The following is a 72,089-nucleotide window of genomic DNA, read 5'->3' on the forward strand; positions in this document are numbered from 1 at the left end:
GTTAAATTTATGAGGTTCGAAGTAATTCTAATGCATGATATAGGCTCTACGCACTTGTAGGAGTAGTTGCTACCACTCTTGTCAAGTTTTATGCACTTTTATTTTGAAGTTACTAAAAATTTCAGAAAATTCCAGAAAAATGTTGAGGAAACTTTTGAGGGGCTCTTCTAGCCAAAGCTCCCAGGAAAAACAAGCCAAAGAGAAGGAAAAGCCAAGTATAATCTTCCTCGCTTAGCGGAAGTATGGTCGTGTGAATGGCCATGCGAGGATTTCTTGAAAGAGGCTGGAATTCATGAAGACTTTTATGCTTTAATCGAGACTGCAGGCCTCACCGGTTTCATCAACGACTGGATTGATCAGTATCTCTTACTCACTAATACTTTTGTGCAAAACTTTTATTATTATCCTAAGAAGTCACGGCCTGCAGTATCGTTTCATTTATATGATGAATTCAGAGAAATGTCTTTGCGTCATTTTTGCGCGGTATGTAGGATACCTTATGTGGGAGAATTAGAGGAACCCCATCGTAACGATGTGGATGGCTTTGTTAATACTATCACTGTAGAGGAGCCAAAGAAGGGTTCCGAGGCAAAAGTCTCTAGCATACACTTTCCTGTTTTACGCTACTTTGCCATATTTGCTAGTAGATGCTTGATTGGTCGTGGAAATAGTGGAAACTTGACCGTTCCCGATATTATCATTCTTCAACATGCTTTGCTTGGAGACAATACTTTTAGTATGGGTGCCGTCGTTGCTAAACGGCTAGCCCTGAATCATACAAAAGGCCCAATATTTGGAGGTATCTATGCTGCACGTCTTGCTAGACATTTTCAGATACCCATTAGGCACCATGAGGAAGAGGAGACAATATTGCCTCCTCACATTTTAAATTACAAGAGCATGGTAGCACACAAGTTTATTGTTGACAACGAAGATTGGATGCTCTTGTATAAACTTAGATTCAATAAGAAACATATTGAGATTATTATTTTGCATGCGCCTCTGTTGTTTGATTTGCTTCCAGAAAATTTTCTCGTCACACCGGAAGCAGTGAACAATCATTGAGCTCAAGCTTTTACTCCAGAGCCAGAACCTGAACTGGACCCTTATCGTGCATCATCTGTCCAGTGGGATCCGGAGATGACTAGCCAGTGGTATCCTGATTACACCTCTCATTACACTGGGGAGAGTAGTCGTGATCCTTGATATTAGACCAACTTAGGCCAAAAGCCTAAGCTTGGGGGAGTACGTATTTCTCACCGACTTTACATTCATGTTCACACACTAGTCGTCGGTGCTCATACTCTTTCATTGTATTATCCATGCTAGTTTAAATTCCTTTTTCTAGTTTTCTTCTTATGTGCTTGATAAACCTTGAGAAAAACCAAAAAAAATTAGTTAGTTTAGTTTTCATGCTTGTAGTAGAAATTAAAATGAAAACCCAAAAAGATTTATAGTTCTTCTTACTTGTTGGGAGCTTTCCCGTGTAAATAGTTTTATTTTCCTTTCTTTCCTTTGGAGGTCGAGAAGACCATATTGAAAATGCTTAGTGGCTCTCATATGCATGATTGTTTATTTAATTTAGAGCCCATTTTATTTGTCTTCTCTTTTGAGTTGAATGCTTGCAGATTCCAGCTTAGTCCAATGCACATACACTCTTATTATTATACACATCGTTCGGTCATGCAAGTGAAAGGCAATAATGACGATATATGATGGACTTATTGGGATGAGAAAAGCTGGTATGAACTCGACCTCTCTTGTTTTTGTAAATATGATGAGTTCATCGTTTCTGAGTCAGCTTATTATGAAGTAAACATATTTGCAATGACATTTAGAGATTATAGTTGCTTGTGCCATGCTTGATTAGCTTTGAGTTATAATGGTTTACCTTGCGTGCCAACATGCTATTAGAATGATTATGATGTGGTATGATGAGATGGTATCCTCCTTTGAATGAATTGAGTGACTCGACTTGGCACATGTTCACGCATGTAGTTGAAACAAATCAACATAGCCTTCATGATATTTATGTTCATGGTGGATTATATCCTACTCATGCTTGTATTCGGTGCGAATTAATTTTAATGCATGTTCATGACTGTTGTCGCTCTCTCCGTTGGTCGCTTCCCAGTCTTTTGCTAGCCTTCACCTGTACTAAGCGGGAATACTGCTTGTGCATCCAAAATCCTTAAACCCCAAAGTTGTTCCATATGAGTCCACTATACCTTCCTATATGCGGTATTTACCTGCCGTTCCAAGTAAATTTGTATGTGCCAAACTCCAAACCTTCAAATGAAATTTTGTTTTGTATGCTCGAGCAGCTCATGTTACAAGTAGGGCTGCCTATATCTTCCATGCTAGGTGGGTTATTCTCAGAGGAGTGGACTCCGCTCCTCATTCACGAGAAAGGGCCAGTAACCGGGATGCCCAGTCCCATGATCCAAAAAGATCAAAGCAAATCAAAATAATTATACAAAACTCCCCCAGGGCTGTTGTTAGTTGGAGGAACTCGTCGTTTCGAGCAAGCCATGGATTGATGCTTGTTGGTGGTTGGGGGAGTATAAACCTTTACCATTCTGTTTGGGAACTGCCTATAATGCATGTAGTATGGAAGATACAACCATCTCATAGTTGTTGCATTGACATCAAAAGTATGCCGCTCAAAATGTTATTCAATCTCTGTTTTAAAATCGAGCTCTGGCACCTCTACAAATCCCTGCTTCCCTCTGCGAAGGGCCTATCTATTTACTTTTATGTTGAGTCATCACCCTTCTTATTAAAAGCACCCGCTGGAGAGCACACTGTCATTTGCATTCATTACTATTGGTTTATATTGGGTATGACTTGACTGGATCTCTTTTACCATGAATTACAATGTTTAGTCAGTCCTTGATCTTTAAAGGTGCTCTGCATTTATGTTTTGCGGTCTCAGAAAGGGCTAGCGAGATACCATTTTGTTATATCATGTTATGATTGTTTTGAGAAAGTGTTGTCATCCGAGTTTTATTATTATGGCTCGCTAGCTGATTATGCTATTGATATGGGTAATTGTGAGACCCAAGTGTTATTGTGAGTATGGTTAGTTCATAATATTTGCTGAAACTTGAATGCTGGCTTTTCATGTTTACAACAACAAGAGCAAACAGAGTTTGTAAAAGTTTTTCTTTATCACTTTCAGTTTATCAACTGAATTGCTTGAGGACAAGCAAAGGTTTAAGCTTGGGGGAGTTGATACGTCTCCAAGGTATCTACTTTTCCAAACACTTTTGCCTTTGTTTTGGACTCTAACTTGCATGATTTAAATGAAACTAACCCGGACTGACGATGTTTTCAGCAGAACTGCAATGATGTTGTTTTATGTGTAGAAAAGAAAAGTTCTCGGAATGTCTTGAAAATCCACGGAGACACATTTTGGAATTAATAAGAATTTCTAGGCGAAAGAAATACACCAAGGGGCCCAGGGCCTGTCCACGAGACAGGGGGGCGCCCCCCTGTAGGGTGCGCCCCCCTATCTCGTGGGCCCCCTGGACCTCCACCGACCTCAACTCCAACTCCATATATTCCGTCTCGCGGAGAAAAAAATCAGAGAGAAAGTTTCATCGCGTTTTACGACACAGAGCCACCGCCAAGCCCTAATCTCTCTCGGGAGGGCTGATTTGGAGTCCGTTCGGGGGCTCCGAAGAGGGGGATTCATCGTCGTCGTCATCATCAACCATCCTCCATCACCAATTTCATGATGCTCACCACTGTGAGTGAGTAATTCCATCGTAGGCTTGCTAGACGGTGATGGGTTGGATGAGATTTACCATGTAATCAAGTTAGTTTTGTTAGGGTTTGATCCCTAGTATCCACTATGTTCTGAGATTGATGTTGCTATGACTTTGCTATGCTTAATGCTTGTCACTAGGGCCCGAGTGCCATGATTTCAGATCTGAACCTATTATGTTTTCATGAATGTATGTGTGTTCTTGTTCCTATCTTGCAAGTCTATAGTCGCCTATTATGTGTTATGATCCGACAACCCCGAAGTGACAATAATCGGGATACTTCTCGGTGATGACCATAGTTTGAGGAGTCCATGTATTCACTATGTGTTAATGCTTTGGTCCGGTTCTCTATTAAAAGGAGACCTTAATATCCCTTAGTTTCCACTAGGACCCCGCTGCCACGGGAGGGTAGGACAAAAGATGTCATGCAAGTTCTTTTCCATAAGCACGTATGACTATTTACGGAATACATGCCTACATTATATTGATGAATTGGAGCTAGTTCTATGTCACCCTATGTTATAGCTATTACATGAGGAATCGCATCCAGCATAAGTATCCATCACTGATCCATTGCCTACGAGCTTTTCATATATTGTTCTCCGCTTATTTACTTTTCCGTTGCTACTGTTACAACTGCTACAAAAACCCAAAAACATTTGTTTTTACTTTTGCTACTGTTACCATTATTATCATACTACTTTGCTACTAAATACCTTGCTGTGGATACTAAGTTATCCAGGTGTGGTTGAATTGACAACTCAACTGCTAATACTCAAGAATATTCTTTGGTTCCCCTTGTGTCGAATCAATAAATTTGGGTTGTACTTCACCCTGCTGTTGCGATCCCCTACACTTGTGGGTTATCAGGCGTGAGGCCGCGTACCCGCATACGCCCGCGCACCTCCCAACGTGGCCGTCACGGCCCCGACATCATGCCGGCGAAATAGGACGCACGCTGCGTGTCGTACTCGTCCTGGAGCCAGGTGTCCCAGAGGCCGGAATCGGGGGCGTACCTATCGTCGAAGTAGATGTCGCCGGGGAGGAGGCGGAGGCGGCGCTCGATCTCATCGTGGCACGCACGACCGCTCGTTGGCACCGGCGGGATCGGGACCCGGTCGGTGCTGAGGTGCCAGTTGTTGGGGAGGTGGACGTCTCTCCACGGGACCGGCGTCCTCATCTCCCAGTAGCGCCGGCACACATCGGCGTTGAGGTACTGCCTGTCACGCTCGCCGGCGGGCCTAGGGGCGATGGTGAAGGGGGCCGGCGCGGGGGCTCGACGGGAGGAGCGCGGCGGTGACGCGGGCTCCTCCTTCTTCACGGAGCCGTGGCGGCGGCCCGAGGAGGAGCCGGCCTCGCGGTCGTGCTTCCCCTTGCGGCCGTAGTTCCATAGCCCCATGGCTGCGGCCGGCCGGCGAGTTCGAGGACGGGGAGCGGCTAGGGTTTGGGGGTGTCGGCTTTCGAGGGGGCAGAGAGGGGCCGGAATGGGAAGTGTGGACGACGGCTGGTCCACGGGTTCCCATTTAAGAAGGACAGCGACCGTTCAATGGTCGGATGGCAGGTGGGGCCACCCACGCGTGCGCATTGATGTTGGCGGTGTTTGAAATATTCCCTAGAGGCAATAATAAAATGGTTATTATTATATTTCCTTGTTCATGATAATTGTCTATCATTCATGCTATAATTTATTGATTGGAAACCGTAATAAATGTGTGAATACATAGACCATAACATGTCCCTAGTGAGCCTCTAGTTGACTAGCTCGTTGATCAACAGATGGTCATGATTTCCTGACTATGGACATTGGATGTCATTGATAACGGGATCACATCATTAGGAGAATGATGTGATGGACAAGACCCAATCCCAAGATTAGCACAAGATCGTGTAGTTCGTTTGCTAAAGCTTTTTCTAATGTCAACTATCATTTCCTTAGACCATGAGATTGTGCAACTCCCGGATACCTTAGGAATGCTTTGGGTGTACCAAATGTCACAACATAACTGGGTGGCTATAAAGGTGCACTACATGTATCTCAAAAAGTGTCTGTTGGGTTGGCACGAATCGAGACTGGGATTTGTCACTCCGCATGACGGAGAGGTATCTCTGGGCCCACTCGGTAATGCATCATCAAAATGAGCTCAATGTGACTAAGTAGTTGGTCACAGGATCATGCATTATGGAACGAGTAAAGTGACTTGCCGGTAACAAGATTGAATGAGGTATTGGGATACCGACGATCGAATCTTAGGCAAGTAACGTACCGATTGACAAAGGGAATTGTATACGAGATTGCTTGAATCCTCGACATCGTGGTTCATTCGATGAGATCATCGTGGAACATGTGGGAGCCAACATGGGTATCCAGATCCCGTTGTTGATTATTGGTCGGAGAGCTATCTCGATCATGTATGCATAATTCCCGAACCCGTAGGGTCTACACACTTAAGGTTCGATGATGCTAGGGTTATAGGGAAGGTTTGTACATGGTTACCGAATGTTGTTCGGAGTTCCGGATGAGATCCCGGATGTCATGAGGAGCTCCGGAATAGTTCGGAGGTGAAGATTCATATATGGGAAGTCATCATACGGTCACCGGAAGTATTCAAGGGTTTATTGGTATTGTACCGGGACCACCCAAGGGGTTCCGAGGGTCCACCGGGAGGGTCCACCTGCCCCAGAGGGCCCTTATGGGATTTATGTGGAAGGGAACCAGCCCCAAGTAGGCTGGGCGCCATTCCCCCTAGGGCCCATGCGCCTAGGGTTGGGTGGGGGGACCCTAAAGGGGGCGCCCCCCCTTGGCTTGGGGGGCAAGCCCCCTCCCCTTGGCCGCCGCCCCCCCTCTAGATATCTTCTAGAGGGGCCGGCCCCCTTCCCCCTTCACCCTATAAATAGAGGGGAGGAGGGAGGGCAGCCGTACCACATCCAAGGCGCAGCCCGCCCCCTCTCCAACACTTCTCCTCCGTTTGAGCTTGGCGAAGCCCTGTCGGAGAATCGCTGCTCCACCACCACCACACCGTCGTGTTGCTGCTCGAGCCTTCTTCCTCTACCTCCCCCTCCTCCTTGCTGGATCAAGGCGCGGGAGACGTCACCGGGTTGCACGTGTGTTGAACGCGGAGGTGCCGTTGTTCGGCGCTTAAATGGGAATCCATCGCGATCTGAATCGCTACGAGTACGACTCCTTCATCCGCGTTCTTGTAACGCTTCCGTGTCGCGGTCTTCAAGGGTATGAAGATGCACTCCCCTCTCTCTCATTGCTAGTTTCTCCATAGATTGATCTTGGTGATGCGTAGAAAATTTTAAAATTCTGCAACGATCCCCAACAGTGGCATCATGAGCTAGGTCTATGCGTAGTTTCTATGCACGAGTAGAATACAAGTTGTTGTGGGCGTCAATTTTGTCAATTTACTTTCCACTACTAGTCTTATCTTGTTTCGGCGGCACGTGGGATGAAGCGGCCCGGACCGACCTTACACGTACGCTTACGTGAGACACGTTCCACCGACTGACATGCACTAGTTGCATAAGGTGGCTAGCGGGTGTCTGTCTCTCCCACTTTAGTCGGATCGAATTCGATGAAAAGGGTCCTTATGAAGGGTAAATAGCAATTGGCATATCACGTTGTGGTTTTGGCGTAGGTAAGAAACGTTCTTGCTAGAAACCTATAGCAGCCACGTAAAAACTTGCGACACAATTAGAGGACGTCTAACTTGTTCTTGCAGCATATGCCGTGTGATGTGATATGGCCAAAAGGATGTGATGAATGATATATATGTGATGTATGAGATTGATCATTTTCTTGTAATAGGAATCACGACTTGCATGTCGATGAGTATGACAACCGGAAGGAGCCATAGAAGTTGTCTTAATTTATTGTATGACATGTGTGTCATTGAATAACGCCATGTATTTTCTTTACGTTATTGCTAAACCATTAGCCATAGTAGTAGAAGTAATAGTTGGCGAGACAACTTCATGAAGACACGATGATGGAGATCTTGGTGTCATGCCGGTGACGATGATGATCATGGCGCCCCGAAGATGGAGATCAAAAGGAGCAAAATGATATTGGCCATATCATGTCACTATTTGATTGCATGTGATGTTTATCATGTTTTACATCTTATTTGCTTAGAACGACGGTAGCATAAATAAGATGATCCCTCATAAAATTTCAGAAAGTGTTCCCCCTAACTGTGCACCGTTGTGAAGGTTCGTTGTTTCGAAGCACCACGTGATGATCGGGTGTGATAGATTCTAACGTTCGCATACAACGGGTGTAAGCCAGATTTACACATGCAGAATACTTAGGTTGACTTGACGAGCCTAGCATGTACAGACATGGCCTCGGAACACAAGAGACTGAAAGGTCAAACATGAAGATGTTCACCGATGATGTTCACCGATGATGACTAGTCCGTCTCACGTGATGATCGGACACGGCCTAGTTGACTCGGATCATGTATCACTTAGATGACTAGAGGGATGTCTATCTGAGTGGGAGTGAATTAAATAATTTGATTAGATGAACTTAATTATCATGAACTTAGTCTAAAATCGTTGCAATATGTCTTGTAGGTCAAATGGCCCACGCTAATGTTTCCCTCAACTTCAACGCGTTCCTAAAGAAAACCAAGCTGAAAGACGATGGTAGCAACTATACGGACTGGGTCCGGAACTTGAGGATCATCCTCATAGTTGCCAAGAAAGCATATGTCCTAGATGCACCACTAGGTGAAGCACCCGTTTTCCCAGCAACTCAAGACGTTATGAACGCCTGGCAGTCGCTTAGTGATGATTACTCCCTGGTTCAGTGCGGCATGTTTACAGCTTAGAACCGGGGCTCCAAAAGCGTTTTGAGCAGCACGGAGCATATGAGATGTTCCAAGAGATGAAAATGGTTTTCCAAGCACATGCCCATGTCGAGAGATATCAAGTCTCCGACAAGTTCTACCATTGTAAGATGGAGGAGAATGGTTCTGTCAGCGAGCACATACTCAAAATGTCTGGGTTGCACAACCGCTTGTCTCAGCTGGAGTTAATCTCCCGGATGACGCGGTCTTCGACAGAATCCTCCAGTCGCTTCCACCTAGCTACAAGAGCTTTGTGATGAATTTCAATATGCAGGGGATGGTGAAAACCATTCCTGAGGTATATTCAATGCTGAAATCAGCGGAGGTGGAGATCAAAAAGGAACATCAAGTGTTGATGGTCAATAAAACCACTAGTTTCAAGAAAGGCAAGGGTAAGAAGAACTTCAATAAGGACGGCAAGGGAGTTGTCGCGCCCAGTAAGCCAGTTGCCGGGAAGAAGCCAAAGCATGGACCCAAACCTGAGACTGAGTGCTTTTATTGCAAGGGAAACAGACATTGGAAGCGGAACTGCCCCAAGTACTTAGCGGACAAGAAGGTCGGCAACACCAAAGGTATATGTGATATACATGTTATTGATGTGTACCTTACCAGTACACGTAGTAGCTCCTGGGTATTTGATACCGGTGTGGTTGCTTATATCTGTAACTCAAAATAGGAGTTGCGAAATAAGCGAAGACTGGCGAAGGACGAGGTAACGATGCGCGTCGGGAATGGTTCAAAGGTCGATGTGATCGCCGTTGGCACGCTACCTCTACATTTACCTACGGGATTAGTTTTAAACCTCAATAATTGTTATTTAGGGCCGGCTTTGAGCATGAAAATTGTATCTGGATCTCGTTTAATGCGAGATGGCTACTCATTTAAATCCGAGAATAATGGTTGTTCTATTTATATGAGAGATATGTTTTATGGTCATGCCCCGCTGGTCAATGGTTTATTCTTAATGAATCTCGAACGTGATGTTACACATATTCATAGTGTGAATACCAAAAGATGTAAGGTTGATAATGATAGTCCCACATACTTGTGGCACTGCCGCATTGGTCACATTGGTGTCAAATGCATGAAGAAGCTCCAGATGGACTTTTGGAGTCTCTTGATTACGAATCATTTGACACGTGTGAACCATGCCTCATGGGCAGAATGACCAAGACTCCGTTCTCTGGAACGATGGAGCGAGCAACCAACTTATTGGAAATCATACATACTGATGTGTGCGGTCCAATGAGCGTTGAGGCTCACGGAGGCTACCGTTATGTTCTCACCCTCACTGATGACTTAAGTAGATATGGGTATGTCTACTTGATGAAACACAAGTATGAGACCTTTGAAAAGTTCAAGGAATTTCAAAGTGAGGTAGAGAATCAACGTGACAAAAAAATAAAGTTCTTACGATCAGATCGTGGGGGAGAATATTTGAGTCGCGAATTTGGTACGCACTTAAGGAAATGTGGAATTGTTTCACAACTCACGCCACCTGGAACACCTCAGCGTAACGGTGTGTCTGAACATCGTAATCGCACTCTATTGGATATGGTGCGATCTATGATGTCTCTTACCGATTTACCGCTATCATTTTGGGGATACGCTCTAGAGACAGCTACATTCACTTTAAATAGGGCTCCGTCTAAATCCGTTGAGACGACACCATATGAATTATGCTTTGGGAAGAAACCTAAGTTGTCGTTTCTAAAAGTTTGGGGATGCGATGCTTATGTCAAGAAACTTCAACCTGAAAAGCTCGAACACAAATCGGAAAAATGCGTCTTCATAGGATACCCTAAGGAAACCATTGGGTATACCTTCTACCTCAGATCCGAAGGCAAGATCTTTGTTGCCAAGAATGGGTCCTTTCTGGAGAAAGAGTAGTTTCTCTCGAAAGAAATAAGTGTGAGGAAAGTAGAACTTCATGAAGTACTGCCTCTTGAACCGGAAAGTAGCGCAGCTCAGGAAGATGTTTATGTGGCGCCTGCACCGACTAGAGAGGAAGTTAATGATGATGATCAAGGTACTTCGGATTAAGTTGCTACTGAACTTCATAGGTCCACAAGGACACGTTCCACACCAGAATGGTATGGCAACCATGTCCTGGAAATCATGTTATTAGACAACGGTGAACCTTCGAACTATGAAGAAGCGATGGCGGGCCCAGATTCCAACAAATGGCTTAAAGCCATGCAATCCGAGATAGGATCCACGTATGAAAACAAAGTATGGACTTTGACAGACTTGCCCGATGATCGGCGAGCAATAGAAAATAAATGGATCTTTAAGAAGAAGACAGACGCGGATGGTAATGTTACCATCTATAAAGCTCGTCTTGTCGCTAAGGGTTATCGACAAGTTCAAGGGGTTGACTACGATGAGACCTTCTCACCCGTAGCGAAGCTGAAGTCCGTCCGAATCATGTTAGCAATTGCCGCATTCTATGATTATGAGACATGGCAAATGGACGTCAAAACGGCATTCCTTAACGGCTTCCTTAAGGAAGAATTGTATATGATGCAGCCGGAAGGTTTTGTCGATCCTAAGAATGCTAACAAGGTATGCAAGCTCCAGCGCTCCATCTATGGGCTGGTGCAAGCATCTCAGCGTTGGAACATTCGCTTTGATGAAATGATCAAAGCGTTTGGGTTTATGCAGACTTATGGAGAAGCTTGCGTTTACAAGAAAGTGAGTGGGACCTCTGTAGCATTTCTCATATTATATGTGGAAGACATACTATTGATGGGAAATGATATAGAACTTTTGGAAAGCATAAAGGCCTACTTGAATAAGTGTTTTTCAATGAAGGACCTTGGAGAAGCTGCTTACATATTAGGCATCAAGATCTATAGAGATAGATCGAGACGCCTCATAGGTCTTTCACAAAGCACATACCTTGATAAGATATTGAAGAAGTTCAACATGGATCAGTCCAAGAAGGGGTTCTTGCCTGTATTGCAAGTTGCGAAATTGAACTCAGCTCAAAGCCCGACCACGGCAGAAGATAGAGAAAAGATGAGTGTCATCCCCTATGCCTCAGCCATAGGGTCTATTATGTATGCCATGTTGTGTACCGCGCCTGATGTAAACCTTGCCGTAAGTTTGGTAGGAAGGTACCAAAGTAATCCCGGCATGGAACACTGGACAGCGGTAAAGAATATAATGAAGTACCTGAAAATGACCAATGATATGTTTCTCGTTTATGGAGGTGACAAAGAGCTCGTCATAAAGGGTTACGTCGATGCTAGCTTCGACACAGATCTGGATGACTCCAAGTCACAAACCGGATACGTGTATATTTTGAATGGTGGGGCAGTAAGCTGGTGCAGTTGCAAGCAAAGTGTCGTGGCGGGATCTACATGTGAAGCGGAGTACATGGCAGCCTCAGAGGCAGCACATGAAGCAATCTGGATGAAGGGGTTCATTACCGGCCTAGGAGTTATTCCCAATGCATCGGGCCCGATGACTCTCTTTTGTGACAACACTGGAGCTATTGCCCTTGCCAAGGAGCCCAGGTTTCACAAGAAGACAAGGCACATCAAGCGTCGCTTCAACTCCATTCGTGAAAATGTTCAAGATGGAGACATAGATATTTGTAAAGTGCATACGGATCTGAATGTCGCAGATCCGTTGACTAAACCTCTTCCACGAGCAAAACATGATCAACACCAGAACTCTATGGGTGTTCGATTCATCACAACGTAACTAGATTATTGACTCTAGTGCAAGTGGGAGACTGTTGGAAATATGCCCTAGAGGCAATAATAAAATGGTTATTATTATATTTCCTTGTTCATAATAACTGTCTATCATTCATGCTATAATTGTATTGACTGGAAACCGTAATACATGTGTGAATACATAGAACACAACATATCCCTAGTGAGTGTCTAGTTGACTAGCTCGTTGATCAACAGACGGTCATGGTTTCCTGACTATGGACATTGGATGTCATTGATAACGGGATCACATCATTAGGAGAATGATGTGATGGACAAGACCCAATCCCAAGCTTAGCACAAGATCATGTAGTTCGTTTGCTAAAGCTTTTTCTAATGTCAAGTATCATTTCCTTAGACCATGAGATTGTGCAACTCCCGGATACCGTAGGAATGCTTTGGGTGTACCAAACATCACAACGTAACTGGGTGGCTATAAAGGTGCACTACAGGTATCTCCGAAAGTGTCTGTTGGGTTGGCACGAATCGAGACTGGGATTTGTCACTCCGCATGACAGAGAGGTATCTCTGGGCCCACTCGGTAATGCATCATCAAAATGAGCTCAATGTGAGTAAGTTGTTGGTCACGGTATCATGCATTACGGAACGAGTAAAGTGACTTGCCGGTAACAAAATTGAAATGAGGTATTGGGATACCGACGATCGAATCTCGGGCAAGTAACATACCGATTGACAAATGGAATTGTATACGGGATTGCTTGAATCCTCGACATCGTGGTTCATCCGATGAGATCATCGTGGAACATGTGGGAGCCAACATGGGTATCCAAATCCCGCTGTTGATTATTGGTCGGAGAGCTGTCTCAGTCATGTCTGCATGATTCCTGAACCCGTAGGGTCTACACACTTAAGGTTCGATGATGCTAGGGTTATAGGGAAGGTTTGTAGGGTCTACACACTTAAGGTTCGATGTCACGAGGAGTTCCGGAATAGTTCGGAGGTGAAGATTCATATATGGAAAGTCATCATACGGTCACCGGAAGTATTCGGAGGTTTATTTGTATTGTACCGGGACCACCGAAGGGGTTTCGGGGCCCACCGGGAGGGTCCACCTGCCCCAGAGGGCCCTTATGGGATGTATGTGGAAGGGAACCAGCCCCAAGTAGGCTGGGCGCCATTCCCCCTAGGGCCCATGCGCCTAGGGTTGGGGGGGACCCTAAAGGGGGCGCCCCCCCTTGGCTTGGGGAGCAAGCACCCTCCCCTTGGCCGCCGCCCCCCCTCTAGATCTCTTCTAGAGGGGCCGGCCCCCTTCCCCCTTCACCCTATAAATAGAGGGGAGGAGGGAGGGCAGCCGTACCACATCCAAGGCGAAGCCCGCCCCCTCTCCAACACCTCTCCTCCTCCGTTTGAGCTTGGTGAAGCCCTGCCGGAGAACCGCTACTCCGCCACCACCATGCTGTCGTGCTGCTGCTGGAGCCTTCTTCCTGAACCTCTCCCTCCTCCTTGCTGGATCAAGGCGCGGGAGACGTCACCGGGCTGCACGTGTGTTGAACGCGGAGGTGTCGTTGTTCGGCGCTTAGATCGGAATCCACCATGATCTGAATCGCTACGAGTATGACTCCTTCATCCGCGTTCTTGTAACGCTTCTGTGTTGCGATCTTCAAGGGTATGAAGATGCACTCCCCTCTCTCTCGTTGCTAGTTTCTCCATAGATTGATCTTGGTGATGCGTAGAAAATTTTAAAATTCTGCAACGATCCCTAACAGGCGGGTGGGAGGTAGGTGGCCGCCTGCCACGCGGCCCCAACGCGAACGAGCGGGCGTCCGTTTGCCGTCCGCCGCGACCCGAACCCGGCGCAAGTTTGCGCTGGAAATGGGTCGGCCCGGACACAAAACGGGGAAGGCGGGTCCGGACCGTCACGCGCTGGGCCGACCGGTTTGTCCCTTTTACCAAACGGACGGGGCCGGGCAGAATGGGGTCGCGCGGTGGAGTTGGCATGAGAGATAAGCAATAAAATTCAGGTGGTGCCCGCCGAGCTCCTCCCTGTCGTCGAATCGTCAAGTTTCACCTGTTTCTGAACATAGCTTTTTGATTGATTTTTACTTTTTTTCTAAAAATAATTATATTCGACAATTTTTTGTCTACCTAAAACCTTCTCTCTCCACACTGAAAACTATTGTTAGGTAGGCAAACATTTGGTCTGTTAGGCCAACTCCACCGCGCGACCCTATCCTGTCCGGCCCCGTCCGTTTGGGGTAAAAGGGACAAAAGAGGCGGCCCAACGCGCGGCCTCAAACGGACAAATGTCCGGATTCCGTCCGTTTTCGACCCATCCCCGGCCCAAACTTGCGCTCGGTTTGGGGTGAAACGGACGCGCGCGGACGGCCGCGACACACGCCCTTGTCCCTCCCGTGGCCCGCCTGTCGGGGACACTAGCAGTCTCTCCGCTCCCAACGCTTCACCCTCTCTCCCCGCCCCGCCCGCTGCCGGCGCCGCCTCTATTCTCCGGCCGCCTCCTCACCGCGCAGCCCCGTGCCGTCCATATCAAACTACGTCTCGACATGGCCGCCACCACGCCCGCGCTTTCACCGTAGTTTTGGTCGTCTATCGGGGGAGGTTTGGCCGTCGCCGTCCTTGCCGGTGGCGGAGGGGACACGACCGCCGGCGACCGCTCTTCAAGGAGGATTCCGACGAGATCTCTAGAGCGGCCAGTAGCCGGCCAGCAACCAACCCTACTGCGTCGAGTGATCATCGCAGCCTCTTCGCCACCACGAACGGAAGGTGTTCGACTTTTTGCCATCAAAGGTATGGACAGTGGAGACGAGTTTTTCTTTCATCACTTCCTTTGTTCGTCGGACGATTCGTCGTCGGATGATGAAGATCTTGTGGTGGCTGCACTGGTCGTTCACGACCATATTCAACGGCAGCTTCCTCGGTACAGGTGGTCACTCCCTGGCCGTGCTCCCAACCTGAACCACAACAGGGAGAGAGGCCACGCCCTGCTTTATGCCGATTACTTTGCCAACACCCCGCTCTTCAAGCAGGATAAATTTAGTCGCCATTTTCGTATGGCAAGGCATGTGTTCAATCGTATCCGAGAGGGAGTGGTTGCTCATGACCCATACTTCGAGTGCAAGACGGATGCCCTTGGCAAGCTTGGGTTCTCCTCTTATCAGAAATGCACCGCGGCCATCCGCATGCTTGCATATGGTATTCCAGGCGATCTGGTGGACGAGTATGTGCGTATGAGTGAGACAACATGTCTGATGTCAATGTACAAGTTTTGCCAGGCCATGATCGAGGTGTTTGGCCCAGAGTACTTGAGACAGCCAACTACCGCTGATACAGAGAGATTGTTGGCGACCAACGCAGCTAGAGGCTTTCCAGGCATGCTTGGCAGCATAGATTGTATGCATTGGGACTGGAAGAACTGTCCATTGCTTGGCAGGGCCAGTACAAGGGGCATGTTAACGGGTGCACTGTCATATTAGAAGCGGTGGCATCGCAAGATCTTTGGATATGGCATTCTTTTTTCGGCATGGCAGGTTCTCACAATGATATCAACGTGTTGCAACGCTCTCCAGTCTTCGCAAGGCTTGCAGAAGGCCACTCCCCACCTGTCAACTTTGAGATCAACGGCCACCAGTACAACAAGGGATACTATCTAGCAGATGGTATATATCCTCAATAGTCAAACTTTTGTGAAGACAATCTCGAAACACCAAGGTGAGAAGAGAAAGAGATTTGACCAAATGCAAGAGAGTGTTAGAAAGGATGTGGAACGTGCTTTTGGTGTGCTTCAATCCCGGTGGGGTATCGTTTGAAACCCTGCACTGTCATGAGATGAAAGGAAGCTTTGGGAGGTGATGACTGCTTGCGTAATTATGCACAACATGATCGTCGAGGATGAGCGTGATGAGAGTATCTTCGACCAAGGATTTGATTATCAAGGTGAAAATATTGAGCCCCTGCACCAAGACCCGACCACATTTGAACAGTTTGTCCAATTCCACCGTGAGATGCGTGATTGGCACACTCATTTGAATCTTCAAAATGACTTGGTTGAGCACGTCTGGGATCACATTGGCAACCAATAGATGTATTGGTCCAATTTAGGTTCAGTCAAGACAATTTCGATTTGGTTGTAAAACTATTTTATTAAAGACAATTTCAGTTGAGTTGCAAAACTATTTTAATTTTCAGACAAATATTTGGGTTGGAAACTAGTTTTGATGCAATTTGGGCATTTTTGGCCTTGACGAACAGGATGGGGCAAATGGATGCGGTCGCGCGCTAGGTGCACGGCAACCGCATCCCAGGACAGGCCCGGACACGACCCCAAATTGCTACCCAAACGGACAGAATCCGAACAAAACGGACGTCCGTTTGGGGTCGCGCGGTGGAGTTGGCCTTACTGGAGATGCTCTGTTCTGAGCTAGTGTGAAGCCATTTCTGAAGCCGGGTCAGCTGCATACGCCCTCACCACAAACGGAGACGCCCAATGGGACGGACGGTGACGCCGACCACCAGTAGCCGCAGGAACGAGAACGTGGCCTGCACGAAGACGTGACGGTGGCGCCCCACACTACTGGCCGGCCGGCGCGCGCCCCAAACTAGCCCAGGCAACTTGTCTGCCGACAACGCCGTCCAAGTCTACTGCTATCCTACATGGCGCGGCGTGGATGGCCCACATGCCAGCTGCCGACACGACCGACCTCCCGTCTCTGTATCATCACATCGAAGATAGAGAGAGATACTGCTACTTGGACCCTGCAAAACACTAGGCGTCCCCCAAAGGCAACTCGCCCACGCAGTGCCATTCTTTGGTTTCTACTAACAATTGTACAACCAGTAAAAAAGAAAGATTGCCCGCAAAAGAAAAAAGATTCCTTGTCTATCAAGAGCCAATGACCACATGGTTCCCATCAAATTACTAATACCGTGGCTCATCACAATTAAAATCGGCACCGCTTTTCCCTCAAGAAAAGCGACAGGTATCTTGACCGTGCTTGGGTAGGTTCCTCCTGTCAATTTCCATGTCAAGCGACTCGTACCTACTTCCATCACGGTGCGACGACCTCGGCTGACTGAGCTTGGAGCAAAATGCCGTCTTATGTTGTTTGACAAACAACGGCATGGTTAGTTCCCGAGGCCTCTCGTTTCAAGATGGTATGATGTGTTGAACATTTGGACGACTAAGATGGCAAAGGAAGAGGTATCATATCCTTCAGAACTAGCTGGTCGTGTAGTTGAAGCAGATGAAGGAGAGGCCGATGTATTATATATCCATGAGCGTAGAGGCTTATTTCGCGAAGACATGTATGTGTGTCGAATTGAATGTGGTGGTTATGATCCCATATCTACGGAGTATGCACAACACAGGAGACGTGAGTGTTGAAAAATGGACTCAAATCAAGATATATAGCTAATATTGGGACAATAAATACATATCGTTTGATTCCTTTTCTTCCATTTTGCAATGATTGAGAAGATGATCCGTCTCTCTCTCTCTCTCTCTCTCTCTCTCTCTCTCTCTCTCTCTCTCTCTCTCTCTCTCCCTGTGTGTGTGTGTGTTTTGCATCCATTAGTCGATCATTTCCTCATTCGTTTCACCCCATGGAAGGGGTTTCGTACGCCGTTTTGCATGCATGAAAGTGGCCAAAAATAGCCAAGGCCAACAAAGATTCATTTACCATCTCAAAAAGTCAAAATGTTATGTAGCTAATAATATATGTCTGATTCACATTATATTTTTACCGCTCATCTTGCACAGATGAGGGTTTCTAAATTAGATCCCACTTTGATATGTTTCAGCAAAAGAATCAAGATCAAAAGTTACAAAAATTAAGGTGTGAGTTATTAGGCAATATTTTTGCATATTCACTAAGTCTTTATCGGCTTCAACAATCGATCTTATTTCAATTTGTTAGGAGCCAACAATTTGCGAATTACCAGGGTATCCACAAGTAGTCATCAACTTTACAACCAGACCGTACTTGAAAAGATGGGTACCTATCTCGATGTCGTGGTAAAAACTATAACATGGACAGTCAGGTGTCTGTATCAATGCCATGGTGGTAACTAGTGTTGAACCTAAATAATTAGGTAACTAAGTTAATACTATTATGGTATCTGTAACTTGGGTAACTGATTAACTACTCCCTCTGACTCCAAAAAGAAGACATATTTTGACTATAACTTGGGTAACAGATTGACTGCGCAATTCTTTGGTTTGTAGTAACAATAACTAGTTCTTGTTATCTTAAAGATTGTATAATACCAAGTTTGGGCAAAAACCCAAATTTTGTGCTCACATATTAGGATTGCCTTTCTTTTTTACTGTAATGACGATTGATAACGGGGCATTTGTGACGACTTAGTCAATATTAAGTTTCGTGACCCTACGTTGTGTGACGGCGAGCATGTGTGTGTGTCTGTGTCTGCTACGTGCAATACACTAAGAGTCCCCCAAGCACTACTCGCTCGCGCATGCAATTATTTGGTTTCTACTAATAGTAGAAAAAAAAGAATCTGATTTGATTCTGCAGGCTATAGACATGGTCGCAACAAGAGCCAATGGTCACATGGTATTCCCGTCAAATTACCAGTAGCCTGATCCATCACAACTAAAATTGACACCATTTCTCCTCAAGAGAAGTGTCACATATCACGGCTGTTCTTCGAGACGTTGCTCGTCGCCAAGGTTGTCAGAATCGCGATTCTATTATACGATTCTACGACTTTACGATCCAAACAAACCCCTATGATTCTATGATTTTAGTTCTTAGAATCTACGACTTTACGATCCTGATAGTGAAGATTCTACGATTTGCGATCCTACCATCAAAGCTCCGATCCGATTCAAAATCGCGATTCTGACAACCTTGCTCGTCGCCATATGCATGCTGTCTGACTCGAACATCCTGCCATGAAGTGCACCACTTCAGTCTGAGTGAGCTATTTCTTGAGCAAGGTCCTATTTTGTTTGACACGTAAGAACATGGGTAATTCCCGATGCCTCTCATTTCAAGATAGTGTAAATGCATTGGAATGAGCATTGGACAAAGAGAGGACAACGGAAGAGAGATGTCATATCCTTCGAAGCTATCTAGTTGTGCAGTTAAAGCAGATGATGGAGAGATGGATGGTATCATATATCCATGAGAGTAGAGGCTTATTCTGTGAGGATATGTATATAGTGTCATGAATGTGGTGGGTGAATTTGTGATCACATATCTATGAAGTCTGCAAAATAAACTCAAATTGAGAAAGATAGCTAATGTTGGGACAATAAATGACATCTCGTTTGATTCCTTCCATTTTATAAAAAGACATACATAATCGTGGTAAGTGATTGAAAAGATTATCTGGCGCGAACCCTCTCTCTCTTTTTATTGCTCTCTCGGTCTTTTGCAGTCGTTAGCTGAGCATGTCTACCGAACATCTCCAATGCATGTCCACTCCCCATTCCTTTCCGCGCACCGTTTTCCCCCTAGAAAAGTACCATGTGTCCTTATTGTACTCCAGTATGTTGTTCGTATCATTATTCATGTTAATTTACTCGTGCATTCTTCCGTCCTAGAGTAACCCTCTCATCCGGCTGAGCATGGCGCAAAGTATCACCTTATGTTGTTTGACACACAAGGGCATGATTATTTCTCGAGGCCTCTCATTCCAAGATGGTATGATGTGTTGAACACTGGACGACTGAGGGAGAGCAAGAGATATCATACCCTTCAAATCTAGCTAGTTGTGTAGTTGAAGCACATGGAGGAGAGGCTAATGATATTATATATCCATGAGAGTAGAGGCTTATTCCGCGAAGATATGTATGTAGTGTCAAACTGAATGTGGTGGCTGAAATTGTGATTCCATATCTATGAAGTTTGCACAACACACAGAGTGTTAAAAACAAACTCAAATAAAGAAATATAGCCAATGTTGGGACAAGAAATACATATCGTTCGATTCCTTCCATTTTCAAGAAGATATACTTAATCATCTGAACTGACTGAAAGATGACCCGGCGAGAACTCTCCCTCTTTTTATTACTCTCTTGGCATTCTGTATTCATTAGTTGATCATTTCTATTGAACATCTCCAATGTATGTCCATTCCCCATTCCTTTCTGCATTCTTTTCACCCCACCGAAGGGGTTAAGTAGGACGTTTTGCATGCATGAAAGTAATCCAAATAGCCAAGGTCAGCAAAGATACATCTGCTATTTCGAAATTTGAAATGTTATTTAGCTAATAATACACGCCTTATTCACATTGTATTTTTTCCATTCATTTTGTATAATTAGACCCTGCTTGGTATGTTTCGGCAAAAGCATCAAGATCAAAAGTTACCAATATTAATATGTAGGTTTTCAGACAATATATTCGTATATTCACAAAGTATTAGAATCTTAAACATTATATCTCACTTCAATATGTTATGAGCTAACAATCCGCGAGTTATTGAGTTGTCCACAAGTACTGTGCGGAGGACATCCGACACCTACTATTCGTGTGCACACATGCCCGAGACCTATGGACCCATCTTGGGGTGATTCAGATTGTTGATCAAGCTTTGCATGTGGACATATTGGGTTCAGCAATCTTCGAACACATCCTCTCTCTCTTCCGGATGAACATCTGGCTATACATCCAATGTTGAATTTCAAGCAAGTGATAGCAGTCGGAGGCCGGTACTTGTGGTGGATCCAGAGACAAATTACTCACAATGATTCGGTCCCGCCAGGAGACGAAGGGGCCACACTTGGTCAACCTCCGCAGATGCTTCCTGCCATGGTTCGACCACTCTTGTGTTCTTGCTTAATGGCCAGATAGGACGCCGTGTAGTGTGCATTTCCCGATGCATTGTTTTTGCATTGCTCTCTTTATTTGTCTCTTTTTACCTGATATAATATGCTTTGTAAGAAGATTTCCTCAACACCTTTGTATTGCTCGATTGTCAGGCTTTATTTATAAATCGGGGCGCAAGACTATTTTGGGGATAAATGGTTAGAGAGGGCAGTAAGGAAATAAGAAAATAACCCACGCACGGTAAAGTGCTTTCATTGTTTATTTATAAAACCAGGTGAAAACCTATTTCAAGCATAAATGGTTAGAGAAATGCTCTTAGGATTCAGGAATAGCATAGACGCATTTGTAGAGCAGAACGGTTGGTACGCTACTCGGGTGCACAAAGCTTGCCTCCCTCAATAATCGCTGTCGGTCGCCAACGCTTTCCTTGTTTGATTAAGCAGCAGCACGATCCGATCTCTTCCTCCTCCTTATCCGGTGGTCCTCCCGTTTCTTCAGACACCCTCCAACTCAGGCCACGGGGCCGCGACCCCTCGCCGGCCTATAAATACCGGCGAAGGGGAGCCAAACAAGATCACCCACCACAACACCATCATCGCATCCCATTAGCATCGCCAGTTTCCTTGGAGAGAAGTAGCCAGAAACAGCAGCGCCATGGCCGGCATCATGCACAAGATCGAGGAGAAGCTCCACATGGGCGGCGGCAGCGACGAGCACAAGAAGGACGAGGAGCACAAGAAGAAGGACGGGGAGCACAAGAAGGACGGCGAGCACAAGAAGGACGGGGAGCACAAGGAGGGCATGATGGAGAAGATCAAGGACAAGATCAGCGGCGACGGCCACGGCGACGGCAAGAAGGACGGCGAGCACAAGGAGAAGAAGGACAAGAAGAAGAAGAAGGACAAGAAGCACGGCGAGGGCCACAAGGACGACGACGGCCACGGCAGCAGCAGCAGCGACAGCGACAGCGACTGAGCCAGCTCCGGCCGCGTGCAGGTACGTACAAATGGTGGTCGCCGTCTCCATTCATGCGTCAACTCCTCACCTTTTCCTTCTCCTCTGTGTTTGCGTTCTCCGGTTCTTGTTGGATCTAACTTCTTTTTATTTGATTTTGCAGTGCAGGGGAGATGAACGCGTGGGTTAATTTGGAGCGTGTGGTAGCATATGTATGTAATGCTTGACATGTCTCATGGATCTTGTAATGTAATAACCGGCTGCACTGCATGGTGCTTGTAATAATAACGTTAAGGAATTTCCATTGGTAATTTGGTACCATCCTTTTTTCCAAGCTTTTTGTGTATGTATGTATGTATGTGGTGTCTCTGTTCATCTCTGGATCTCTCCGACCGAGCGTGATTAACGGCTGGGGATCGTTTAGGAATGGTTATTGCTGTTTTACTGCTCCTCTTTTCAGTTTCAGAACCTATGTGGTGCTCTGTTTTCTTTCCGAGTTTTGCTTGTGTGCAGCTTTCCTCTGTTTTTCGCTTTCGGATTTGTGCAGTTGTGCCCGGTATTAATTTAGGGGGGTATGCAGAAATCGAAGTTGTTCCTCACAAGAGCCAATCATCACATGATTTACCAAAAATATATCGCATCACATCTAGAATGGTCAGCCATGTTATATCATCAAAAGGACGATTCGGCACCCCTGCTAGATAAGCTATACGTACTAAATTTAGCCCCCTGTCATTGCGGGCTATATGATGCTAGCTCGAGGTGCCATGTATCCCAAGTGTTCTCCGAAACTAAAATTTCATGATACTTGATCTCTCTGCCGGAGCACCTCATCCTCTCCTAACTGAACTTCTTCCATTGCATCGTCTTGAACCGTTTTACACATAAGAAAAGGGTTAATTCCTTAGGCCTCTTGTTTCTATATATTGTAATTAATGCAATGAGCATTAGATCAGAAGATGATAGAAAATGAGAGAGTATCCCATTCGATTCAAAGCTACCTAGTCCAGTAGTGACAGATCAAGGAGAGACCGAGGATATTATATAGACATGAGAGGAGAGGCTGCTTTTGTGAAGATATCTAGTGTATAACTGAAGGTGGTGGGTGGAATTCTATCATAGCTGCATAACCCATGTGGGTTCTAAAAAGCCTATGGCTCAAGACAAATGAAAGATAACCACGATTGGGACCGGAAATGTCACCTTGATTTTCTAAAAGATGCACCTAGTCACGGGAAGAGATCGGGAAGATGAGATGAGCTCTTTTTAAAGAACCTCTAGACTTAGTACCACACTAGATGAAATAGGATATACAACTAAATCTGAATCGTCTATTGATGGAGGGTTAGGCTCTGTTTTTGCTGATAAAGGATTTTGGGATAATCAGTGCTTACTATGCTTGCCACATGGTGATCGGGGCTAATTACCTTCTAATCAAAAGCATGTGGGTGAAACAAAGTATTTAACTATAGTGTATAATTTCAAAAGTTAGCATCGACATTTCTTGTAGTGGGAGTATACATGATCGATAGTCGTAGAAGATCGAGTGGCTTCACTGCAGGAGATCATCTCCACTCTACTTCCCCATCTCACTCGCATGCCGCTTTCGTTCCCATCCGCGTCCTCGCTGCCACGTTAATGCCTTTGCAACTCATGCATTACACAACCGCTAGTGCTTTCTTCAGGATCATGTATTTCTAGTGTATTGGTTCATCTCGAACAACACTTCATCACTGTAGGGGTTTGGCAAGCAGACTAGCTTATGACCGTTAGGAGGCCGCGCTCCTGCGACTCCCCCGCTCCCAGCGGCGGGCCGCCGCCGCCGCCTCCTGCCGGCGTCCCAGCTTTGGCCAACCCTCCCCGGCGCCCCCTCCACCACCTTCCACCTCCCCCACCCTCCCTGCCCCTCAGCTACCCCTCGGCCCCCCTCAGGAGGCCAGCTCAACCCTTGGCGCCAAGATCCGGTGCCGCCGCTTCGTCGAGCCCCCTTCCGCCGCCGCGCGAGGCTCGTGCGCCGCCTCGCCTCCGAAGCTCCGTCGTCGGCTCTCTCATCCTGGACGTGCCGTCCGCGGAGGTCTGCGACCGCGTTAATGGCGCGCTGTCTGCCTGGAGGAGCGCGGGCTGTCCTCCATCTTCGTCCCACTCGTCGGCTGCCCCGAAGGGAATCCTTCGTTCTGCTTCCTCTTCCAGGACGGCACGCCCGCGGGGCTCGGTGCGCTTCATCCTCCCAGCCCCCCATCTCCAAGGCGCTCAAGGCTCAACCTCCCCGCGCCGACAGGATCCTGCGGGCCCACCGTTTTCTCCTGGGGAATCGGAACCGGGCTGGACTCTGGTGCATTCCCGTCGCGCGCGTCGTGAAGCCCGCTTCGAAACACGAAACGCCGCCTCTTCATTGCTGCGCCGCCGCTCCTCTTCCTCGCGCGGTCATCAAGGGGGAGGAGAACAGCCATCCTCCGTGCCTTCAAAAGGCAGACTCCGACTCTGCCACCGCTGCAAGTCCCCCAACCACCTCGTCGCCGTCTGCACGCGGGAGCGCCACCCCAAGAGGCCTCCGCGCTCGTTTCTGCAAGCCTCCACCCCGAGCCCGACGCCTCTCAACCCTCCGGCCCCGCCGGCCGCCGTCTGCGCGGCTGCTGAGATGGACGGCGTTGGACTGGGCGACCCGTCGCTCCGCACAGAGGAAGATACGTGCTACATCGCCACCTCCTACGACCTCGACCGCGCTCGGCTGGACTGGGAAAGCTCGGCCATCGTGGCTTGGACGCTCTCTGCACCGTCGGGGGCCGACCGCTCCGACGTTGAAGACGTCTTCTGCAGGAAGTACCGTCTCCGTCCCTCGGAGTTGGTGGTGAGCTCCCACTTCCCCGAGCAGTACATCGTCAAATTTTCCTCCGCCGAGCTCCGCGACCGGGTGATTCACACCGAAAGATGCTGCTTCAAGCTTGATGGGCTCGACGTCCACTTCCGGCCATGGCGTGCGGTCTCGCACGGCTACAACGCTGACCTCCACTACCGCGCCCATGTGTTGGTGGACGGCCTGCCGCCGTTCGCTTGGCGCCCGGAAATCGTGGACCAACTTGTGGGGCGGAACTGCGCGGTGCAACGGTTCGACGACGGCTTCACCACGATGGAGGTCACCTCATCGTTCGGTATGTGGGTCTGGACGCCGTCCCCGCGCCGCATCGCCAAGGCCATGTGGTGCACCTTCGTCAACAAAGCGCCTTGCGGCCTCTCTTCAAGGATTCGCATCGACGAGGACAGACCGGACCAGTGGAAGAGGGGCATGACCTTCCGGGTACTTCTCCACATCGACCGCATCGAGGATTTCAACGGCGCACCGGTGCTTGATGGTGACGCCCCTATCTCGGACTTCAGGCCGCGAGTGCACGCCCTCCCGCCTTGCCACCTGGGCACCATAGATGGCATGCCAGTGGATGCGGGCGCCGGCTCCGTCCTCCCGGCGGCGATCCCACCACTCGGTGACCTCCGCCCGCGCGACAAGGACGCCCGCGACCAGAAGGACCTGGGAAGGTTTCAAGCCAGGCGCGGCGACTCTCGACGCTCCCGCTCAAGACCTGCGCCTGAGGGGTCGCGCCGCTCCCGCTCTCGACCCGCGGACGGTACGGAGGCGCGCCGCTCCCGCTCTCGGCCTGCGGACGGTGTGGAGGCGCGCCGCTCCCGTTCGCGGGGCTACGTTGGCCATGACAACTCCAGACGCTCCCGTTCACGCAGCCGCGAGGAACGCCGCCGCAGCCGATCCCGCGCTGGACGACGCTGTGATGATCGCAGGCCAACCACACGCCATCCACATGACGATGATGGTGACGCTGACCGCCATTCTCCTCGCCACGCTCGGGATAGGTCGCGCGCAAGAGACTCCGGCCGGCGCGCACCCCTGGACAACCGTCGATGCAGCCATGGACACCATCGCTCCTCTCGCCACCACAACAGCGAGCGCGGGCACCGCAGCTACAACCAGAAGGACGCGACCCCGGCTGTAGCCACGCCCCCAGCCCTGGCTTCCGTCCTGGTGCAGCTCCAGCATTCAGTTTCTGCTGCTCCTGAGACCGCGCTGCATTCCGCCACCATGAAACCTCTACAGCCGATGACGCCTACCACTCCCTCCGCGGCGCCCACCGTCTTCGCGCCGGGACAGCTGCTGGCTGCACAGTGGGCCTTGGGAGCGTCCCCGAACTCGCCTATGCTGACCTCGCTCGGTCGCGCCTCGCCGCATCAGGAGCCGTGCCGGGACTGGTCCCTGGCCATCAAAGGCGTACCTGACGTCCTGAATTCGAAGCTCGCTTCGCTGCCACCCTCGGTTGAGGCTGCCCCACAGAGTACATGGGAAGATGAAGCCCCCGTGGAGGAGTGTCCCATGGCTGCACCCACTTGTCAAGCGTCGCCGCTCCCGCTTCTGCTCCAGCCCCACGTTCCGGAGGTCTGGGACGACGACATGGAGAAGGTAGCTTTCGATGCTCTGGGGCATGAGGTGGCGCTCCAGCCACTTCATATGCAAGAGCCAAACGGGCAGCTGGGCCAGGCGGTCGAGGCCCCATCCGACCCGACCTTGCTGGAGCTGGAGACGCCTTCCACGGAGCTCGAGTCTGCGCCGGTCGAAACGCCTTTTTTGAGCTCGGTGGAAGATCTCTTCGACAGGCCGCCTGTGCCGCTCCTCCCGCGGCCTGCTGCGATCACACCACGTCCTCGACCAGCTGTGGCTGTGCCCCCTTCTGAGGCACGTCGCAGCGAGCGCCTTCGTGCTAAGCCGGTGATGCACGCTATGGATAAGGCGATACAAGTGCTCCTCAACAAAATGGGCTGTGATGCCGAAGGTTTGCCTCTGATTCAAGCTAGGGAGAAGTACATCAGCAAGTTCAAGACTCAGCTGCCAGACAAGACCATTGAAGGTCTAGCTATGCTTTTTAAGCTGAACGTTCGTAGCATCATGGATGCGGATAATGCGCTGATCGCCATGGGCGGTGCGGGTGGAGCTGATTCTAGCCTTCAGAAAGACTTTGCTTAGATGGAGACCAGGTTATGGTTTCGTGGTTCGATGGCCCCTAGTTTTGGCATGTTTGTCTCAGTCTTGATGCTATGCAATAGCTTTGGGGGCGGGCATGTCACCCCCGTTTTCATCTACTATCTGGCTTTCTTTTCTGAGCTGCTAAGATGATCGGTCCCAACCTCAACGTGGCTGACTGGAACGTTCGAGGCCTGAACGACCAAGCTCGCAAAGACACGGTCCACGCCTTTCTGTCAGACACTCCCTGCCATATCGCGTGTCTTCAAGAGACCAAACTTGATTTCATAGATCAGCAAACTGCGGCCTACATTGGTGGTTTTAAGCTCAGATCTTTCGCTCACAAGCCAGCCGTTGGCACACGAGGTGGTATTCTTCTTCTCTGGAATGAAGATCAAGTCTCTGTTACAAACGTTCACATTGGCAGCTTTTTGATCTCCGCCCAGATCACCATCCGTGAGTGCAGCACCTCTTTTCTCCTCACCACAGTATATGGCCCTAGCGTTGACACAGATAAAGGAGCTTTTCTTGCCGAAATCATCGCCACTGCTCCCAACAACGATCAGAAATGGCTCATCCTTGGTGACTTTAACCTCATCCTTCAAGCGGAAGACAAGAACAATGATAAGCTGAATCTTCGTCTCATGGGCCAGTTCAGGCGTGCTCTGAATACTTGCCATCTCAAGGAGATAAAACTACAGAACAGGAAGTTCACCTGGAGCAATGAAAGGGAGAACCCCACTCTCGAGAGGCTGGACCGCGCTTTTTGCAACCCGAGCTGGGATTTGACTTTCGAAAGTCATGTGCACGCTCTTTCGTCATCCTTGTCGGACCACTGCCCCCTCCTCCTTTCCAACCAGAGTGGGCCCCGTAAACCTGCGACTTTCCGCTTTGAAACCTTCTGGACTAAAATGCCGGGTTTCCAAGAGACGGTTCTACAGGCATGGTCAGCGCCCTCTTCTCACACTCAGCCGGTGCACGTAATCAACCACAAGCTCAAGACCACCGCGCTCAGCTTGCGATCCTGGAGCAGGGGTCTCTTCTCTAACTGCAAGCTTCAGCTCTCCATGGCTCTGGAGGTCATTCTCCAGTTAGATGTCGCCCAGGATTCTCGCCCCCTGTCCACGGAAGAGAGGGCCCTCCGTGCTGGCCTTAAAAGACGGATTCTAGGGTTGGTGGCCTTGGAACGCTCTAGAAAACGTCAGGCCTCCAGAATCAACTATCTTCGCGATGGAGACGCCAACACAAAGTTCTTTCATCTGCGGATTAACTCGAGGAAACGCAAGAACCATATCCAAAGGCTCAAACATAATGATGGTTGGCTGACAACACATGAAGATAAGGAGAACGTCATTCTCGAACACTTCTCCAAGACCTTGGGTCGCCCTCCCCTCCGGCAGCTAGACTTCAATTGGATGGTCGTTGATCCTAGCACCCATGCTTTGGAAGATCTCGACCTCCCCTTCTCTGAGTTGGAAATTAAGGAGGCGATCGATGATATGCCTTCAGAAAAGGCCCCCGGCCCCGATGGATTTTCCATTGCTTTCTTTCAATCATGCTGGGATATTGTCAAAGATGATCTCATGAGGGCCATCACTTCTTTCTCCGAGCAGTCAGCTTCTAATTTCGCCATCCTCAACACAGCTAACATCGTCCTCATTCCAAAGAAGGACGGTGCGGAAGCCATCACGGATTTCAGGCCAATAAGCCTCATCCACGTGGTCCCGAAGATCATCGCTAAAGCTATGGCTCGCCGGCTCGGTCCGAAGATGGATGCTATTGTTTCTCGCTGCCAAAGTGCCTTCATCAAAACAAGAACCATACATGACAACTTTATGTATGTCAGAAACACCGCTCGCAGTCTCCATCGCAGCAAAACTCCGGCTCTCCTCATAAAGCTGGACATTGCCAAAGCTTTCGACACAGTTCGCTGGGACTATCTACTCGACCTTCTGCGCCGTCTCGGCTTTCCTCCTAGATGGCGTGCTCTGCTATCCAGCCTCTTCTCCTCGGCCACTTCTAGAGTAATCCTTAACGGTATCCCCGGTAAGGACTTTGCTCACGGCCAAGGACTTCGCCAAGGAGACCCGCTATCCCCCTGCTTTTCGATATCGCCATCGACCCGCTGCAACAAATTCTGGATAAAGCAACTGCGTCTGGTTTGATGAGCGAAAGTCCTGGAGGTTCACAACATCCTCGGATCTCTCTTTACGCTGATGATGCTGCCATCTTCATTGCCCCTTCGGTGCAGGATATATCCTGCCTGGCAAATATTCTTCAAGGCTTCGGGGAGGTTACGGGCATGGTGACCAATGTGGCTAAGAGCTCTATTGCCCCAATTCGCTGCTCCGATGTTGACCTCACCGCAGTTCTGGCAAACTTCTCGGCGACTATCACCCAGTTCCCTCTCAAGTATTTGGGGTTGCCCTTGTCGCTTGGTAGACTCAGAAGGACCGACCTTCAGCCATACATTGATAAAGCTGCGTCAAGGTTGAACCCTCTGAAAGGAAGATTCCTAAATCGGGCGGGGTGCTGCACTTATGTGAAATCTGTCCTTTCTTCCATGCCGATCTTCCTCCTCACCGCTATCAAAGTGGATAAAGGCTTCCTAAGGGCTATGGCCAAGATCTGTCGCGGTATGCTATGGGACTGCAAGGAATCTGTCAGCGGTGGGAAATGCAAGGTCAACTGGCAGAAGGTCTGCCGCCCTAAGGAGCTTGGTGGGTTGGGGATCCTAGATTTGGAAAGGTTCTCCCGCGCCCTTAGACTTCGCTGGCTTTGGGACGAATGGAAGGCTCCTGAAAAACCTTGGGTAGGTTTTGAAACTCCTAACGATGCCTCAGATAGACAGCTCTTCAACGCCGCGACTCGTGTTACTATCGGGGATGGCAAGAAGGCCTCCTTTTGGTCTTCCTCATGGCTTGACGGCAAGCCACCGAAAGATATGGCACCTCTGATCTTCAAAGCTTCGAGGAGGAAAAACCGAACGGTCCATGATGCCCTTACTGAACATACCTGGGTAGCGGATATTGCGGTGGAGGCCTTCACGGCAGAGCACATTGGCCAGTTCGTCCAGCTATGGGATCTCATCTCAGATATCCAGCTCTCCCCAGATATAGAAGATTCCATCATCTGGACCCTCTCCCCAAATGGATGCTACTCTGCGAGCTCCGCCTATAAGGCGCAGTTCATGACCGCGCTGCCTTGCTCCTTCGGCTCGATTGTCTGGAAAACGTGGGCGCCTCCCAAATGCCGCTTCTTCGCTTGGCTCGCCGTCCAAAATCGCCTCTGGACCGCGGATCGCCTGGCCAAACGTGGATGGCCACACCAGCCCTCCTGCCAGCTATGCCGGTGCTCCCCTGAGACGGCGAGACACATGCTCTTTGAATGCCGTTACTCCAAGAGGATCTGGTCCGCGGCGGCATCCTGGCTCTCCTGCCCGGAATTACTGCTTAACATGGGCTCTGGTCGCCCCAAGGTGGTGGACTACTGGCAGGCCTTAGCTAGGTCGCCCTCTTCCTCTCCCAAAGGTCTAAAAACGGCTATCATGCTCATCACCTGGGAAATCTGGAAGGAAAGAAATGAGAGAGTCTTCAACAAGAAATCCTCTCTGCCGGTGGTGGTCATGCACAAGATAAGAGAGGTAGCAAAAGATTGGATTCTAGCGGGAGCAAAAAACCTGGCGGATCTTGTGGGCTGATCTGTTTGTTGTTTTTGTTTTTTCCTTTTCCTTTGGGATGGCCTAAGCCATTCCCACCTTGCTGTTGTTCTTGCTCCTTCTTTATCAATATAAGGCAAAGCTTTTGCCTCGTTTAAAAAAAAAAAAACACTTCATCACTGTAGAAAGGGCCATCAACATCTGAAGTGCCATCGTTTACCGTCACTTATACAACCGAAAAAGGACGTGGCATTATTATTCATGGTTAGGCGGGGGCAGAATTAGGATTTTTGCATGAGGGGGGCAAAAATAATGATCACACATAAGACATAACATGTCATACCACATTTAGAAATGGTAGGAAAATGGTGTTTTGAGATCCAACACACAGGAAGACACTGAACCGCTCAAAACACCATTGCTCCTAACATTTTTACAACAGGGAACAGTGGCTTGGGTAACCATATTGGTTTCCCGACTAATCTTACAAATCTTCACATCTTGTAAACGAACTAAAATCTCCTTCGCTTCCTTCAAGTCAATGATTGCATATTTCTCAAACTGAGCGGTCACGAGAAATCTCAGAACATATAAGCAGTTTGTCTCAAGCGTCAAATGCATATGGATATACAAACCAATAAGAAGACCCATGACACACGCTTGAAGTTCATCCTCCTCAGTTGACCCATGGCTACGCAAGAGCTCCCAAGCCGAGGTGATAATCATATATCAAGAACCTCGAGCCTCCACACCAATGGAACCGAAATTAAGGCAACCAACATCTACTTTACTTTAGCCCATCTCATTGGAGGGGGATGGGGGGGGGGGGGGGGCAAACCTGATCACACTTTGTAATGGGCGATACATGACATGTATATACAAGGGGCCTAATGTTTTGGAGGGTTAGAGGGGTAATGACGCCAATAATAGATGAAAATGAGAAGAGAAAAAAACACCACACATGAGATAGAACAATCACAATATATAAAGCTTTAGCATAGCATGCCATGCTACCATTGTGGGAGCAATATATCTATGGCAATACAAAATGAGTTTCATTGCACCTGGCTCAGTTTTGTTTCATGTACAACGTATCGTGCTAGTCCTATGATCTAATCTTGATTCGGCAAAGACGTGATGATGTGAAAATGCGAGACAAATATTGGTTCCCTAACCCCCATGAGAATCTCGAGATAGATATATTAGATGACTCTACTTAAACATAAGAAAGCTCAGATGACTTACATTTAGAAAATAATATGGAAAATATATTTTGATTAGATCGTATTTTCCTCCGTGACCGTCAAGCTCATCAATCAATTTGATAATCGATTCTTTTATGTGTGTAAACGTACTAATTAGTTAGGCCAATAAATTCAACCCATTAAATATTAAATTGTTGGTGGCAATGTTTGTATTAGTGCCAATGTGCCTTGAGCAGCCCCCGTTCCTAGCACCGGGCAGTTTTTTCTGCCTGTCCCTGCTACCCAAACACTACTTCTTCACAACAAGGCTTTTGAACATAGCTAAGAAGATACACGTTTGGGATTTGGGCAAAAGGATCAACAAAAGTGGCGCCACACTTGTTGTAGGCTGCCCTTGGAGGATTAGCTCACTCTCGCCAACGAAATGCCCCACTTTCTCACCGATGACGGAAATGTAGGTTGGCACCTAGGGATGTGCTGTATATTGCAGCACATTGTCATTCTCCAGTGGAAAACAACTCAAAGAAAACTGCTACATGTTGGCACAAATAAGTATGGAGTTAGTTCCTGAGGCTTCTCATTTCTAATTACTGTAATGTAATTGAGCATCAGATGAGGGGATGGTAGAGGAAGAGAGATCAACTCATTCAAAGCTAGCTAGTCATGTACCTGAAGTAGATCGAGGAGAAGGGGATGATATTATATATCCATGAGGGGAGGCTGTTTTTACAAAGAGAAATATGTAGTGCAGAATTTAATGTGGTGGGTGAATTTATGATCTCGTATCTATGAAAGTTTTTTTTTTGGAAAAGGGGATGTACCCCAGCCTCTGCATCAGAACGATGCATACGGCTCATATTATTAAAAGGATAATCTAGTAACAAAGTCTCGAAAGATCGTAGTACAAACATCAACAAAAGCGCAAAAGAGGAAAGACCCAAAGCCACAACCGGCTGGCAAAACAATAGGAGCACTACATGCATATCCTATTACATGACCGCCATCCAAACCGGTTGAAAATATCCGGAGCTACCATCTCCCATCAGGTAGACGCAGTAACCAAACGCTCCCTGGCCTCCGTCGAAGTGAGTAGCGACCACATACGGATGAACGTCGTGGCCCTGAAGATAACCTGCAAAAAGTGAATGGTTGTTGATCTGTTAAAGACTAAATCATGTCTGCAGTTCCATATTGCCCACAATAAAGCACAAATGCCAACCCGAATATGTCTTGCAATGTCAGAATCCACCCCATCAAGCCATGTTCCAAATAACATGCTGATGGAGGTGGGCTGATTAATATTAAACGCAATATGAACCGACCGCCATAGAATCTTAGCCAACGGACAGTCGAGAAAGAGGTGTTTGATATTCTCGTTATGATCACAAAAGCTACATCTAGACGAGCCCACCCAATTTCGTTTTGCAAGGTTATCCTTAGTCAAAATGACTTGTTTATGCACAAACCACATAAACACTTTGATACGTAAGGGTACCTGAACTTTCCAAACATGCAACAAGGTAGGGATGACGCTAGAGTTAATGACATCCAGATACATTGATTTGACCGAGAACACACCGTTCTTAGTAAGTTTCCAATGCAGCTGATCTGGCTGCTGAGACAGCCGGACTTCCATTAAACGTGTAACGAGATGGAGCCAGGCCTCCCAACGATTTCCAACAAGCGTCCGTCTAAAACTAATATTGAGGGGAACGGAATGTAAAACATTAGCAACATAGGCTTCTCTACGTCGGGCAATGTTGTACAAAGAAGGATATTGAAGTGCAAGGGGGTCTCCCCAAGCCACGTATCCTCCCAAAACCTCGTAGTGGCACCATTCCCAACAATAAATTTAGTCTTGTTGAAAAAGAGTTGTTTAACTCTCATCAAACCCTTCCAAAAGGGAGAGTCGGAAGGCCTCACATTCACCTGGGCCAAAGTTTTAGCATAAAGATACTTATTGCGCAAAATCTGTGCCCAAGTGGCCTCCGACTCAGATGACAGCTTAAATAGCCACTTGCTAAGGAGACATATGTTTTTGACTTCCAGATTTTCAATACCTAGACCACCTTGGTCCTTAGGCCTACAAATAATATCCCACTTAGCAAGCCTGTACTTACGTTTAAGCTCATCATTTTGCCAAAAGAATCGTGATCGGTAGAAATCTAGCCTTTTCCTGACGCCCACCGGAACCAAGAAAAAGGATAAGAGAAACATAGGCATACTAGTAAGGACCGAATTAATCAGAATCAATCGTCCTCCGTATGACATGAGCTTTCCTTTCCAACAGCTCAGTTTCTTTTCGAACCGATCCTCAATGCATTTCCACTCAATATTAGACAGCTTACGATGATGAATGGGTATACCTAGGTACGTAAACGGTAATGAGCCCAATTCACATCCGAACAATTGTTGATACGACTCCCGGTCCTCATTGGCTCTTCCAAAGCAAAACAATTCGCTCTTGTGGAAGTTGATTTTGAGCCCAGACAATTGTTCAAATAAGCATAACAACAGCTTCATGTTTCTTGCTTTCGCCAAATCGTGCTCCATAAAGATAATAGTATCATCAGCATACTGAAGAATGAAGATCCCGCCGTCAACTAGATGTGGAACTAGGCCACCTACCTGCCCTGCATCCTTTGCCCGGCCTATTAAAATAGTCAGCATATCAGCCACTATGTTAAACAGGTTGGTGACATAGGGTCTCCTTGCCGTAGCCCCTTGTGTGTCTGGAAATAGTGACCCACGTCATCATTCACCTTAATCCCGACACTCCCTTTTTGCGTAAAGGAATCAATCTGGTTTCTCCAGGCCGGATCAAAACCTTTCATACGCAAAGCTTGTTGAAGAAAAGGCCATTTGACTTTATCATATGCTTTTTCAAAATCCACTTTAAAAACTACGCCATCAAGTTTTTTGGAGTGGATTTCATGGAGCGTATCTATGAAAGTTGCCCAACACATGGGAGTATTGAGAAGGCTACATGTCGATTCAATGACGGATACCTACCAATGGCACGAGAAATGACATATTGTTTGATGCCTTCCGTTTTCTTGAAAGATGCACATAACCATAGGTAGAGACGGAAAAGATGATCCAGCTAGCAAGATTTTAGGACCCTCATTCTTACCACACTCGCTCGAATGCTGCTAGTACTCCTGCCAGAAACAACAGCGCCATGGCCGGCATCATCCACAAGATCAAGGAGAACTCCGGATGGACGGTGGCAGCGACGAGCACAAGAAGGCCGGGGAGTGGAGGAGCACAATAAGAAGGACGGGGAGCGCAAGGAGGGCATGATGGAGAAGATCAAGTACAAGATCAGCAGCAACGACCACGGTGACGGCAAGTCGTCCCACGACCACAAGGAGAAGAGGGACAAGAAGCACGGCGAGGGCCACAAGGATGACGACGGCTATAGCAGCAGCAGCGACAGCGGCTGAGTGCGCTCCGGCAGCATGTAGGTACGTACGAATGGTGGTCGCCGTCTCCATGCGTGTGTGTGTGTATGTGTGTGTGTGTCAACCTTTTCTTGTTTCCTTCCCCTCTGTTTTTGGTGTTCTTCGCTTCTTGCGGGATCAAACTCTTCTTTTTAAACTTTTTTGCAGTGCGAGCGAGATGAAAGGCTTGGGTTGATTTGGAGCGTGTGGCAGCATGTGTATGTAATGCGTGACATGTCCCATGGATCTTTTTTTTTTTTTGCGAAAGACATGTCCCATGGATCTTGTGATGTAATAACCAGCTGCACTGCATTGCACGGTGTTCGTAATAGTAACATTAAGGAATCATGTTGGTATCGATGATGCATCTCCATTGGTAATTTGGTACCATCTTATTTTCCAAGCTTTTTGTGTATGTATATGTCGTGTCTCTGTTCATCTCTGGATCTCTCGGCCAGAGCGTGATTAACGTCTGGGATTGTTTAGCAATGGTTATTGGTGTTCTGCTTTTCCTCTTTTCAATTTCAGAACTTGTGTGGTGCTCTGTTTTCTTTCAGAGTTTTGTTTGCAACTTTCCTCTGTTTTTCGATTCTGGATTTGGGCCCGGTATTAATATTAGGAATGCAAAAAATCAAAGTTGTTCCTCACAAGAGCCAATCACCACATGATCTTCCTCTCTATATACTGAACACATATCACATCACATTTAGAATTGTCGCCCATGCTGTCATTAAAAAGATGATTCAACACCCATGCTAGATAAGCTATACTAATTAAATTTAGCATCTTGTCATTTCGGGCTAATAAGGTGCTAATTGATGCTGCCAAGAGGTGCCAGGTATCCCGACTGTTCTCCAAAACTAAATATTCATGATAGTTGATGTCTCTGCTACAGCACGTCATCCTCTCTTATCTGAACGTCTTCCAGCGTATTTTCTTGAACTGTTTTACACATAAGAAAATGCTTAGTTCCCGAGGCCTCTCATTTTATAGATAGTGCAATGCATTGAGCATAAGATGAGAAGATGGTAGAAAACGAGAGAGAAACCTATTCGATTCAAAGCTAGCTAGTCCAGTAGTGACAGATCAAGGAGAGGCAGAGGATATTATATAGACATGAAAGGAGAGGCTGCTTTTGTGAAGATATCTAGTGTAGAATTGAACGTGGTGGGTGGAATTCTGATTTCATATATGTCATAGCTGCATAATCCATGTGATTTTTCAAAAGGCTACGGGTCAAGACTAATGAAAGATAGCCATGGTTGGGACCAGAATGCCATGTAATTTGGTGACCTCGATTTTATAAAGATGAATGTAGTCACAGGAAGAGATAGGAAAGATGAGATGAAGGCTCTTTTTAAAGCACAGACAAGTGTCTGTGTAAGAGAAAGACCATGATCGCGAGTTTCCATCCAACTTTCCTGCAGGCAGTAGCTGTCCCGCACGCTGATCATGCGATGGTAAGGGACTGTAGTTGCATAACCGACTCTTGATGCAGGTCGCGAACCCGTCAAGACATAATTTGGACACGTCACCCATTTTGTCTCGTTGCAAGCACATCTTAACGGGTGTATTTCAAATCACAAATTAAGATCATGATGATCACGGACACAAATATATGGTTGTAAGAATCAAGTCCTCATACTCATGCATGTTTCAATTCTAAGTGTTTACACCCTAAGCTTCCTAAGGTCCGGTTACAAAAAGTGGAATTTAATTCTTTCACAAAGATTTGGTAGAGCCTCCGTCGTAGTGTACATCCTATCGTGGGTTGGATAAACTCAGGTCACCCCTTCGGGAAAAGGCAGGGAAACATTTGTTATCCAAACGAGATCTCAAAGGGCTTCAATCTCCACTACTTCCAATTATCTCAACATGCACATGCTCACTTCAACATGCACACGCCCACCTTTAGATTTCATTTCTCATATTATCAGTTGGAAATTCATATTCCAAACAAACAAACATAATCAAAATATATTTCAACCATTTTCCGCAGCAACACGCGGAATATCCTCTAGTTTATTACAAGTCCGAGGACAAAAGGATAACAACATTATAAAGTTTACAGAGATAAAGTTGCAAGCTTCTCGATAGAGGACTCCTTGTTATGCTTACTCCTTCTGATGGCTCTTCAGTGCTTTCACCAACAAGGTCGAGTCAATTTATAGGTGTTTATTGACCACGTCCCAATTTGCAGTAGCTTGCAAGCTTTCTAGACAGTCATTTGTTTGTGGTTGAATCGCATCCACGAAGGTGCTTCAGACGGCCAAGTCCAGCCTTGAATTTCTACTGTAACATCTCTCTTTACAAATCCCCATCCACTGTTTCATGCCTAGATGTAAAGCAGTATCAATGTTCATCTTGAGTCCGCCTCCTTGGAACTGACACCAGGTACATACGTCTTGTCTCACTGTGCATGGTGCTTCAGATACTTATAAATTGTATGATACAAACGGGAAAGGTTAGTTCCTGAAGCCTCGCATTTCTAAACCGTGCAATGTGTTGATCATTAGATGACGAGATGATAGCATGATGCATTGAGCATCCCACTGAAAGCTAACTTGTTGTGTCGTTGAGGCGGATTGAAGAGAGGGAGAGGATGTTGTATATCCATGAGAGGAGAGACTAGTTCTGCGAAGATATATAATCGTAGAGTTGAAATGAATGTGGTGGGTGAAATTTTGATCTCATATCTATGATTGTTGCACAATACATGTGAGTTTTCATATGGGTACTATTAAGACAGTAAAATATAGTTATGGTTGGAACAGGAAATGGCATGTAGTTTGGCGACTTTGATTTAATCAATGTACGTAGTCATGAGATACGAAAGATGGCACACATGGAACACAAGGCACTGCTGCCTTTCGTGGCCTACTCATCCTCGGAGGAGTCTGCGACCTGTCCATCGCCAGTGGACGTGAGGTCCATAATGGAAATAGTAGCGCTGGCACTGTCGTCGTCCCACTGGGCCGCCTACTGGTTTGTCAGCGGCGCGTAGGAGGTGCAGCTGATGTTGTTCTCATCCGCGATCGCCTACAACTGCGCCTCCATGGCGGCCGCTTCCTGACGAGCGGCGGCTTGAGCGCAGACGACATTGTAGATGGCACGCTGCTCCGCGGCGGTGTTGGGGTACGCCACAGCCATGGCCGTCGCGTCCTCGCTCGCTCGCTTACCATAGATATGGCCATCCGCCAGTTGGGCCCAGATTGATGGGGCTTCGCGCCGTCGGTTCTCCTGGGGGTCGCCTCCCACAGGTCTTCGGCGACCGAGGTATTAACCTCAGGCGCCTTCTTGACGGCCTCGTTCGCCCCTCCTCGGCCAGGAGAAGTCCTTCGGGACGACACTTCAGTGTCCTCCATGGCAGTAGGCGAGGGGGCTCGTGGCGGCGTGTCGCTCTCCTCGTGCTCGGGCGGCAGGGAGTTCCCCTCTGATAAGGGAGTGTGCGGAACCTCATGGGAAGGGCTGAAAGGCAAATAACAGTGCAACTTACATAACATAGGCAGGAAAACAGAAGACGAACAGTAAGCTTATTTATACTTATGATTCGGCTAGGGGCTTCACCCTGGGAGGTCTCTTGGGGACGTGCTCGGACTCTGAGTCGGAACTATCCGAGAGGGCTAGCTTCCCTCTTTTCGGCACCTCCCCCTCCGGGTCTTCGGAGGCAGTCCTCTTCTTCCTCCTCCCCTTGCGGGGGAAGTCACTTTCCACCTCCTCCTGCTCTTCTTCTTCCTCGTCCCCCTCGTGGGAGGAGTGGACTTTGGTCTCTCTGGACATAGTGTCTGAAGGACCTCTGCGGCGGGGGCCGCCCTTGGCTTCCTTTCCCTTCTTCTTGGCCTTCTTGTCCAGTGCCTGATAAGGCGCCGGGACCAGCATCTCTGTTAGCTGGGGTGTGGCTGGGCTCTCTGGCAACGGTGCCGGACAGTTGATCTCCTCCACCTTTGTTGTCCAGCCCTGTGCGGAAGGCAGATGCTAAAACCTCTATTGATCAAAACATTAACCGAATAGGTGTTCGGAAAAGCTAATGCTTGCCTTTGAGGCTGGTTCTCGATGTTGAGCTTGACGTCCTCGGTCTTCATCGGCCAGCTCTTCTGGGCCTTGAAGAGCGGCTTCCAAATGTCTTCGTGTGTGGTGCCGAAGAAGCGCTTCAAGGTCAGTGGCCCCTCCAGATTGAACTCCCACACGGGGGAGGCCCGGCGTTGGCAAGGAAGGACGCGGCGGAAGAGCATCACTTGCACCACGTTCGTGTGGCCGATGTTTGTACCCAGCATGTTGGTGATTCATTTTTGTAGCATCTTCACCTCCGTCTGGGACCCCCAATCAAGGCCCTTGGCGTCCCATGAGGTGAGTCTCGTAGGGGGTCCAAATCTGAACTCAAGTATGGCCACCCAGTTGGCGCGACGGGGTTCGGTGATATAGAACCACTCCTACAGCCACACCTTGACGGTCTCGATGAATGCCCCTTTGGGCCATGTGGCATTGGGCAACTTGCTTACCATGGCCCCGCCGCAATCTGCGTGCTGTCCATCGACCACCTTCGGCTTCATATTGAAGACCTTGAGCCATAAGACGAAGTGTGGCGGGATGCGGAGCAGAGCCTCATACACGACGATGAACGCTGATATGTGGAGGAAGGAATTCGGGGCTAGATCGTAGAAATCTAGACCATAATAGAACATAAGGCATCGGACAAAGGGGTGGAGGGGAAAACCTAGCCCCCTGAGGAAATGAGGGATGAATACGACCCTCTCGCCGGGCCCCAGAGTGGGGATGACCTGGTCCTTGTCAGGGAGCCGGTGCGCAATATTCATGGACAGATATCCCTCGCTCCGGAGATCCTTCACGTCCTTTTCAGTGACGGAGGAGGCCTCCCACTTTCCCTTGGAGCCGGACCCGGCCATGGCTGGGGAAGGTGGTGGCGGTGGAAAGATCGGAGCTTTTTTGGGCGCTGAACCTTGGGGATTGGAAGACAGAGGCTAGAGGAAAGCGTGGGGAAGAAAGGAGAAATCTTTGCCCTCTTATAGGCGATGAAAATGCCAACCGTCCCTCTCTTAAGCCTTAAACCTCGCCTATTACCAATGAGATCGAGCGTAAGGCGCGGTTGGGTTACCCAAATCCCATTGATGAGAATCCCGTGATAAGCAGGCACAATCTCTGTTTTGACAAGACGTGCCAATGGAGGCTCAACCTCGAAACACAAAATGGTAGGTGTGAAAATGATTAGAAATGCTGAAGAGTCAAGTGTGACACTTCGTCAAAAAAGTTGTCAGTAAAAGACACTATTCCTGTTTAAACATCTTGCCTTCGTGGCTAAGGGTTGTATTGATTATGCAGAGCCGGATACAGTTCATTTATAAGGGAAGCTGACGTACGATATTCAAGAGAAGGAACCCGCCTTGCAATGCCGAAGACAATCCGCGTGCCGAACTCATCGTCATCGAAGACTGGTTCAGGGGCTACTGAGGGAGTCCTGGACTAAGTGGTCCTCAGGCGTCCGGTCTATTCGATATGGGTCGGACTGATGGGCCATGGAGACAAAGGCATAAGACCATCCCCCGTGTCCGGGTAGGACTCCTGTATGCATGAAAGGCAAGATTGGTGTCCGGATATTCTATTTCCTTTTCCTGTAAACCGACTCTATACAACCCTAGGCCCCTCCTGTGTCTATATAAATCGGGGGGTTTAGTCCATAGGGACAATCAGAATACTCATAGGCTAGACAACTAGGGTTTAGCCATTACGATCTTGAGGTAGATCAACTCTTGTAACCCCTATACTCATCGAATACAATCAAGAAGGACGTAGGGTTTTACCTCCTTTAAGAGGGCCCGAACCTGGGTAAACATTGTGTCCCATTGTCCATTGTTACCATTGATGCTTAGACGCACATCTTGGCCCCCCCTACCCAAGATCTGCCGGTTTTGACACCGACAACGAGTGCGAGAAAACTATCAACGCTTAATGGCTAGCCATGTTTTTGGCAATTCAGGCGTTTTATTCATAAAACACAAAGTATAGATTAAAAAGTTGAAAGGGGACTCTGAAGTGCGAGCTCGCTGAGAAGAGCGAGAAATGTGGTAATGATTAAATATGGCAACAGCGAAACCCCTGAACTGGTAGTGCTCCTTTTCCATGTAGCCACGAAGCACAAGCTTCCCTGTCACCAGACCCGTCCCTAGGGGTAAGGGATTTTTTTCCGACTGTTCTGTTACCGAAGGACTACTTCTTCACCGCAAGGGACCAGACATTGGTAAGAAGACTCATGTTTGGGATTTGAGCAAAAGGAGCAACAAAAATGGTGCCACACTTGTCGTAGGCTATGGAGTAGGTCGCTCTCGCCAACCAGATGCCTCACTTTATCACCGATAACGCAAATGTAGATTGGCACCTGGGGATAGACTCTATATTGCATCACATTGTTATTTTTCAGTGGAGCATAGCTCAAAGAAAACTGCTACATTTTGACACCCATAATTATAGAGTTAGTTTGTGAGGCTTCTCATTTCTAATTAGTGTAATGTAATTGAGCATCAGATGAGGGGATGATAGAGGAAGAGAGATCAACTCATTCAAAGCTAGCTAGTCATGTACTTGAAGTAGATCGAGGAGAAGGGGATGATATTATATACCCGGGAGGGGAGACTGCTTTTACATAGAGAAATGTGTAGTGTAGAATTTAGTGTGGTGGGTGAATCTATAATCTCATACCTATGAAAGTTGCCCAAAACATGGGAGTACTAATAATGCTACATGCCGATTCAATGACACATACCTGCCAATGGCATGAGAAATGAGATATTCTTTGATGCCTTCATTTTTTGGAAGATGCACATAGCCATAGGTAGAGATGGAAAAGATGATCTAGCTAGAAAGATTTTAGGACCCTCGGTCTTACCACACTCGCTCGCACGTCGCTAGTACTCCTACTAGAAACAACAGTGCCATGGCCGGCATCATCCATAAGATCGAGGAGAAGCTTCACATGGAGTAAATTGCAAAAAACCACCATAATTGAGGACCCTAATTCAGTAAACCATCACCTTTCTTTTTTTCCTTAAAAAACCATCGTCATTACGCTGATAGTTTTAAAAAACTCTGATAGGTAACTAGACAAAAGTTAACAATATTTCTGACAGATGGGCCCCACCGTAAGTGGTGATGTGCCACCAAAATCTCACGATGTTTGTCCTATACGGTAGGTTGTGTTAGGGAACGTAGTAATTTCAAAAAAATTCCTACGCACACGCAAGATCATGGTGATGGCATAGCAACGAGAGGGGAGAGTGTTGTCTACGTACCCTCGTAGACCGTTAAGCGGAAGCGTTATGACAAAGCGGTTGATGTAGTCGTACGTCTTCACGATCCGACCGATCCAAGCATCGAACGTACGGCACCTCCGTGTTTAGCACACGTCCAACTCGATGACGTTCCCCGGGCTCCAATCCAGCAAAGCGTCGGGGATGAGTTCCGCCATCACGATGGCGTGGTGACGATGATGATGTTCTACCGGCGCAGGGTTTCGCCTAAACTCTGCGACGATATAACCGAGGTGGAATATGGTGGAGGGGGGCACCACACACGGCTAAGGAACGATCCGTAGATCAACTTGTGTGTCTCTGGGGTGCCCCCCCCCCCGCCCCCGTATATAAAGGAGCAAGGGGGGAGGCCGGCCGGCCCTTGTGGGCGCGCCAAGGAGGAGGAGTCCTCCTCCTAGTAGGAGTAGGACTCCCCCTTTCCTACTCCTACTAGGAGGGGGAAAGGAAGGGGGAGAGGGGGAAGGAAAGAGGGGGGCGCCGCCCCCCCCCCCCCCTCCTAGTCCAATTCGGACCAGAGGGAGAGGGGGCGCATGGCCCACCCTGGCCGCCCCTCTCTCTTTCCACTAAGGCCCATGTGGCCCATTAACTCTTCCGGGGGGGTCCGCTAACCCTCTGGCACTCCGGTCTTCTCCGAAATCACCCGGAACACTTCCGGTGTCCGAATATAGTCGTCCAATATATCAATCTTTATGTCTCGACCATTTCGAGACTCCTCGTCATGTCCGTGATCACATCTGGGACTCCGAACAAACTTCGGTACATCAAAACTTATAAACTCATAATAAAACTGTCATCGTAACGTTAAGCGTGCGGACCCTACGGGTTCGAGAACTATGTAGACATGACCTAGAACTATTCTCGGTCAATAACCAATAGTGGAACCTGGATGTTCATATTGGTTCCTACATATTCTACGAAGATCTTTATCGGTCAAACCGCATAGCAACATACGTTGTTCCCTTTGTCATCGGTATGTTACTTGCCCGAGATTCGATCGTCGGTATCCAATACCTAGTTCAATCTCGTTACCGGCAAGTCTCTTTACTCGTTCCGTAATACATCATTTCATAACTAACTCATTAGTTACAATGCTTGCAAGGCTTAAGTGATGAGTATTACCGAGAGGGCCCAGAGATACCTCTCCGACAATCGGAGTGACAAAACCTAATCTCGAATTATGCCAACTCAACATGTACCTTTGGAGACACCTGTAGAGCACCTTTATAATCACCCAGTTACGTTGTGACGTTTGGTAGCACACAAAGTGTTCCTCCGGTAAACGGGAGTTGCACAATCTCATAGTTGTAGGAACTTTGTATAAGTCATGAAGAAAGCAATAGCAACATACTAAACGATCAAGTGCTAAGCTAACGGAATGGGTCAAGTCAATCACATCATTCTCCTAATGATGTGATCCCATTAATCAAATGACAACACATGTCTATGGTTAGGAAACATAACCATCTTTGATCAATGAGCTAGTCAAGTAGAGGCATACTAGTGACACTATGTTTGTCTATGTATTCACACATGTATCATGTTTCCGGTTAATACAATTCTAGCATGAATAATAAACATTTATCATGATATGAGGAAATAAATAATAACTTTATTATTGCCTCTAGGGCATATTTCCTTCAGTCTCCCACTTGCACTAGAGTCAATAATCTTAGATTACATAGTAATGATTCTAACACCCATGGAGTCTTGGTGCTGATCATGTTTTGCTCGTGAGAGAGGCTTAGTCAACGGGTCTGCAACATTCAGATCCGTATGTATCTTGCAAATCTCTATGTCTCCCACTTGGACTTGGTCCCGAATGGAATTGAAGCGTCTCTTGATGTGCTTGGTCCTCTTGTGAAATCTGGATTCCTTTGCCAAGGCAATTGCACCAGTATTGTCACAGAAGATCTTCATTGGTCCCGATGCACTAGGTATAACACCTAGATCGGAAATGAACTCCTTCATCCAGACTCCTTCATTTGCTGCTTCCGAAGCAGCTATGTACTCCGCTTCACATGTAGATCCCGCCACGACGCTTTGTTTAGAACTGCACCAACTTACAGCTCCACCGTTTAATAAAAATACGTATCCGGTTTGCGATTTAGAATCGTCCGGATCAGTGTCAAAGCTTGCATCGACGTAACCATTTACGACTAGCTCTTTGTCACCTCCATATACGAGAAACATATCCTTAGTCCTTTTCAGGTATTTCAGGATGTTCTTGACCGCTGTCCAGTGACCCACTCCTGGATTACTTTGGTACCTCCCTGCCAAACTAATAGCAAGGCACACATCAGGTCTGGTACACAACATTGCATACATGATAGAGCCTATGGCTGAAGCATAGGGAACTCCTTTCATTTTCTCTCTATCTTCTGCAGTGGTCGGGCATTGAGTCTGACTCAACTTTATACCTTGTAATACAGGCAAGAACCCTTTCTTCGCCTGATCCATATTGAACCTTTTCAACACTTTATCAAGGTACGTGCATTGTGAAAGTCCAATCAAGCGTCTTGATCTATCTCTATAGATCTTAATGCCCAATATGTAAGCAGCTTCACCGAGGTCTTTCATTGAAAAACTTTTATTCAAGTATCCTTTTATGCTATTCAGAAATTCTATATCATTTCCAATCAACAATATGTCATCCACATATAATATTAGAAATGCTACAGAGCTCCCACTCACTTTCTTGTAAATACAGGCTTCTCCAAAAGTCTGTATAAAACCATATGCTTTGATCACACTATCAAAGCGTTTATTCCAACTCCGAGAGGCTTGCACCAGACCATAGATTGATCGCTGGAGCTTGCACACTTTGTTAGCTCCCTTAGGATCGACAAAACCTTCCGGTTGCATCATATACAACTCTTCTTCCAGAAATCCATTCAGAAATGCAGTTTTGACATCCATCTGCCAAATTTCATAATCATAAAATGCGGCAATCGCTAACATGATTCGGACAGACTTAAGCATCGCTACGGGTGAGAAAGTCTCATCGTAGTCAACCCCTTGAACTTGTCGAAAACCTTTCGCAACAAGTCGAGCTTTATAGACAGTTACATTACCGTCAGCGTCAGTCTTCTTCTTAAAGATCCATTTATTCTCAATGGCTTGCCGATCATCGGGCAAGTCAACCAAAGTCCATACTTTGTTCTCATACATGGATCCCATCTCAGATTTCATGGCTTCTAGCCATTTTGCGGAATCTGGGCTCATCATCGCTTCCTCATAGTTCGTAGGTTCATCATGGTCAAGTAACATGACTTCCAGAATAGGATTACCGTACCACTCTGGTGCAGATTTTATTCTGGTAGACCTACGAGGTTCAGTAGAAACTTGATCTGAAGTTTCATGATCAATATCATTATCTTCCTCACTAATTGGTGTAGATGTCACAGGAACTGATTTCTGTGATGAACTACTTTCCAATAAGGGAGCAGACATAGTTATCTCATCAAGTTCTACTTTCCTCCCACTCACTTCTTTCGAGAGAAACTCTTTTTCTAGAAAGGATCCATTCTTAGCAACGAATGTCTTGCCTTCGGATCTGTGATAGAAGGTGTACCCAACAGTCTCTTTTGGGTATCCTATGAAGACACATTTCTCCGATTTGGGTTCGAGCTTATCTGGTTGAAGTTTCTTCACATAAGCATCGCAGCCCCAAACTTTAAGAAACGACAACTTTGGTTTCTTGCCAAACCACAGTTCATAAGGCGTCGTCTCAACGGATTTTGATGGTGCCCTATTCAATGTGAATGCAGCCGTCTCTAAAGCATAACCCCAAAACGATAGCGGTAAATCAGTAAGAGACATCATAGATCGCACCATATCTAGTAAAGTACGATTACGACGTTCGGACACACCATTTCGTTGTGGTGTTCCGGGTGGCGTGAGTTGCGAAACTATTCCGCATTGTTTCAAATGTAAACCAAACTCGTAACTCAAATATTCTCCTCCATGATCAGATCGTAGAAACTTAATTTTCTTGTTACGATGATTTTCCACTTCACTCTGAAATTCTTTGAACTTTTCAAATGTTTCAGACTTGTGTTTCATTAAGTAGATATACCCATATCTGCTCAAATCATCTGTGAAGGTGAGAAAATAACGATATCCGCCACGAGCTTCAATATTCATCGGTCCACATACATCTGTATGTATGATTTCCAACAAATCTGTTGCTCTCTCCATAGTACCGGAGAACGGTGTTTTAGTCATCTTGCCCATGAGGCACGGTTCGCAAGTACCAAGTGATTCATAATCAAGTGATTCCAAAAGTCCATCAGTATGGAGTTTCTTCATGCGCTTTACACCGATATGACCTAAACGGCAGTGCCACAAATAAGTTGCACTATCATTATCAACTCTGCATCTTTTGGCTTCGACATTATGAATATGTGTATCACTACTATCGAGATTCAATAAAAATAGACCACTCTTCAAGGGTGCATGACCATAAAAGATATTACTCATATAAATAGAACAACCATTATTCTCTGATTTAAATGAATAACCGTCTCGCATCAAACAAGATCCAGATATAATGTTCATGCTCAACGCTGGCACCAAATAACAATTATTCAGGTCTAAAACTAATCCCGAAGGTAGATGTAGAGGTAGCGTGCCGACCGCGATCACATCGACTTTGGAACCGTTTCCCACGCGCATCGTCACCTCGTCCTTGGCCAGTGCTCGCTTATTCCGTAGTCCCTGTTTCGAGTTGCAAATATTAGCAACAGAACCAGTATCAAATACCCAGGTGCTACTACGAGCTCTAGTTAGGTACACATCAATAACATGTATATCACATATACCTTTGTTCACTTTGCCATCCTTCTTATCCGCCAAATACTTGGGGCAGTTCCGCTTCCAGTGACCAGTTTGCTTGCAGTAGAAGCACTCAGTTTCAGGCTTAGGTCCAGACTTGGGTTTCTTCTCTTGAGCAGCAACTTGCTTGCTGTTCTTCTTGAAGTTCCCCTTCTTCTTCCCTTTGCCCTTTTTCTTGAAACTAGTGGTCTTGTTGACCATCAACACTTGATGCTCCTTCTTGATTTCTACCTCCGCAGCCTTTAGCATTGCGAAGAGCTCGGGAATTGTCTTGTTCATCCCTTGCATATTATAGTTCATCACGAAGCTCTTGTAGCTTGGTGGCAGTGATTGGAGAATTCTGTCAATGACGCTATCATCCGGAAGATTAACTCCCAGTTGAATCAAGTGATTATTATACCCAGACATTTTGAGTATATGCTCACTGACAGAACTATTCTCCTCCATCTTGCAGCTGTAGAACTTATTGGAGACTTCATATCTCTCAATCCGGGCATTTGCTTGAAATATTAACTTCAACTCCTGGAACATCTCATATGCTCCATGACGTTCAAAACGTCGTTGAAGACCCGGTTCTAAGCCGTAAAGCATGGCACACTGAACTATAGAGTAGTCATCAGCTTTGCTCTGCCAGACGTTCACAACATCTGGCGTTGCTCCTGCAGCAGGCCTGGCACCCAGCGGTGCTTCCAGGACGTAATTCTTCTGTGCAGCAATGAGGATAATCCTCAAGTTACGGACCCAGTCCGTGTAATTGCTACCATCATCTTTCAACTTTGCTTTCTCAAGGAACGCATTAAAATTCAACGGAACAACAGCACGAGCCATCTATCTACAACAAACATAGACAAGCAAAATACTATCAGGTACTAAGTTCATGATAAATTTAAGTTCAATTAATCATATTACTTAAGAACTCCCACTTAGATAGATATCTCTCTAGTCATCTAAGTGATTACGTGATCCAAATCAACTAAACCATAACCGATCATCACGTGAGATGGAGTAGTTTTCAATGGTGAACATCACTATGTTGATCATATCTACTATATGATTCACGCTCGACCTTTCGGTCTCTGTGTTCCGAGGCCATATCTGCATATGCTAGGCTCGTCAAGTATAACCTGAATATTCTGCGTGTGCAAAACTGGCTTGCACCCGTTGTAGATGGACGTAGAGCTTATCACACCCGATCATCACGTGGTGTCTGGGCACGACGAACTTTGGCAACGGTGCATATTCAGGGAGAACACTTCTTGATAATTTTTAGTGAGAGATCATCTTAAAATGCTACCGTCAATCAAAGCAAGATAAGATGCATAAAGGATAAACATCACATGCAATCAATATAAGTGATATGATATGGCCATCATCATCTTGTGCTTGTGATCTCCATCTCCGAAGCACCGTCGTGATCACCATCGTCACCGGCGCGACACCTTGATCTCCATCGTAGCATCGTTGTCGTTTACGCCATCTATTGCTTCTACGACTATCGCTACCGCTTAGTGATAAAGTAAAGCAATTACAGGGCGTTTGCATTTCATACAATAAAGCGACAACCATATGGCTCCTGCCAGTTGCCGATAACTTCGGTTACAAAACATGATCATCTCATACAATAAATATAGCATCACGTCTTGACCATATCACATCACAACATGCCCTGCAAAAACAAGTTAGACGTCCTCTACTTTGTTGTTGCAAGTTTTACGTGGCTGCTACGGGCTTAGCAAGAACCGTTCTTACCTACGCATCAAAACCACAACGATAGTTCGTCAAGTTAGTGCTGTTTTAACCTTCGCAAGGACCGGGCGTAGCCACACTCGGTTCAACTAAACTTGGAGAAACTGACACCCGCCAGCCACCTGTGTGCAAAGCACGTCGGTAGAACCAGTCTCGCGTAAGCGTACGCGTAATGTCGGTCCGGGCCGCTTCATCCAACAATACCGACGAACCAAAGTATGACATGCTGGTAAGCAGTATGACTTGTATCGCCCACAACACACTTGTGTTCTACTCGTGCATATAACATCAACGCATAAAACCTGGCTCTGATGCCACTGTTAGGGAACGTAGTAATTTCAAAAAAATTCCTACGCACACGCAAGATCATGGTGATGGCATAGCAACAAGAGGGGAGAGTGTTGTCTACATACCCTCGTAGACCATTAAGCGGAAGCGTTATGACAACGCGGTTGATGTAGTCGTACGTCTTCACGATCCGACCGATCGAAGCACCGAACGTACGGCACCTCCGTGTTCAGCACACGTCCAGCTCGATGATGTTCCCCGGGCTCCAATCCAGCAAAGCGTCAGGGATGAGTTCCGTCAGCACGACGGCATGGTGACGATGATGATGTTCTACCGGCGCAGGGCTTCGCCTAAACTCCGCTACGATATAACCGAGGTGGAATATGGTGGAGGGGGCACCGCACACGGCTAAGGAACGATCCGTAGATCAACTTGTGTGTCTCTAGGGGGCCCCCCCCCCCCCCCGCCCTCGTATATAAAGGAGCAAGGGGGAGGCCGGCCGGCCCTTGTGGGCGCGCCAAGGAGGAGGAGTCCTCCTCCTAGTAGGAGTAGGATTCCCCCTTTCCTACTCCTACTAGGAGGGGGAAAGGAAGGGGGAGAGGGGAAAGGAAAGAGGGGGGCGCCGCCCCCCCTCCTAGTCCAATTCGGACCAGAGGGAGAGGGGGCGCGCGGCCCACCCTGGCCGCCCCTCTCTCTTTCCACTAAGGCCCATGTGGCCCATTAACTCTCCCGGGGGGGTTCCGGTAACCCTCCGGCACTCCGGTTTTCTCTGAAATCACCCGGAACACTTCCGGTGTCCAAATATAGTCGTCCAATATATCAATCCTTATGTCTCGACCATTTCGAGACTCCTCGTCATGTCCGTGATCACATCCGGGACTCCGAACAAACTTCGGTACATCAAAACTTATAAACTCATAATAAAACTGTCATCGTAACGTTAAGCGTGCGGACCCTACGGGTTCGAGAACTATGTAGACATGACCTAGAACTATTCTCGGTCAATAACCAATAGTGGAACCTGGATGTTCATATTGGTTCCTACATATTCTACGAAGATCTTTATCGGTCAAACCGCATAACAACATACGTTGTTCCCTTTGTCATCGGTATGTTACTTGCCCGAGATTCGATCGCCGGTATCCAATACCTAGTTCAATCTCGTTACCGGCAAGTCTCTTTACTCGTTCCGTAATACATCATTTCGTAACTAACTCATTAGTTACAATGCTTGCAAGGCTTAAGTGATGAGTATTACCGAGAGGGCCCAGAGATACCTCTCCGACAATCGGAGTGACAAAACCTAATCTCGAATTATGCCAACTCAACATGTACCTTTGGAGACACCTGTAGAGCACCTTTATAATCACCCAGTTACGTTGTGACGTTTGGTAGCACACAAAGTGTTCCTTTGGTAAACGGGAGTTGCACAATCTCATAGTTGTAGGAACTTTGTATAAGTCATGAAGAAAGCAATAGCAACATACTAAACGATCAAGTGCTAAGCTAACGGAATGGGTCAAGTCAATCACATCATTCTCCTAATGATGTGATCCCATTAATCAAATGACAACACATGTCTATGGTTAGGAAACATAATCATCTTTGATCAATGAGCTAGTCAAGTAGAGGCATACTAGTGACACTATGTTTGTCTATGTATTCACACATGTATCATGTTTCCGGTTAATACAATTCTAGCATGAATAATAAACATTTATCATGATAAGAAGAAATAAATAATAACTTTATTATTGCCTCTAGGGCATATTTCCTTCAGGCTGAACATGGGATCCACACGTCAGCCTCTGCACTTCTTCCTCGCCCTCAAGCGCTGGCAGGAGAGAAAAACTGTGCGTCCGCATCTGACCGGCGCACCTCCGCGATCTCCCTCCACCTCCGCGATCTCCCTCCACCTCTTCTCTCTGTGCTGCAACATACAAGCAGCAGTGGCCACAACCAGGCATGGGGACGGAGGAACAGCTGCAGCCACGCATGGGCGCGAGCAACGGCAGAGGCCACATCCACGCATTTGGGCGCGAGCAGGAGCACCGGCCACGCACGGGCACGCGAGCTGCCGTCTGCTCCAGAGCACGGACGCACCGCAACAGGGGCAGGGGCGCGAGCAGCGGCAGCGTCCACGCGGCCACTGGAGCATCCTCGCACCCTCCTACCTCGCCGCCCAGATCCCACGTGAGGGCTACCTCCTCTCCCACTCTTTCCCCCTTGCCCGTGACGTCCCGGGCGCCATGGCCGAGAGCACGGGCTCGAGCTCTGCCCAGCGCCCCGATTACCCTGGGGTGCCCTGGTCTGGTGCCGCCCCACTACGCGACCTCCATCTCTTGGCCGCGGCACCTCGCACACGCTCGCCCAAGCGCATTCCTGCACCGCTGCCGGCGGCGTTGCGCTCCTGTCACCGGCGAGCTAGGCGGCCGATGGGATGCCTGCTAGGTGTTCGTTCAAATTACTCAAAGACGCAGATGAAGGGTTGACCGTGTGACCTAACATCCATCTCCTCGCTCTGTTTGGCTCATGCCACGTTGACCTGACAATGCGGCCTACCTGTCAGATTCGGCGTCAAACGGCTCTAATCGATCGACCAACATTTTTTTGAAAACTGTCAGCATAATGGCGGTGGCTTTTTGAAAAAAAATGGAATGATGGTTTTCTGAATTAGGGTCATCAATTATGATGATTTTTTTTGCAGTTTACTTCACATGGGCGGTGGCAACGACGAGCACAAGAAGGCAAGTCGTCCGGCGACCACAAGGAGAAGAAGGACAAGAAGCACGGCGAGGGCCACAAGGACGGCAATAGCCACAACAACAACAGCAACAGCGACAACAACTGAGCGAGCTTCGGCCGCGCTCCGGCAGCGTGCGGGTACGAATGGTGGTCACCGTCATCATGTGTGTGTCAACTTTTCCTTTTCTCCTTCTCCTCTATGTTTGCGTCCTTCAATTCTTGTTGGATCTAACTCTTCTTTTTAATTTGGTTTTGCAGTGCAGGTGAGGTGAAGGCTTGGGTGAATTTGAGCGTGTAGTAGCTTATGTATGTAATGCGTGACATGTCTCATGGATCTTGTGATGTAATAACCGGTTGCATTGCACTGCATGGTGCTTGTAATAATAAGGTTATGGAATCATGTTGGTATTGATGTATCTCCATTGGTAGTTTGGTATCACCATATTTTTCAACCTTTTTGTGTATGTATGTGGTGTCTCTGTTCATCTCTGGATCTCTCGGCCAGAGCTTGATTAACGGCTGGGATCATTTAGGAATGGTTATTGGTGTTCTGTTTTTTCCTCTTTTCAGCTTCAGAACCTGTGTGGCGCTCTGTTTTCTTTCAGAGTTTTGGTTTGCAATTTTCCTCCGTTTTTTGATTCTGGATTTGGGCCCCATATTAAATTTAGGAATGCAAAAATCAAAGTTGTTCCTCACAAGAGCCAACTACCAGTCCACCACACAGTCTTCCTCTCTATTTACTGAACACATATCACATCACATTTATAATGATCCCCCATGTTATCATCAAAAAGATGATTTAGACCCATGCTAGATAAGCTATACTAATTAAATTTAGCCCCTTGTCATTGCGGGCTAATAAGGTGCTAGCTGGAGATGCCAGGAGGTGCCAGGTGTCCTGATTGTTCTCCAAAACTAAATATTCATGATAGTTTATCCCTCTACGACAGCACTTCATCCTCTTCTGAATGAACATCTTCCAGCGTATAGTCTTAAGTTGTCTTATGCATAAGAAAAGGGTTAATTCCTGAGGCCTCTCGTTTCTAGATAGTGTAATTAATGCATTGAGCATTAGATGAGAAGATGCTAGAAAATGAGAAAGTATCCCATTCGATTCAATGCTAGCTACTCCAGTAATTGAAGCGGATCAAGGAAAGGGAGAGGATATTATATATACATGAGAGGAGAGGCTGCTTTTGTGAAGATAACTAGTGTAGAATTGAACATGGTGGGTGGAATTCTGATTTCATATATGTCATAGCTGCATAACCATGTGAGTTTTCAAAAGGCTATGGGTCAAGACAAATGAAAGATAGCCACGGTTGGACAAGAATGCCATGTAATTTGATGACCTCGATTTTATAAAGATGAATGTTAGTCACAGGAAGAGATAGGAAAGATGAGATGAAGGCTCTTTTTAAAGAACCTCTGAGACTTAGTACCACACTAGATGGAATATAATATACAACTAAATCTAAATCATCGGTTGATGGAGGGTTAGGCTCTCTTTTGCTGAAAAAGAATTTTGGGGATTGTTTAGTGCTTACTATGCTTGTCACATGGTGATCGGGGCTAATTTTCGTCTAATCAAAATCATGTTGGTGAAATAGAGTTTTTAACTAAAGTGTATAATTTCAAAAGTTAGCATTGACATTTCCCGCGTGGCAAAATACATGATCGATAATCATAGAAGAATCGAATGGCTTCATTTTAGGTGATCATCTCCACTCCACTCCCCCATCTCACTCGCGTGTTGCTTCATTCCCATCCACGTCCTCGCTGCCACGTTGCTTCCATTGAAACTCATGCATTACAAAACCGCTAGTGCTCTCTTTAGGATGGTGTATTTCTGGTATGTTTATTCATCTCAAAGAACACTTCACCACTATAGAGAGCACCATCAACATCTGAAGTCGTATTGTTTATTGTCATTGATACAACCAAAAAGGACATGACATTATTGTTCATGGTTAGGCAGGGGCACAATTAGGATTTGGGCATGGGGGGAGGGGTGGAAAAAATACCTTTCACTTATCACATCATTTTCAGAATTGGCATCCATGTTTTTTACATGACCCCACACTGAAGTATTATCATTGTTATAGGCCAACTCCAACACACAGGAAGGCATTGAACGGCTCCAAACACCATTTCTCCTAACACTTTTTACAAAAAGAGAGCAATGGCATGGGCAGCCATATTGGTTTCCAGCATAAATTTTTACAAATCTTCACATCCTATAACCGAACCAAAATCTCCATCGCCTCCTTCTTCAAGTCAATGATTCATATTTGTCAAACTGAGCGGACACGACAAAACTTACAACATATAAGCAGTCCATCTCAAGTGGCAAATGCATATGAATATCCAAACCAATAAGAAGACCCATGACACACGCTTGACTTTCATCCTCCTCAACCGACCCATGGCTAGGCAAGAACTCCCAAGTCAAAATGATAATGATATATCTAGAACCCCAAGCCACCAAACCAATGGAACAAGAATAAATGCAACCAACGTCCACTTTAATTTTAGCCCATCTCAATGAACGGGGAGATCAAACTTGATCACACTTCGTACAGGGCAATACATAACATGTCTACCCAAGGGCCTCATTTTTTGGAGGGTGGTGGAGGGTATGAGGCCAATAATAGAGAGAAAATGAGCAAAAAAACACCACACATAAGATAAAACAATCACAATATATAAAGTTTTAGCATAGTATGCAGTGCTACCGTTGCGGCAACAATATATCTTTGGCAATACAAAATGTTTTTAAGTGCACTTGGCTCGATTTTTCTCATGTAAGTTGTGGTGCTAGCATATGATCGAATCTTGATTGAGCAAAGATGCGACAATGTGAAAATTCTATCCAAATCTTGGTTCCCTAACCCACATCAGAATCTCGAGATTGATATACTAGACGACTCTATTTAACATAAGAAAGCTTGGTCGACTTATATTTAGGAAAAAATGTGAAAAATATTTTGATTAGATCATTCGTTGATAGCACATCACGCCAGCATCGACACGACACTAGGATCCACATGATGATGGAAGGAGAGTGAACCAGGCTAGCTTGATGAATTGACGGTACATGTTCTCCTCGCGATAGGCATAGTGGTGGCGATAGCAGGATTAATTGATTAGAGACGATGAAGAGACGTTGGCTCCAAGCAAACAAATGGTCTAAAGGAGAAAACAATTTTCATATTTCTAAGCGACGAGCTACCCCTACTTGAGGACTATTTTAGAGGCTTAAGCACAACCATGCACATATATATATATAGGAGAACATATACTTTTTTTCCTCCTGATCCTGTCCGCCTCCCCTCCCCTCCAGATCCCTCACAGTCCCCTCCGCCTCCCGTACGCCTTTCCTCCCCTCCGGGTCCCCTCCCCTCCGCCTCTCCTCCCATCGCCGCTGTATCTCGGCTTGACAAAGACTGTGTGTGGGGATGATGGCGGTAGTGGTGTGTATCACCGTAGCGTCTTGGAGGCATGGTTGTGATGATGGATCTTGAGCAGGCGCCTCAGGATGACGTGTGTGTGGCCATGGCACCGGTCACACAGTGATGTGACCTCCTCTACCTTTGGTTGTCTTCATCATCGGTCCAAAGGGATCTGGCCAGTGGGTGTTGCCTCACGGTAGCTTCCTAGCGGTGGATCAAGTGGAGGGGAAGACGGTGGCCTAGCTGCTGAAGTGGGTGAGGATGCCACCATCGCCGACGGCGCCCATGGGTGTCGTTTCCTCATTGGAGGCGATGGTGGGGGAGCCCCTCGCTCCATTGTTCCCGGGGAAAACCTCAGATCTGGAGGAGGCTACCATTGACGGCGGTGCCCGTGGGTGTCGTAGCCCTTGTTGCAGGAGTTGGCGGGCCTCCTGGATCGGATGATGGTGACGTCTTCATTGGCACCCCCGTGGTGGCATCATCTTTGGAGACATTCATCGGCTGGATGGACATGTGGACGGTTTGGTGGTTGGGCGTCGGTAGGTGGTGGAGCAGTACTTCATCCTACACATCGATGGCGGCGGATCTCAGCGGCCTGACACAGTGGAGACTCGGATGGGTGGTAATGGACTAGTGCAGGAGGACGACGTTGTCTAGCGTCATGGTGGCATCGATGGCAGAGAGGCCTGGCAAGGTCGATGCATCAGTATCTGATCTGACGATGGATCGATAGATGAAAGAGGTGACAACTCTTGCAGCATGCGCATGTGGTGCCCATTGAAAGTGCGCCGGACCAGTGTGTAACCCAGTCCAGGTATTGTGGCTTGGATGGGGCATCCGATATTAGATGTTAGGTGTTGGTGCGATATCTATTTGGTATTAGGCTCAAACATTCGGCACCCCTTCATCACAGGGATAGGAGTAGCGACAAGTGTTGCCAATATGGTGGCTTCAGGCTTACTAATGTATTACCTTGTAAGGGCTTTGTGAATAATTAATAAAATGGTTGCATGCATCGCCCAAATGCAGAGGCCGGGGTTACATCATCCTTTTCAAAAAAAGAACGTATACGGGCCTTAAGTAATAATTTCAAATAGATTAATTACTTTTTTACATTGTAATATGTGTCTCATTCATATAATAAAGATCAAAGTATACAAGTCCCGTAATGACCAACATGACAAAGCTAAAAAGATAGCAGAACATCTCTGAGCTTGACACTAATATCTGTCACCTGCCTTCGGCACCACCACAACGGCCATCGAAGAAAAGAATGACGGTTCGCCTCCTCACTCGAGCTCGACGCGGATCCATCACTGATATGCAGCTTTGCGGACCTCCAAGGTGGCTCACAAAAAGTGAAGCCCTTGTCGTTGAACGAATCAGATCTGTGCAACACCCCGGACACGACATCAAACTCCAGATCTGGCACCCGATCACGACTAAGACACCAAAGGAGGAAACCATAGCCGACATCCACGAACCACCAACCCAACACAGGTTTCGTCTTCTAGATGTCGTCGATGCAGACAACAATCTGTATCCACTCCTGGACTACCTCCCAAACTCCGCGCCAACGCTGGAGCAAACACCATCTTAACGGCGGAGCCCGAGGACACAGGTCCACCACGGGGATGCCGCCGCCGCCACGCCATCCTTACTTGAAGATACTAGTGTAACACCCACGATGCGGCTATATCTCCCACGTGTCGAAGCACAACTTAGAGGCATAACCGCATTGTGGTTTTGTCACAAGAAGGGTCATCTTCACACAATCCCATGTAATGAACAAGATTGGGATAAAGAGTTGGCTTACAATCACCACTTCACACAAGTACTTAAATAAATCATACATCATTCAGAGTACACACATAGTCCGACTACGGACGAAGCCAAAAGAAAAGAAGATAACCCAACTGCTAGATCCCCGATCGTCCCAACTGGGCTCCACTACTGATCAACATGAAACGAAACGTAGCCACGACCAAGATCTTCATCGAGCTCCCATCTGGGCTCGGTTGCATCACCTGCACTGGTATCATCGGCACCTGCAACTGTTGTGATAGTATCTGGTGAGTCACGAGGACTCAGCAATCTCAAAACCCGCGAGATCAAGACTATTTAAGCTTATGTGTAGGAAGTGGTAATGAGGTGGACTTGCAGCAAGCACTAAGCAAATATGGTGGCTAACATATGCAAATAAGAGCGAGAAGAGAAGCAACGGAACGGTCGAGAAGCTAGAAGTGATCAAGAAGTGGTCCTGAAACTACTTACGTCAAACATAACCCAAAACCGTGTTCACTTCCCGGACTCCGCCGAAAAGACACCAGCACGGCTACACACGCGGTTGATATATTTTAATTCGAATCTTGTGTCAAGTTATCTACAACCGGACATTAACAAATTCCCATCTGCCACATAACCGTGGGCACGGCTCTCGAAAGTTTATACCCTGCAGGGGTGTCCCAACTTAGCCCATCACAAGCTCTCACGGTCAACGAAGGATATTCCTTCTCCCAGGAAGACCCGATCAAACTCGGAATCCCGGTTTACAAGACATTTTGACAATGGTAAAACAAGACCAGCAAAGCCGCCCGAATGTGCCGACAAATCCTAATAGGAGCTGCACATATCTCATTCTCAGGGCACACCGGATTGTCCAAACTTCCGGTAGGCCAGCCCAGAGTTGCCCCTGGTGGCCACCGGCGGCTGACAGGTTGGACCAACACTCACGACGAGCACTGGCCCGGGGGGGGGGGTAAAATAAAGATGACCCTTGAGTCTGCAGAACCCAAGGGAAAAAGGCTTAGGTAGACAAATGGTAAAACCAAGGTTGGGCCTTGCTGGAGGAGTTTTATTCAAAGCGAACTGTCAAGGGGGTCCCATAAATCACCCAACCGCGTAAGGAACGCAAAATCAAGTAACATAACACCGGTATGACGGAAACTAGAGCGGCAAGAGTGGAACAAAACACCAGGCATAAGACCGAGCCTTCCACCCTTTACCAAGTATATAGATGCATTAATTAAATAAGAGATATTGTGATATCCCAACATAATCCTATCCATCATGGAGCAATCTTCAACTTCACCTACAACTAACAACGCTATAAGAGGGGCTGAGCAAAGCAGTAACATAGCCAAGCAATGGTTTGCTAGGAAGGGCGAAAAGTTAGAGGCTGACATGGCAATATGGGAGGCATGGTAAACAAGTGATAGGTAACGCAGCATAGCGATAGAACAGAGCAACTAGCAAGCAAAGATAGAAGTGATATCGAGGGTAATCGTCATCTTGCCTGAGATCCCGCAAGGAAGAAGAACGAGTCCAAGAAGAAGACAAACGGACGTAGTCGAACGAATCCTCACAACTCCGGAATGAAACCGAAGCTAAGAGAAGCAAACCGGAAAGAAGCAAACAACATGGTAAACACACATAAACATGTCATGATGCACAAACAAATATGATGCATGTCCGATTTAATGAGGCATGGCATGACAATATGCACAAACAACACTACAAGTTAAGTGAAGCTCAATATGCAACGAGTTGCATATTGACGAAACACCACATCAATTATTTAGTTCTCTCTCATTTAGGAACACAACAATATTACATGTTGTTATAAACATGGCAAGAGGTGAAACATAATTAAACTACCTATCTAGGCAAGTTTAAGTGAGGCCGAAAACAACAAACAATAATTCCGGAAAATCCCCATATGTCATTTAGCAATTTTAAAGCAAGCAACAATTTTAAACATTTTAAATGTTGTTATCATGAAGCGGATGACATATGCAAGGTTTATGCAATTTTTATAAAAATGTTGACATATGATATGATAGGGAGCATTTGGTCACCATGGCGGAACAAAAGGGTGCCACGACAACGATAACGAAAATGGTGCCACAGCAACATTCCGGTGATCCGACAACTCACCGAGATGTCGGTGCAAAATAAAGTGTGGTTGAGCGTGTCATGCAAAAGGATGGTGGGGTGATCCCGGTTACCGGGTTCCCACGGGTCGATGGCATGGCAAACGAGGAGGAACGTGCAAGGATCAATTCGGGACATGGTGCAAACACGGGCATCTCATACATCACTCATGCATTCTCGAAAGGTCGTCTCGGCGGTTATACCTTTGAAGCGTGCGTTTTCGGTGCGAAAACGAGTTCGATGCGGTGTAGAGGAAGTAGTCGTTCACGGGTCGTCGTGGAAAGTAGTTGTGCTCGTGTCGTAGTGGGAAGTAGTGGTGCTATCGGTCATCGGCGACGATAGTGGAAGTAGTAGTTCATGGACGTCGTGGAAGTAGTCGTTCACGACGACGGTAGTGGAAGTAGTGGTACACGGCGGCGGCGGTAGTTGTTCAGGGTCTTGGCGGGTCGTCGTGTAGCCGTACATGTTCGTCGTGGTACACGGTTCGTAGACATTCGAGTCATCGGTAGAGGTATTTGTTGCATCATTAGGTGTAGTCGACCTTGGCGTATCCGTCCGTACGGGTACTTGCCAAAATCCACAGGAACAGTAGTGGTGCATGGTCTTCGCTTTGTAGTCGGACTTGGCGATCCAGGGTACTTGGTGTATACGTCCAAGGAGGATACGATGGAGAAGATGCTCGTCACGGGTGGAAGCTCCAGGAGCCATGGTGCGCAGCAGGCAGGGCGTCCCTGGCCTTGAGATGGGGTCCTAGCGGGCAGAGCAGCGACAGCTCCAAGGCAGGGCAAAGGAAAGGGCGGAGCTCCTCCGGCTGGAAGCTGACGAGGCGGGAGGACAGTGAGGAGCCGGGGATCTGGGCCTAGCCCATGCGAGCGACCCTGGCGGTCAAAGCGCAGGAGCGGGACGAGGCGCGTCCCTCTTCTCCCGGGACGAAGCAGAGGAGAAGGTTGGGCATGGCGCCGGCAGGAGGTTGGCAGCACGCGGCGACGGGGATGGAGAAGGCACGCTGGACGAGGGGTCGAGCTCGGGAAGAAGGACGAGTGTTGCAGGCTCGCGAAGACCGTGGCGACGCCGTTGCCGGCGGTGTCCTTGGCGCGAAGCAGGGGAGGCCGAGCTTGTTGTTGCCACAGGCCTCTCTCTCGCGCGGACGGAGGTAGAAGATGAACCGGAGGAGACCAGCACAGAGTTTTGCCGGCGACGAACGCCGCCACGGGCGCACCAACGCCCAAATATTTTCTCTTTTCAGCTGGCTCTACTCTCACACTAGGCAGCAGTACACGGGTTTAAAACCCAGGCGCACTCACGCACAGGGCCTTGCCCACCCTCCCTACACAGCCGCGTCCAAGATCTGCATGCTCGTGCGTGCTCACAACGCAACCAAGGAGCACACTGCGGCCGCTCCAACAGATCACCAACGACCTAGCCTGCCTACCGTGGCCACTATGCCAGCTAACAAGCCAACGACCTGCATGCATCCCTATCTACGACGCGCTAGCTTTCCTCAACGGCGGGCCACTAACCAGCTAACTACATACATCAAGATTAATGCTAACAGAGCTGAGGAGGGGGCGGAACAGAGGTAGGTCGCGGCGTCGATGCAGGAAGGCGGTGACGCGCGCGAAGACGACGTGGAGGCGCGGGGGCGACGCGCTCGGGCTCGGGATCGAGGAGGAGGGAGGCTGAGGCCGGGCTGGAGGGAGAGATGGATCAAGGGGAGAGGGAGATTGAGCGTGGGCGAGGGGATCGGGCGCTGGCGGCGCTGGAGGAGGAAGGAAGAGATGGGGATCGAGACGAAGGGGTGGCGGCGCTGTGAGAGAACGAGGGAGCGATCCAATGGAGGGTTCGATCGAGCTAGGGTTATAGAGGCGGCTGGGCCTAGGCGCAGATGGGCCTGCCTGGCTAGGCTGCTGGGCTCTCTTCTCCCTCTCTCTTATTCTCTAGAAACAGAAAATAACAAAGAAGAAAAGGAGAAGAAAGGAGGTGTTGGGGAAGAAATTGGACACGCGGATAATTTTCCCGGACCAACAAGAATGCGCTTGTTCCAAGAAAAATGGTGTGGACAAGATTGCAGGAATTAAATTCAAACTCATTTGAAATTCAAATGGGTTTGAACTAGGACTATGTTTTTGAAGTGTCCAAAAATGTTGAGATTTTTGGTGGAGGTCCGGAAAATGATGAAAGAAATTATGGGCAAGAGTTGGAGACCAAGATTTGAGATAACAAAGGCATTGGGATTTATTTGCAAGTGGGTTATGGTTAATTCCAAATAAATGGAATAATTTTATTATAGCTCCCTAATAATAGTAGGAGACTTTGAATATGTTTTAAAGAGAAAACACCATGTGAATATCCCTCGATTTAAATAGATCAACGATCTATGCAATTTATTTAGGTGAGTTTTAAAAAGGGGTTGCATGATGACATGTTGCAATGCCCATGATGCAAGGATGAATGCAACGAACAAAACAAATCACACGACGAATCTCGGAATACAAGGAAGGCATCTGGAGCGTCGGTCTTGGGGCGTTACAACTAGTTTCCAAATCCATCCCCAACCATATGACTAATGGCCTTGTCAGGGAAGGATCTGAAGAATCTTTATTCATCACCGTCATCGTCGCCGCCGAAGCCAAGACGATGAAAAGTCTAAAAACCTAGACTACGAGGGAGTAAAAACGATCCACACGCGCGGATCCAATGACCCCCCTCACCACCGGCGACCGAGGTCGCCGGTGGAGGACGGCGCTGGAAGATTGTCCTCTCCCGACGGCAGGTAGGGTTCCAGCGGCCAGGGACTAGAGCCTCGTAAAAACACTATCTCTCTATCGTACACTATTGGTAAAATAGATTAATTACTTGAGTAATTAATAAAGCTAGTGTAAAGTTGAGTCACTTATTTTGGGACGAATGGAGTGTATCGGTAGTATACTAGTACTACTAACTGGTGTAAGAACTAGAGGGGCCATTGGCGGAAGTGTAGTCCTTACTCTCATTTCCCTATATCTGCCATTGTGGCTATGCATGAGTGCGAGAAACTATCAACGGATAATGGCTAGGCATTTTTCTCGCAATTCAAAGGTTTTTATTCATCGAACACAAAATATAGAATCTTAAGAGAAAGTATAAACTCGCCAAGTGGGATGTTATTTGTCGTCCTAAGGATCAAGGGGGTTGGGTATCGAGAATCTTGAGGTCAAGAACAGATGCCTGCTTAGTAAGTGGCTATATAAGCTATCAGTTGAGACTGATGCGAACTGGGCACAGATTCTCCGTGACAAGTATCTGCAATCCAAAACTTTGTCACAGGTGACAATGAGACCAACTGATTCGCCGTTTTGGAAGGGGCTTATGCGAGTTAAGGCAGCCTTCTTTAATAGAACAAAGTTTATTGTCGGAGATGGCAACGATACTCGCTTCTGGGAGGACACTTGGCTTGGTGATACACCATTGGCATTACAGTACCCAACTCTACATCGTATTGTCCATCACCGTGATGCGCTAGTGGCAACGATTATGCAGGCCATTCCCCTTAATATCCAGTTTAGGAGGGTGCTTGTTGGTGATAGATGGGAAGCTTGGCTTCATCTGGTGCGTAGACTGATGGAATTCCAGCTACATCATCACCCCGATCAGTTGTGTTGGAAACTTACTAGGTCTGGACAATTTACCGTTAAGTCGATGTACATCGATGTTATTAACTCGAGTGTCATTCCTAGCTCCAAATATGTTTGGAAAGTCAAAGTTCCTTTGAAAATTAAAGTGTTTATGTGGTTTGTCCATAAACAGGTCATTCTAACAAAGGACAACTTGGTTAAGCGCAATTGAACAGGATCTACTAGGTGTAGTTTCTGTGATCGGGATGAGACCATTAAGCATCTCTTCTTTGAGTGCCCGTTGGCGAGAATTTTGTGGCGCTCCGTGCAAATTGCCTTTAACATTACTCCTCCGAGTTCGGTCGGGTCGTTATTTGGAACGTGGCTGGATGGGATAGAGTCCGATATAGCTAGACACATTCGTGTAGGAGTTTGTGCGTTGTTATGGGCAATTTGGAACTGCAGAAATGATTTGGCTTTTAACAGAATAACTACTATTCATTTTTTGCAGGTTGTATTCCGTGCTACGGAGCTGATCCGTATGTGGTCATTACTCACTCCGACGGAGGCCAGGGAGCGTTTGGTTACTGGATCTGTCCGGTGGGAGATGGTAGCGCGGGATATCTTCAACCGGTTTGGATGACGGTCATGTAATAGGATAGGCAATTAGTTTTCCTATCTTTATTATGTCAGCCGGTTGTGGCTTTATGGCCTTTCTCTGTTTTAGCGTTGAGGTCTATGTGAGCTCGACTTTTTTTGTTTTAAAACTCTAAGACTTTGTTGAACAGATTCTATTTATCTAAGTGGCCGTATGCATGGTTCTGATGCAGAGGCCGGGGAGTCCCCCTTTTCGAAAAAAGCACAAAGTATAGATTGCAGAATTAGAATGGAGACTCTGAAGTGCTAGCTCGCTGAGAATAGCAAGAAAGGTAGTAATGAGATATTGAGATGGCAACAGGGAAAACCCTAATCAAGTAATGCTTCTTTTCCTTGTAGCTTGTCTGTCACCAGACCCGTCCCTAGCGGCGGGATTTATTTTTCGCTTAACGTCCCTAATGTCGGAGGACTACTTATTCACCACAAGGGTACTAGGAAGAACTAAGAAGATACGTGTTTGGGATTTGGGCAAAAGTGCAACCAAAGTGGTGCCACGCTTATTGTAGGATGCCATCGCCCGAGTCGGTCTCTGGCACCAACTAGTTGCCTCGCTTTCTCGCCGTCGACGCAAATGTAGGTTGGCACTTGGGGACGGGCTTTGTATTGCATCACATTGTTCTTCTGCCAACGAGCATAGCTCAAGAAAAACTGCTACATTCCGACATACATAAGGACGGAGTCAGTTCCCAAGGCCTCCCATTTCTAATTAGTGCAATACAATTGAGAATCAGATGAGTGGATGGTAGGGGAAGAGAGATCAACTCATTCAAAGTTAGCTAGTCATGTACTTGAAGTAGACCGATGAGAAGGGGATGGTATTATATATCCATGATGAGAGGCTGTGTTTCCAAAGATAAATATGTAGTGTAGAATTGAATGTGGTGCGGTGAGATTATGATCTCATACCTATGAAAGTTGCGGGGAGTACTGGGAAGGCTACATGTCGATTCAGTGATACCTACCAATGGGACGAGAAAGGACATATTGTTTGATGCCTTCTGTTTTTTTTTTGGAAAGATGTACATAGCCATAGATAGAGATGGAAAGATGACCCAGCAAGACTTTAGGACCCTCAGTCTTACCACACTCGCTCGCATGTCGCTAGTACTCCTACCCAAATCGTGCATTTCTAGTGTGTTGAATCGTTCCATACAACAGTTCTCCAGTACTAAATAAAGGTCTAAGACATCATAGCATCACAACATCATCAGCTGAAGCGGCATCACTCATTGTCAAATGATTCAACAAAAAGAGATGAGGCCAAGAATAACATGTAAAAAACCACCCATAGTTGGTAGCTTGGCAATATCCATTGCTATTCCATTGCCAATAAAACGGGTACAGATAATAGCAACATGCACGTTTAAACAAGGTGCACAATGCAATTAAAGCGTCTTATAGTGCTTGAATACCATGATATTGTTTACAACTACAAGAACATGCACCAATCAATCCATTACAAGATGCCCTTTCATGCCTTTTATAGTACATGCAGGACTAGATCAAAATACATCATGGAAACGTAAGAGCTAGGAGCAGATCAAGGATAACACGAGCGGCCACTACGGCAACAGGGGCGACCACAAGAAGGAGAAGCACAAGAAGCATGAAGGGCCACAAGGACGATGACGGCAATAGCAGCAGCAGCGACTGAGCTCCGGCCGGACGCGCTCCAGCCGCGTGCAGGTACGAATGGTTGGCCACCGTCTCCATGTGTTACTTTTTTTCTTTGTGTTTGCGTTCTCAGTTTCTTGTTCGATCTAATAATTGATTAAAAACGTAAGCACTTACTAATAATTTTGATCTGTTGTTGCAGGCGAGATCAATGAATGCCTGGGAGAAGTGTGACATATAGTATCTTGCAGGTTTTGGTGCGTGTGGTAGCATATGTATGTATTGCATGTCTCATGGATCTTGGATCTTGTAATGTAATAACCGCATGGCTGTACTGCACTGCACGGTGCTTGTAATAATAACGTTAATCAAGTTGGTATTGATGCGTCTCCATTGGTAATTGGTATCAACATATTTTCTAAGTTTTTTGTGTATGTGATATTTTTTTAAAAGAAGGCTAAAAACCATCGGCCTCTACATCATTGCGACAAGAGCATGATTAATGGCGGGGATTGTTTCGTAATGGTTATTGGTGTTCTGTTTTCCTCTTTTCAGTTTCGGAACCTGTGTGGTGCTCTGTTTTCTTTCAGAGTTTTGTTTGCTTGCAACTTTCCTCCGTTTTTCATTTCGGATTTGCGGCCAGTATTAATTTCAGGAATGCAAAAAACGAAGTGTTTTCCTCACAAGAGCCAACCACCACATGGTCTTCCTATGTGTTTATTGAAAACGTATTGCATCACATTTAGAATTGCCACCCATGTTGACATCAAAAAGACGATTCAGCACCATGCTAGGTTAGCTGTAAGTACTAAAAATTTAGCCTCTTGTCGTTGCGGTTCAGAGGTGCCATGTTTCTCAACTGTTCTCCGAAACCTTCTGCTTCTAAATATTCATGACAGTTGACTTGGAGATCTCTATACTGCGGCACGTCATCCTCTCATTTCTTTTCCAACCAGGCATTCCCCTTTCCGTTACTTGTATAACGGAAATACAAAACATTCAAGTTTTTACAGGACATCGAAAGGGGCAAGGAAAGAGAAAGCGAGTTAGGGCATTAAACAGAAAACCTGGCACAGACACTCGACCTCAAAACGCCCATCATGGGACAAAAACCTGATAACACCAAGACTAACAAACTACTAGAAAAACTGACTTCCAGGACAAAATAGAATGAGAAAGTACTCCAAAAGAAAATACTAGCGCATCTACAGCAACATGTAGCAAAAACTACTCCCAACAGGAACACTGGCGACGTCAACCGTGTAGATGCAGGCGCATGAATATTATCAGGCTGCGCACCATGGGAAAGCAGGATGGAATCCAACGCCAAATTCAGCAACAGCAGGAGACATCTTCATTCTCTCATAGCTGAGCATCTTCCAGTGTATAGTCTTAAGCTGTTCTACGCATAATAAAAGGGTCAATCCTGAGGCCCCTCATGCCTAGATAATGTAATGCACTGAGCATTGAACGAGAAGATGGTAGAAAATGAGAAAAATATCCGATTCGATTCAAAGCTAGCTAGTTCAGTATATAGGCAGGTCGAGGAGAGGGAGATGATATTATATAGACATGAGAGGAGAGGCTGCTTTCGTGAAGATATCTAGTGTAGAATTGAACGTGGTGGGTGGAATTCTGATCTCATATCTACCATATCTGCATTTTTATTTTTATTTTTAGAAAAGGGGTATTACCCAAGCCTCTGCATCAGAAAGATGCATACGGCTCATATTATTAAAAAACAAAATGAGTCACAAAGTCTCCAATATCTGAAATGGTCGAAAAGAAAACAAGCTGCTCAAACGAGCCTAATCATGAAGCCACAACCGGCTGGCAAATAAAATAGGAGCACTACATGCCTATCCTATTACATGACCGCCATCCAAACCGGTTGAAAATAACCCGAGCTACCATCTCCCATTGGGTAGACGCAGTAGCCAAACGCCCCCTGGCCTCCGTCGGAGTGAGTAGCGACCACATACGGATCAATGCGTGGCCCTGAAGATAACCTGCAAAAAATGAAAGTTCGTTGCTCTGTTAAAAACCAAATCATTTCTGCAGTTCCATACTGCCCATAACAAGGCACACACGCCAACACGAATGTGCCTTGCTACATCCAAGTTCACCCCATCAAGCCATATTCCAAATAACATATTGATAGAGGTGGGTGGAGTAATATGAAAAGCAATATGAATCAAACGCCAAAGAATTTTAGCCAGCGGATAATCTAGAAAGAGATGCCTGATAGTTTCGTTACAATCACAAAATCACTTGCGTTTTGCCAGATTATCCTTTGTCAAAATGACTTGTTTATGCACAAACCACATAAACACTTTGATTCGCAAAGGTACCTTAACTTTCCAGACGTGCTTCGAGCAAGGAATGACACTAGTGTTTATGACATCCAGATACATGGATTTGACCGAGAACCTGTCGTCCTTAGTCAGTTTCCAAAACAGTCTATCTGGCTGCTGAGACAGCTGGACATCCATCAGCCTTCGTACAAGATGAAGCCATGCCTCTCAACGATCGCCTACTAGCGTCCTCCGGAAGCTAATATTGAGAGGCGTGGACTGTAAGACAGTTGCAACGTATGCTTCTCGACGTTGAACAATGTTATACAGAGTAGGATATTGAAGTGCCAGAGGCGTCTCCCCTAGCCATGTATCCTCCCAGAACCTCGTACTAGCCCCATCACCGACTAAGATTTTTACCCTGTTAAAGAAGAGGGGCTTGGCTCTCATCAACCTTTCCAAAACGATGAATCAGTCGGGCGCACAGTCACCTGAGCCAAAGTTTTTGACTGAAGATACTTATTACGCAGAATCTGAGCCCAAGTAGCCTCTGCCTCAGACGAAAGTTTAAAAAGCCACTTGCTAAGGAGACATCTATTCTTGATCTCTAGATTTTCAATGCCTAGACCGCCTTGGTCCTTCGGCCTACAGATGATATCCCATTTGGCAAGCCTATACTTTCGTTTCAACTCATCATTCTGCCAAAAGAATCGGGATCGATAAAAGTCTAACCTCTTCCTGACTCCCATCGGGACCTCAAAAAAGGATAAAAGAAACATGGGCATACTGGTGAGGACCGAATTAATCAGAATTAATCGACCTCCATATGACATGAGCTTCCCTTTCCAACAGCTTAGTTTCTTTTCAAAACAATCCTCAATGCACTTTCACTCCTTGTTCGTCAGCTTACGATGATGAATGGGTATACCTAAGTATGTAAACGGTAGCGAACCCAACTCACATCCGAACAATTGCTTATACGCCTCCTGGTCCTCACTAGCTCTTCCAAAGCAAAACAGTTCGCTCTTATGGAAGTTAATCTTGAGTCCAGACAATTGTTCAAATAAGCACAACACAAGCTTCATGTTCCTTGCTTTCGCCACGTCATGCTCCATAAAGATGATAGTATCATCAGCATACTGCAAAATGGATATACCACCATCAACTAGGTGCGGAACCAAGCCCGAAACCTGCCCCGCATCCTTAGCCCGACCTATTAAAATAGATAGCATATCAGCCACTATGTTGAATAGAATCGGTGACATGGGATCATCCTGCCTTAGTCCTTTGTGTGTCTGGAAATAGTGACCTATATCATCATTCACTTTAATCCCTACACTCCCTTTTTGCGTAAAGGACTCGATCTGGTCTCGCCAGGCCTTGTCAAATCCTTTCATACGCAACGCCTGTTGAAGGAAAGGTCATTTAACTTTATCATATGCTTTTTCAAAATCCACTTTAAAAACCACACCATCAAGTTTTTTTGAGTGGATTTCATGGAGCGTTTCATGCAAGACGACCACCCCTTCAAGGATATTTCTATCCGGCATGAAAGCGGTCTGGGACGGTTGCACAACTGAATGCGCAATCTGCGTGAGTCGGTTCGTCCCAACCTTGGTGAAAATTTTGAAACTGACATTAAGAAAATATATGGATCTGAACTGCTCAATGCGAATAGCCTCTGTCTTCTTAGGAAGAAGAGTTATCGTTCCAAAATTGAGCTTGAACAAATGAAGCTGACCAGTGAACAACTCATGAAACATCGGCAACAGGTCACCTTTAATAAAATGCCAGCACTTTTTGTAGAACTCCGCCGGAAACCCATCTGGTCCTGGCGCTTTATTGTTTTTCATTTGTGCAATGGCCTCAAACACCTCCTTCTCCGTGAAAGGAGCAGTCAAAATCTCATTCTCTTCCGTCTCAAGTTGGGGAACATCCTCAACTCTTGACTCATCCAAGGACACAAAACTCTCATCCGTAACCCATGTGAATTTTCAAAAGGCCGCGGGTCTGGACAAAGAAAGATAACCATGGTTGGGACCGGAGATGTCACGTAATTTGATGACCTCGGTTTTCTAAAAAATGTGCGTAGTCACGGGAAGAGATCGGAAATATGAGATGAAGGCTGTTCTCAAAGAACCTCTCAGACTTAGTACCCAACTAGATGGAATAGGGTATACAACTTAATCTGAATCGTCTATTGATGGAGGGTTAGGCCCTGTTTTTGCTGAAAAAGAATTTTGGGGTCATTCGGTGCTTGCTATGCTTGCCACAAGGTGATCGGTGCTAATTTTCATCAAATCAAAAGCATGTAAGTGAAAAAGTTTTTAACTATAGCGTATAATTTCAAAAGTTAGCATCGTCATTTCCCGTAGTGGCAATATGCATGATCGATAGTCAAAGGAGATCTAATGGCTTCGCCGCGGGCGATCATCTCCACTCCACTTCCCCATCTCACTCGCATGCCGCTTCGTTCCCATCTGCGTCCTCACCGTCGCATTGATGCCTTTGAAACTTGTGAATTACACAACCGCTAGTACTTTTTTTAGAACGAATACGCAAGACACGTCCGATTTTAAATTAGTAAAGCCCACCGAAGGCAGCATCCGACATAAGGTTCGAAAACAACAAACACACACATTTTTCGAGAAAGGGAAAATATTAATATCGCAAAGATACCAATTACACCTGGCCTCTGTACTAACAAGATGTCCAAAGACATCAAGGATATACACAACCAAAAAAAAAACACATGACCGAAATATAGTGTGTTACATGATAACGGAAACAGGGCAAAAGATACAAACTGCAACTGGCAAAGAACTGAAGGCCCAGCTCCAGCAAGGAGTACACAAACTCCAACAAAATGCGCTCAAGTGTGTGAAGACGCGCAGAAATTTGAATGCACCTAATCCGCTCTATTGTCTAAAAAAACCGATCCGCTCCATAAACAAACAAGAGTCTGCAGTTGTCCCCACGTCAATCTTAAAAAGTCCTTAGAGATGGGCATAAGATATTCCTGTTAAACACATTATTGTGAGGCTGTTGGGCCGAACCACTCATGTATCACGTTGGAGTAGTTAGGTGTTGTATCTCCTTCTATCTCCTGTTTAAGTCTCCTGTAATATCTCTTGTTGGTTAGATAAGACTCTGCCAACTCTTGTAACACAAGTCATCAATTCAATATATACCAATGCGGCTCCCCTGTTGGGAGTAGGAACGCTTACCAAAATCTTTACATGGTATACAGAGCAACCTCTTCCGCCACATCTAGTTTGATCTGCCTGCGCCAAGAACCCTAGCCACCTTCCTCCTACCTGCGCCAAAAACCCTAGTCCACTTTCCTTCCATCAGCCATGGCCTCTTCTTCCTCCGCCATCAACTCCAGCCTCAACTACAACACCTCTGAGCCACTTACCCGAACCAATTACATCCTATGGCGCGCACAGGCAAGACCACAGATCATGGGTGCCGGCCTCTTCGGCTACCTAGATCAAACCATTGCAGAACCACCAAAAACCCTCACCACCAAAAACGCCGAAGGGAAGGATCAGGTTGCTGTGAACCCTGCCTACTCCCAATGGCTCATCCAAGACCAACAAATCGTCGCTTACCTCCTCAGAAACCTGTCCAAAGAAGTTCTGGTCCAGGTCGCTTCGCTTGAGAAATCACATGCGATATGGACCGCGCTTGGGAACATGTTCTCAGCCATGTCTCTCTCACGCGCCAACAACATACGAGTCGCCCTCACCAACGCCCAGAAAGGCTCCCAGACGGCGGCTGCATACTTCGGTCAGATGCGTGCCCTCTCCGACGAGCTTGCAGCGGCGGGCAAGCCGATCGGCGAGGATGAACTGCTCTCCTTCATCATCGCCGGGTTGGACATGGAGTACCAGCCCATCATCTCAGCGCTTGATGCAAGAACGGAGCCGGTATCGGTCGACATCCTCTTCTCCATGGTGGCAAATTTCGACCAGCGAGTCGAGATGTTCCATGGTACAAACGTCGGATCCTTCAAATCATCGGCGAATACTGCATCTCGTGGTCGCCAGGGAAACACCAAAACCTACCAAAACCAGCGGAGTGGTGGAGGTGGTGGTGGATCCCGTGGTGGTGGCGGCCAGTACGGAGGCGGTGGCGGCGGACAGTACGGTGGTGGCGGTGGCTACCACAACGGCGGCAACAATCAGGGCAGTGGCGGTGGCTACCACCCAAA

General features: G+C 47.0%; 2 protein-coding genes across 3 annotated transcripts; both read left to right on the plus strand.

The window, feature by feature from the left end:
• Positions 1-21,612: 21,612 nt before the first annotated feature.
• Positions 21,613-22,384, plus strand: LOC123090565 (dehydrin HIRD11). Its single transcript, XM_044511882.1, has 2 exons — positions 21,613-22,115; positions 22,237-22,384. Exon 1 carries the CDS (start codon positions 21,774-21,776, stop codon positions 22,092-22,094), a length of 321 nt encoding a protein of 106 aa, XP_044367817.1. The 5' UTR covers positions 21,613-21,773; the 3' UTR covers positions 22,095-22,115; positions 22,237-22,384.
• Positions 22,385-51,383: 28,999 nt separating this feature from the next.
• Positions 51,384-52,934, plus strand: LOC123090566 (transcription initiation factor TFIID subunit 1). Of its 2 annotated transcripts, none has more exons than XR_006442466.1 (3): positions 51,384-51,778; positions 52,293-52,494; positions 52,589-52,934. XR_006442466.1 is itself a non-coding variant. In XM_044511883.1 (3 exons), the coding sequence occupies exons 1-2, from the start codon at positions 51,551-51,553 to the stop codon at positions 52,434-52,436; spliced, it is 372 nt and encodes a 123-aa protein (XP_044367818.1). In that variant the 5' UTR covers positions 51,384-51,550; the 3' UTR covers positions 52,437-52,468; positions 52,589-52,934. The 2 variants fall into 2 exon arrangements, 1 of the variants encoding a protein (XP_044367818.1); XM_044511883.1 differs by having other exon boundaries at positions 52,293-52,468.
• The last annotated feature ends 19,155 nt before the right edge of the window (positions 52,935-72,089 follow it).

The sequence above is a fragment of the Triticum aestivum genome, chromosome 4B (genome assembly GCF_018294505.1).
Source record: "Triticum aestivum cultivar Chinese Spring chromosome 4B, IWGSC CS RefSeq v2.1, whole genome shotgun sequence".
NCBI classification, from domain to species: Eukaryota; Viridiplantae; Streptophyta; class Magnoliopsida; order Poales; family Poaceae; genus Triticum; species Triticum aestivum.

Excerpts from the sequence above, each read along its gene's own strand:
- LOC123090566 (XM_044511883.1), top strand. The coding sequence starts at position 51,551 with ATGGGGACGGAGGAACAGCTGCAGCCACGCATGGGCGCGAGCAACGGC. Across the intron at positions 51,779-52,292 it reads CCTCGCCGCCCAGATCCCAC|TTTACTTCACATGGGCGGTG; the intron begins GTGAGGGCTACC and ends TTTTTTTTGCAG.
- LOC123090565 (XM_044511882.1), top strand. The coding sequence starts at position 21,774 with ATGGCCGGCATCATGCACAAGATCGAGGAGAAGCTCCACATGGGCGGC.